Here is a 72,089-nt window from a genome sequence, read left to right as displayed (position 1 = left end):
CCTGCTCTGTGCTAAACGCTGCATGACACACTGGGTTACAAAAGAACACACCCTCAAGGAGCTGACAAGCATACTGGAAAATATGTTAAAGCAAACAGGCAATGGCAGTGCAATGTGATAAATACTTGTTAAATTCTGGGTGGGGTCAGATAAAGGAAGGCCAGCTCATCCCCTTCCTGAAGGAAGTAAAGGTCAAGGCTAAACTGAGACTGAAGAACAGGTAGTAGTTAGCCAGGCCCAGAGGGACAGGAAAATAATCCAGCTAGAGGGAACAGCGTGTGTGAAAACTGGGAGTCTAGAGGACATCATGCCTCCTTCAGGAAACTGTGAATGGTTCCATTGGCAGGGGTTGTGGTATGACAGTCTGAAGAGATTATGGAGGGTTTGTAAATCATGCAAAAGAATTTGGACTTTATGGACACAGGGCGCCATTGAGGAGTTTCAACAAGGGAATTGCCTAATGAGGTTTCTTCTCTGGAGTAGTGTGGAAGACAAACTGCTCAGGGCCACAAGGAGCAGCTGGGCACAGTGTGATGCTGTTTCAGTAATTCTGGGCGAGAAATGATGATGGCCTTAGGTGGAGCATTCAAGATGGGAAAGAGCAGACAGATGACACAGTTACCAAACAGACAGATTTGAAAACAAAAACCATTTGTTGTAGGGATTCACAACATTACCATGCACAGAAGATCACCTGGGCAATTTGTGAAGATGGATTATGAGACTGACTTAAAGTTCAATCAGAGGATCTGGAGTATGAGTCAAGAATCTGTATTTTTAAGAGTCCAGGTGATACTGATGCAGGTGGTCCTCAGACTGTACCATAAAAAACCCTACCTATTTGATGTTTCAAATGGAAACACTTCTTTAAAATATATTTCTATTATGTTAACTTTTTGCTTAAGAATGAAGATTCAATCCTATTATCTTTGTTGAAAGTAGATGAATGACTCAGCCCCAGTGTGTCCTGTCCAAGGTCTGTCTCCTTGCTAGTATAGTCTGTGTTCACTAATTGTTTGCTATCTGGTAGGGGATACAGAATAGAGTAGTGATAATTTTGTTGCGACTTTTTATTGCAGATTGTTTGTAAATGTATTTTCAAAGGTTTCAGTGTTCAAGCAAACACTTTGGGTGGAATTGGGGCGGGGGGTGCAAAATTGCCCTAAATCTTGAAGTTCCATGCAGGTGTACTTTCATGGTGTTTAAGGCATAATTTGAATCTTATTGTGATGTTTCAGATCCCCACATAAGTGCTGTGTGACCTTCAGCAAGTTACCTGTTGTCTACTTTTCTCACCTGTAAAATGGGAATAATAATTGTACCTCTTTCATATGCTTGATATGAAGATTCAATGAGAATGCCTGTAAGGCACTTTGAACAGTGTGTGAACATAAAAAGCCATTTCTAACTATTCCTGAGAGAAACCAGGTCATCTATAACTTATCACTTGTATTTAGAGTTTAGTCACTTACTAAATACCTTTCCTTCTTAAATCACATTACTTAAATAGTCTACAGTGCCCATATGCAAGAATTATTGGAAAAGTTTAATGTTTAGCAGCAAACATACCAAACACATGGATAAGTAGGCTAATGATGTTGATAGTGAATATTTACTGTGCACTTATAGTAGTTCATATTATGACGTTTAATTCTCACAGAAATTCCCAGTGATAGGCACTCTTTTAGTCCCTTTTTACAGTGAGTAAACTGAGGTGTAGAGAGGTTAAGTGATTGCCTGAGGTCACACTGTCGTTAATGAAAGAGCAGATATTTGAGCCCTGGATCTGCTGATGCTAGCGCGTGCTCTTAACCACAGCTGTTAAATACATATTGTCAATTACATACAGCATGGTTAGTACCACTCAGTATTATGCCAAGTAAATTAAGCAGTTCACTCCTTTTGGATGTGAAATATGTAAAAATGGTTCTCAAAATATATACTACAGTGTGTATCTGTATGTTACATTACAGACAAGCCAGCTGCTCTCACTTTGTCAGAGGCAGCCATTCAGGAAGCTGCTGGGGGATCTCAGGCATAGGCCTGTCTTAGAGCAGTGGTCCTCAAACTTTAGTGTCCATATTCCTGGAGGGCTTATTAAAACCTACATTACTGGGTCTCGCCTCTACCCATAAGTTATTTAATCTTACAAAATGTCATCTCTGCTCCTAAATTAGTCATCTTTCTCATTGTTCTGAAACAGTGACTCTCAAAGAGTGGTCCCAAACCAGCAGCATGAGCACCACCTGGGAACATGTTTCTGACTCACTGAGGATGGTTTAAAATCTATTCCATAATCGCCTGACTCGCTCAACAGACATTTAACTTCACAAAGACATTTTGAAGTGACAAGTCATCAGCTCTAACACATAGATGCTTAGATAAAAATCAAAAGATAAAAATGTTTACTTTGCCTTTAACATTTATAAAGCATAGCAGTTACTTCCTCATATAGACTTAAAAAAATTTTTTTTGAGATAGGGCCTTACTCTGTCACCCAGGCTGGAGTGCAGTGGCATGTTCATGGCTCACTGCAGCCTCAACCTCCGGGGCTCAATTGATCTTCCCACCTCAGCCTCCCGAGTAGCTGGGACTATAAGCGCATACCACCATGACTGGCTACATTTTTGTATTTTTTTTTTTCAGAGATGGGGTTTTGCCATTTTATGCAGGCTGGTCTCGAACCCCTGGGCTCAATTGGTCGGCCTGTCTCAGCCTCCCAAAGTGCTGGGATTATAGACAGGAGCTTCTTCACCCAGCTCTAATATAGAGACTTACATGGTGTCTTCCCCTTCTCCAAAACAGCGGGGCTTGCCTTAAAATGAAGATCTTTTTTTCACTTGCAACTTGGAATCAGGCCTTGGAATTAGGAACAAGTTCTGGGCTGCATTAAACACCAGCACATACCGTCAGGGAAGCTTTCCCCCATCACGCTTCCTCCCCATTTTGGGACAAGAGGTTTCTCCCTCGATGAGGCTGTATGCGTAATCCAGCAACTCTGGGTCAGCTTCTCACGTTCATGGGCTTCGTCTCCTTGCCAAGGCTAAGTACAGGGTTGTGAAGTGACCTAAGCCAGACTCAACAGGGCATTAGGTAATTCCTGATCTTTGAGGGCTATTCAGGGTCAGAGCTACCATGAGACAAGGGGTCACCCTAGGCATGTTGGACCCTAAAATTGGAATAAGGTAAAACAGAGATTCTAGTTTTACTTTTCTCTTTCATAACTACTTTTAATTATTCATAACGACAGAAAGAAGGGTATAAGTACCAATCTGTAAGGACAGGTGGTCCACAGAGCATTTCTTCTTGCCTATGGAATATATTACTAAGAGTAGATTTCCTCTTGATTTTTTTTTTCTTAGACTCTGGAAATGCAAATACATGTTTATTGGAATGGAAAATCTAGCTAAACGAGTAACCGGAATAAAGTCAATTCATTTTCTCATTATCAGGAGAATGAAGTATAAATTATGGATAAAAATTACATACTCTAATATTATATAGCAGTCAAATGAATGCACTACAACTATATGGAGAATTTTAGCAATATAATATTGAATGAAAATTGTCCCAAAAGATTTTATATACATCATGATAACCTATTTATTTTAAAAAGTTAAAAACAAATAAAACCAAAATCCTCAAATTCTACCTTTTAAAAATATATAGATGTGATCATTCTTTGTAAAAGTGAACGCAAGGAAACGGTGAACTGGGGATAAGATGAAGGAAGACCACATAGGTGGATGCAAGTTAGTGTCACTGTTCTAGTTTTGTGATGGGTTGGTGGTTTCTTCATTTATTACATTAAACATAAACAAAACATAAATACATAAACAGAGCAGTCAGCAAATAAATAAACTAACGATAGCCTTGCATGGGCCAATGATAAGAGAATGTCAAAAACCAAGAATTATGATTAATCCAGTTCTTTGCATCTGAGACTCTTTTAAAAAATAGATTGAGAGAACAGCTTACTAGGTCACAGAAAAAATAATGAAATGTCACCCACCTATAGAAAAATAGTTCCATGCTTAGTTTCATATGGCATTCTCTGACCTGCCACTTCCTCACCACACACATGTCAGCAGCTTCAACCTCTAAATGGAGATCCTGAAGGGCAGGGATCAGTAGACCATTAAGCGTTGTCAGGGGAATCACTTCAGACAGAATTGTGGCTGTAGGATCCCTAGAATAGGAAAAATATGTGCTTCCTTTTCTTTCATTTTCACCTCTCTGAGTAAGGTAATATGTTTGCATATTTTCTTAGAGAAGTGAAAGTGAGAATTTTAGAAAATAAAAAAGACCTATGTGTCAAATATGAGCAACTCTTAACTTGACCGGTGGCAACCCCTGGGACCTGTGTCTAAGGAAGGTTTTAAATTCGCCTGCCTCCCAGTTGCCTTTATTGCCTCATTCCCTGCTGTTGCTTCTAATTCTTTCAGCATTACCATCTCTGTATGCTGTTCCCTTCACCCCGTGCTGTCTCCACAGCTCTGCATGCTACAGTCCTGAATTGTTGTAAATGGCTTCAAAACCTGGCTAGTTCAGTGTGCCTCCTCCATGAAGTCTTCATGCTTCCAGCAGGAAACAGTCTTTCCCATTGTTGACCTCTCTTAGCACCTAACTTGTGTCCCTCTCTCTGAAGGCAGGACTATGGTCTCAGCCCACATGTACTACCAAAGAGCTAGGGAACACACAAATATGAACTAATGTGGAGATAACCGCTCTCACCATGTGTTACTTGTGAGCCACAGACCCTATAAGAAGGTCTGGATCATTAGCTCCCTGTTGCTTAATGTGCTGCAGGCCTTCCTATGAAATTGGTATATTCAGTCAATATAGCTAAGGAAGACTTACTCATTGATTTATAATCTGAAAGAAGAATTTTTACCATTCTCTGCCAGGACCATCTTCTATTTTTTTTTAATTTTTATTTTCATGCTTGTTTTGAATCCTTTCTTGCCACTCACACCACACAACAGCCTCGCCTCATTCTTTGTCCCTGTTCTAAGTCTTCCAGATTTTGGCCTCACATGTGTTGGGACCTAGATATGGTTCAAAGAAGGTAATCATAAGAAGAAAAATAAAAATAATAGTGAAATGTTAAAGTGCTTACTGAGTGCCAGCACTATTTTTCATGTTTTACATATATTATCTTACATTATTCTCACACAACTCTATGAAATAGATACTACTATTATTCTCCTTTCATAGAAAAAAGTGAAGCTTAGAGAGCTTGTATTTCCCAAGGTCACACAGCTAGTAACTGAAACTACTAAACCGTATTACTTTTGAAAAGACAAAGAGAAATAACTTCATAGAGACTAAAAATGCAAATGAGAAAGAGAGAGGAGGGTGAAAGCACGTCAAGATATTGGAAGGGGAGCATGGCCGAGTCTGGTGTTGGAACTCTGCTCTGTCTAAATGCAGTGGAGGTGGAGGTCAGTGCTACTGAGAAAATCCAGGGAGTGAGCCACATGTGAGACAGCTGCAACCTTCCTGACACTCTGAGTGCCACTGCCAAGGGAAGGAAGGAACCTGTGGGTCGAGAAGATGATGTGCCCTGGAGGTTGTCACACAGTGGGGACAAAGATGGGGATTGAATGGTCAAGGCTGTTAGGTCTTAGAGTCCATTAAGAAAAGCCATGTTTAAGTACAGAAATGAGGTTTAAAAAAAAAAAAAAAAACATTATTTTAGGGCCCCATTGGATGTCTTGGCAATGAGTTGTGAATTATGTCATCAGTTTCCCAGTAAGTGGGTGTTTTATTCCATTTGTGGTCTAGAATTGCAAGCAGACAACACCACCTCACTGAGATGAAGAAGAGTGGAGGATGAGGTGACTCCAAAACCTTCTCATCTTTTCCTTCTCCCTTATATTCTGGACTGAGTCATAGACTTAAATCCTATCCCCGTCCTGACCTTCTGTCTTTCCTGGTGTCTCACTCCCCATTTTTCTCTCCCAGCCCTTCATCACCTCCTTCCTCCCCTATGAACGCCTCCTGCAGTGACACCCCTGCTCCGCACCCAGCACCACCATTACAACTGCTCTTCCTGATTTAGGTTTTCCTGCCAGACAGGAGGGCAGGCATCTCATTTTGGTAAACACTGGATAAATGCTTCTCCTTAAATAGAAGCAGCAGGCTTTCCAGCTAGTTCTTTTAAAGGGGTAGAAATTCAATTCACTTCAGTAAGTTTGACAAGAAATCAAAGATAAGTAACATGTTCAAGTCTGGAAAATGCTTCAGGGAGGATTTGCTCTGTTTTTACTGGGTCCCCAAGATAATGAGCTAGGATGAAGTTTATGACCACAGTGGACGTAACCTTTCGCAGCCCCGTTGGGTGAAAGGCAACGGGGGGAGGGCTGCCCGTTGGACGTGCCTGCTACTGGAGTGGTTCCTGAGCTGAGTCAGTGTGGGAGATGATAAATGCCTGTGTGTGGTTCCTTTGATGCTGTGAAGCATGTCTGCCATGGAAAATCCAGGTTGGCACTGATGGAATAACCCCAATGCAGCGTATGCTGGATTGTGAAATGTTTTTCTCTGCTGAATGGCGTTTGACATGTTCAACTGCACACTGGTTGGCCCCTCCTCTTTTACAACAGGATTATGAGGACTTTGAACCATGAACCAACTGTTAAGTATCCTACTAGCTTTGCAAACCAACATTTGTGTACATGAGTTTGGCTGGAACTGGCCCAGTTTCAAACAACCTGTGCCTTATGTACATTCCATCTTTCCCTCCAGTCCTCTGATAATGTATTCACTCCAGGAAAGTGTTCCTGGAGAGCCGTGAGGGTACAGAGCATTCTGTAAATTAAATTCTTCTCTCCTGTGCAGTTTGTCCGTGAATTTCTTCCTCTTCCTTTCGCTGGCCTGTCTGTCTTCGTTTCTGCTCACTCATTGTTCACATCGCACTGAAGAAAGCTCTTGCAATTTGACAGGATTTGGAGAGAAAGTCCAGGCACTTTTTTACCTTTGGAGCTTTCTTCCTCACAATATGGTTCATGGACCACCTGCTGCACAATCAGCTATAGTAATTATCAAAAATGCAGATGCCTGGCTCACCCTCCTCCCAGATCTTCTGAACTGGAATTTTTGTGAGAGTTTCCCAGAAATCTGCACTATTATTAAACTTCACAGATAAGCTTCATGCACAGTTAGGTTTAGGGATCACTGCATTATTAATAATAATTTTAAAATTTGTATTTATGACTGTGTCAAGCACTTTCTATGCATTAACTCAATTCATTTTCACAGCAACCCAATGGGATGGGAATCATTATCTTTGCACTTAAAATAGGACCTGACACATGGCAGGTGCTCAATAACTTTTTGCTAAATAAATAATAAATTAGCCTTTTAAAATGTATGTGTATACATATATAAGTAAGGCTTAGATAAGTTAAAAAAACTTGGTCAAGATACACAACTAGTGACAGGTGGAGCTGGGCTTTATAGCTACTTCTGGTCAGAAACTTTCACTTCCCCTTGTTTATTGGTTTCTTTACACCCTCTTTGCTTATCATTTCTCTCATTCGCTCTTCTTGTTCAGCAGATGGGCTGCCTGTATTTCTGCTTAGACAGGTAGCTGAGCCAGCCCAAGGTACAGGAGTGAACTGGGTGGCGTCGCCTCTGACCTTCCTGGCCTCCTTAAGGCCTCCTCCCTTTCTCAGACCTTCCAAGCTACCTAACTCAGGAGACTGAGCCCTGCGAAGATGAGAACTAGAGTAAATCTACTCATATTTCCCCGGGACTTTCTGAAGGCAGAGTTCTAAACCACAAGAGACTCTAGAACTTTTTGGAGGCATCCATGGGGAGTCTCTTTTAGAATCAGGATCTTTGGAGACACCCTATCATACACACACACACACACACACACACATACACACCCTATTGTACACACACAGAAAGAGAATAAAAAAACAGAAACATGCTCCTTGCTGAACAATGGCAAAAGGAAAGCCACCTTTTATAAAAAGTGATTTAAAAATGTATGAGTAGAGAAAAGCATTTCCTATTATAGTTCTTTTTAAGAGTTAGATGTAATCAAGACCTTTCTTGAGAAGCCTTCTTCTGGCCTTTGGGCCACTGTACCAGTAGTTTCAGCTAAAATGGTACTATTGAGGGCTTGCTATGTGCCAGGCATTGTTCTCATTTGTTTGCATGTGTCACCCGAATTTCCACAATCTTTTACTTAATATTAATAACTTCATCCCTATTTTATAGATGAGGACACTAAGGCAGAGAGAGGGTAAATTCATTCCTCAAGGCACCACAGAGAGCAAGTAGAGGAGCCAAGATTCAAACCCAGGTGTCTCAACTCCAGAACTCTCTTAATACTACATAATATGGTGTGACTACTCTTATTATAAAAAGATTTTCCTTAAAAAATTTACATTTTTAAAGGGAAAAATGGATTGTTCATATGTCAGTGAACTCCTATATATATTTTGTAATATGAATAATGTGCACATGGTTACAGAAGCCAAATGGCTCAGAAAGATAATAAAATGAAAATAAGAGTCTCTTTATATCCACACTTTCCTGTTCCCAAGAGACACCGCTATTAACAGATCATTTTATACCTCAAGAAAAATGTTCTGTGCCTATAGCAGGTTACATATTATCTAAAGATTTATTTACAAAAAAAAGCAGATTTGCAATACCCACTTTTCTGCATCTTGTTTTTCTCATCTAATAACAGGTGTTTGATTCTTTTCACTTCGACACACCCAGGATCATGTCACTCCTTTTCACAATGGCGGAGTATTCTCTTAGGCTGTTGCTATGCCACCTGATTTAACCAGTCACTATTGATGGACAACTAGGTTGCCTTTTTGGGTCCTTATGTGCAGAATAAATTCCTAGCAGTACAGTTTTCCTTTTTATGCATGTAGCATAGTTCACACTCTTACTAACTCTGTTTTTACAAACCCTTAACACGGCTGGTATTATCAGACTCTTTTGCCTATCAGATAGATGGAAAAAGTCTCCTTACTTTCATTTATATTTTTAGTGACATTGATAGATTATATGGCTTTTCATGTGTATCAGTCATTTCTTTTTCTTTCATCTACCTATTATGTCCTTGGCCCATTTTTTTGCTAGGTTTTTTTTTTTTCTAATTTCATGACCTTTTGGTAAATTAAGGAGATTAACTTTTTATCATGTGTTGTAAATATTTTTTCAGTGTATCTATTTGGCTTTGACCTTGCTATTTTCCCATAAGCAGTTTTATAAGTTTGAACTTCTCTTCTTTTATGATTAGCTGTGTGTGTGTGTGTGTGTGTGTGTGTGTGTGTGTGTATGATTTTAAGTATATGGCAGTTCCATCAATTGAGCATTAATCAGAATGAAGAAAACTATTTTCTGAAACTACGATATAAATGGAAATTACATTTACAATCTTTCAAGAATATTTTTATTCTCAAATTCAAAAAAACCTGTATATGTATCTTATCAATGTATTGATCATTTAACTAAATATTCCCTTTCTGAGATAAATACCTATATGGGGTTTGGGAAAGTAATTTTGCAAAAACTAAAACAAAAACCCTGTTTAGGCTGTGAAGCATTTCTTGGATTCCTTGGCTGGGCCCCCCAAGCCTTAGCAGCTAAGAGTCAGTTCTACTGAATGTACTTTAGAGCAGCTTCTTTTAATAGTATCTTTTATAATTGCATGTGTCCACTGCTGCTGCTGCTCCTTAATAGCTGTGCTTAGCTTCAGTGAAAATGGTTCCTCTCTCCTCCCTGGAGACCTGTAAATTTAAAAACCTGTGTATTTTGGGGGGATGGGTGGAGAAGGAGGATGGGAGAGAAGGGGTGGAAACTAGGTGGGGTTTTTTTTATTTTTTATTTTTTTTTTACTGCTTCTATTTGAGGTGGTCCAACCTGAATTAATTTGATAGCTTTGCAGTGATAAAGGATAAGAGAGGGTTTGGGGTTACTTAAATCAGTGTTTTAGAATGGCTTAATACCGCTTAATAGATCTCAGGATTGCTCTATACTGTGGTGTTCTGATGTATGAGGACTGCTCCATATCTTGAAAACAGGAAAAATTAATAACGTCCTAAGAGACCAGATTACAGGCAGTGCTTTAAAAATAAGTCAGTTAGCTATCGGTTTGGGCACGTATTATTTTTGTTTTCACTTTTTCTTCCTTTTCTAATTCCCTGGCGTTAGCATACATGCACAGAACGCTTATTATCCTAACGTTATAAATAAAAGGAATATCTCTCAAAACAGTTCAGCAGTGCTATGAAACAAAAAACTGCCAGAACTTCTGGAGGTCACGGGGCATAGCTTCTTTAGAGTTGGAAAAATGCTTTCTGCAGCAGGATGCTTAGTCACTAAGTATTTGGCATCAGAGCATTATCTTAAAGGTCATCAAATTCATCCTGTCTGTTCAGTCCTGGAATAACACTCCACTAACCTGGCAGCTGATCGAAAACAATATTGATGAGGAACAAAGACTGTTAATGAGGATGACATTCATTGTTTCCAAGAAACCCATGAAGCAGGCGCTATGAGTATCATCTTTGTTTAACCAGTTAGGAAACTGGGACACAGAGAAGTGAAGTAACTTGGCTAAAACTTTCCACCTAATATGGGTTAGGGGCAGGCTTTGAATCCAAGCTGTCTAGCTGAGGTCCTATGTTTTCTCTGTTTTTTTGTTTGTTTGTTTTTGTTTTGTTTTTTGAGATGGAGTCTTGCTCTGTCACCCAGGCTGGAGTGCAGTGGCATGATCTTGGCTCACTGTAACCTCGGACTCCCTGGTTCAAGTGATTCTCCTGCCTCTGCTTCCCAAGTAGCTAGGATTACAGGCACTCACCACCACGCCCAGCTAATTTTTGTATTTTTAGTAGAAACGAGGTTTCGCCATGTTGGCCAGGCTGGTTTCGATCTCCTGACCTCAGGTGATCCGCCCACCTTGGCCTCCCAAAGTGCTGGGATTGCAAGCGTGAGCCACCATGCCCAGTCGAGGTCCTATGTTTTTAGGTTAGGTACTCTGTGCATGATTTTAATAACCCAAAAGAGCACTGAAAACAATACATTAGTTGCATACACTGTTTAAAGGAAATGAATAAAGAATGCCTCTCCTTCCTCCAATCTTTGTTGCCAGCTAATAGATAAATGGGGGTGTGGTGATTACGTCTCCAGCTTTTCTCTTAGTTATTTTGCTTAGTATTGAAGGAAGTATATCAGATGATGTATTACATTTAGCTTTCCTGTGTATCCCTTAAAAAGCGTTCACTGATTTTTACACTGCATTAACCAGTTTATGTTTTTTAAATTCATAAACTGAAATAGTTGTGAAGTAGTATATTCATTTTTCACTATCGTACTATTCAAATAGTCCTGAATACAGCTGCAGGGACCCAATTGTGCCTTCTACTCTCTTTCAGATGTACAGAAAGTAAGAGAGGAAAGTGCTGAAACAAAGTGACCTTAGGCCCTGCAAATACATAAAAGTCATTATATTGAGTTCCAGTAGCAATAAAATGTAGAACAAAGTTGTCCTTTTAGTTCACAGAATGTAATTACCACAGATCAGAAGCACCACGGGGTAACAATGGATTTTCCACAATTATCTGTTCCTGTTCTAGAATTTCTGCTTTTAGGCAAGCAGTTCAATTATAATCGATGGACTTTTGTGAAAGGAATGAAAGCTGAGTGTTTCAGAGGAATAATTGCACATTAGGAAATAATATCTTAAACCTGATGGCTATAACCACAGGATCTATTTTTGAAAGTTGCCTACCTTTATCATTGGATAACAAACGTGATAATTTAGTAGCAAACAAAGCTGGCTGAGTTAGGCTGTCAGGAATCTCATGTTGCTGGACTGCATTACCAATCATGAATCCTTGAGATTGTGAACTACTACAGTTTAACCAGTGCATTCCTTAGAGTCAACTGATGAAGTCTGGGAAGCTTCTAGGAGCTCATTACCTCATTAGACAAAGTCTGTGCAATCCAGAAGGAAGAGCTGGTCTCAGTTCTGATAAACTGCCATGCTAATCTTCCCAAAATTCTGCTGGGAGCCAGGAGTCACTGCTGTCATCTGGCTAATGGGTCATTCTTGGTCTCTTTCCCAGAGACCTGGACCTCCTGGAGGCTGGGGTTCCTGAGAGCTCCTGGAAACCAGGGAAAGGATGTTTTTTTTTCTCTCTGCCTTGTGATTACCTACCTTCCTCTCTAGCAAAACTAATAAAGCCCATCAGAGAGCGAAATCTGTTCCCCAGTAGGCCAAAGTCTGGCCACATCTTGTACCTATGGTTCATGTTGGCCTGTTAGGGAGATGGTAATGTATAGTTTCTATAAGAACTTCTCCTGTTCCGCTGCTTCTTCCTACTGCCTTTCTGAGGATAAAGCATAGTATGGGAGAAGTAGTATGAAGATTTGGTCCTGGACAGGATTTATCACCTACAAGCTTCAGGCAAATCAGCTTCAGTTTTCTCAATAGTAAAACAGTGAGATTAATGTCTATTTTACAAAAATGTCAAGAATAAATAATATATAGCATAGAAAGCATCGTGAATAGGGCCTGAGACCTAGTAAACATTCAATAAATAGTCATTATTGTGATAATTATTGTTCACTGCTTGTTCGAAAATCAGGGATTTAGGCTATTCATATTTTCTTCAGCCCAGAAATGCGAGCTGGCTCTGGATTCTAGACCAGAAGAGGCACAAATTGTGTTGTAGGGGTTGAGCAACAAGGTCAGATTAAACTGTATACCTAGACTTATTTTTCAAAAGCACGTGATACTTCACGTTTTAAAAAAATTATTTTTCTTCTTCTCATTGTTCTAGCTTGCCTCTTCCACATCCCTTCACTTCCCCAGGCAGCGTATGAGAATGTTTCCATTATCACTCTTTCAGAACTACATATTTTTGTTAGGATTAATTTATATAAATTATTTTACTGCACAACATGTTTCTATTATAATTACACACCCAACTGTAGTCTATACTCAAAGTATCATATGATCTTTGCAAACTAATGAACATCCCTACCTGTAATCACACCCTGAAGCTAAAATTCCAAGTTTCAGTGGAATTTACAGGTTCTATCACTGTTAAATTTCTGCTTTTCTGTTAAGGATCTATTCCTTAAAGAAAAACCAAAACTGCAGTCAGAGAGAGTCAGTCCTCAGTGCCAGTGCAGGCAGTCTGGGAGCCCAGGCTTTGCTCTTTCCTGACTGCCTCTCACTGGTTAACTGTCTCCAAACCTAACGTGCCAAATTGAAGTATGACTAGCTGACTACAGAAGCCCAAAGATAAACTCTCTTGGAAAAATTGCTCTTGGACTGATCAGTGTTTTCTTTTTCTTTTGCTTGAAGTAGGGTGAGCCCGTTGTTGTGGAGTGAGAGCCTCACACATGGGAGAACAGTGCATTTCTTGACTCTCTTGGGTCACTGTTGACAGTGTCTGCAGGAAGACCGGCCTCTATATGAAACTAGACTTACTGTGCATCTTAGCTGTATTTATGAAATGATGTACTTGTGCTGGGCCTTCTCTTGACTGCTTTGAGGAAAACTCTGTGAGCCTGGAAACTCTGGAATCTTGGCACTTGCCAATAGTGTGCAAATGCAGGGAGCAGGACCTGGAAGGCAGGGAACTGGCCAGCGTGTTCTCCGGTTTCCTTTCCCTCACGCTTCTCTCTCCCCTGTTGTTTTTCAGGTAGTGAAGCTGATTTTAGCTCCTCGAGCAGCACAGGCAGCATTTCCGCTCCTGAGGTCCATATGTCGACTGCGGGAAGCAAGCGGTCTTCTTCTTCACGCAAGTAGGCACCGTCTCCTGCTCTGTAATTAATATGCTTTACGCAGGTGACTCACCTGCACCTATGCATCCATAGAACTACCCGGATTTCTGTTCGTTCATATTTTATTATTCAGTTAGGCTTTTTGTTTTGTTTTTTTTTACAGTGATTTTTAAATTGGTAGTTTTTCCTACCTTGCCTACTGTGGTCACATGGCTCACCTGTGTTTAGCCATCCATGGCTGTCTCCCATCCAACCCTCGACTCTATGCTCACTCCTCCTTCTGTCCCTTCTCTCTTTCCCTCACTCACCTGTGTACTCATCTGCATAGGAAGCTAGTGGTCTCCCACTTCCCTCCCAACCCCCTCTCTGTGAATCTATGAGTCTCTGAGCTGTGAAGGCTCTGACTTCACCCTTTTTTTCCCCCTAAATGGGCTTCCATTTTTAACCTCTGTGAAGGAAGCAGCTACTCCCTGACCACTCCCAACATTGACCTGGGGAAGGAGTGAAGAAAGTGTAGTAAAATTCATAGGCATGGTGGCCACCCCATAGAGCACACTAGCTGGGTGTGTGGGCTCAGAAGCCAGGCTGCCTTGGCTCAAATGCCAGCACCAACTCCAGGCTGTGTGGCTCTGAGCAAGTTGTTTAACCGTTCCATGCCTCGTTTGCCTCATCTGTGAAATAGCCCTACCCACCTCAGAGCGTTTATTGTTAGGATTAAACAAGTTAATAAAAGTAAAATGCTGAGTCAGAGCATGGAGCATAGCAAACATCAACAGATGCTCTCCATTGATGTTATTTGAATTGGTAGAGAGGACTATGAGAACACGGGAACCACTATTCACATTCAGTGGGAGGGATTGCAAGCCCCAGGATTCTGTGCTTGCCACCAGTGGCTTTGTTTATTTGTTTAATAAGTATTTATTGAGCATCTACTAGGAGGAAACAAAACTCCACAAAATTATATTCATTGTAGTAGGATAAGAAGGACAATAAATTGAAAAATAATATAATTATTTTAAAAACACTCAGGGGAAGGAGATAGAGAGTAATGTGGTTTGTGATATATTTTAGCTTGGCAGGTCCTAGGATACCTCAGTGATGAACTGAGCTCTGAGCAGAGACTTAAAGGAAGCTATGGAGGGAGCCACGGAACATGAGGGGACCTGGCTTCTGACTTTGTCACATCACTTGATTCTCCTGGGCCACGGTGTTCAAAAGACAGTTGGACTGTGTGACTTTTTAAGGTCTCTTCCTGGAGAAAATCTATTTAGTTTCCAAAAGCCTGCCTTTCCAGGACTCAGCAAGCAAATATTTTCTATTTCTCTTGGGTGAGCCAAAGATTTAGCTGATGTTTATAAAGTGACCTGAGACCCCCAGGGCACAGTTTTATCATTAAAAATACAGCTGAAGCCAGACAAACCTGTAATGAAAGAGTGAAGTCCACAGTAAAAAAGCACAATTGCTCTATCCCCAGCCCCACCCACCACCCCCATTTTGGCAATAAAGTGCCTCTGGGATTATAGGACATGAATGTAAACATTCTGTGTACATCAGATGTGGCTTGCTCTGAGAACAAGCCATTTATATAACCCATTCAAGAAATTATGACATACACATGGAACAAAGTATCAAACAATATAGAAAGGCTAAAAGAAAAAAGGAAGTCCTGTAGATGAAGCCAATTTAAATGTTTCAAAGGAATTTGTGTTTGTGGTTAAATTCCAAGGTTGTATCAATAATGCAGAGTGACTAAGAGAAAATATTCTAGTCTAGAATTCATGCTTTAAGTGATCAAAGCATTGATATATTGAACATAAAATAGCCAAATGTAATTATATGCAAATCAGATGAATGCTTATATTATTATCTGTTATAGCCAAGCAATAATAGACTTCAAAGGTTTAACAAAAATTAATAGATGGAAAATTGAAAAATGGCAGTGTTCTATCTATTATCCTCAGTTTTTAAAAATCTCGGCCGGGCGCAGTGGCTCGCACCTATAATCCCAGTACTTTTAGGAGGCCAAGGCGGGTGGATCAATTGAGTTCAGGAGTTCAAGACCAGCCTGGTCAATGTGGTAAAACCCTGTCTCTACTGAAAATACAAAAAAAAAAAAAAAAAAAATTAGCCGGGCGTGTAGGTTGGTGCCTGTTATTCCAGCTACTTGTAAGGTTGAGGCAGGAGAATTGCTTGAACCTGAGAGGCGGAAGTTGTAGTGAGCCAAGATAGCACTACTGCACTCTAGTCCTAGGCAACAGAACAAGCCTCTGTTTCAAATAAATAAATAAATAAAGTAAATAAATAAAAGAATCTCACCAAGGCACAGAGTACCATCAGTAGATTTTGGTCATGGAGTATCTCAAGCATTTCACATGAATTTTGTGTTCTGGAGGGCCATGCATGGCGGGGGGGGGGGGGGGCAGCTCCTCAACAGTAGCCGGCTATCTCTGCCAAACTCTAGTAGTTTGTGATCCTTCCAATTGGCTGCTTCCCCATGTAGAGAATGAATTTTCTCTGTGGAGAATTAGCTCCCTGAAGGAAGGCTAACAGGAAGATTGGTCAGTCGGTGGGAAATGAGAGGAACAGGTGGAGTTGTTGAGAATATTTTTGACAAGTTATTTTTAAAACAAAATTTTAAAGGCTTACAGATTATCTTGTCTCATAGAAGGGCAACTCTGCTAATATTTCTAAGGAATTGTCTTTCTTAACTAAAACACAAATCTGTTTGGAAGATAAAAATGAGACAGAAAAAGAAAACCCTTGGGATTTGGAGTCAGACAGACCTGGGATTGAGGTTAGCCTCCATTATTTATCAGGTGTATGACCCCAAGCCTCAGTTTCCTGTTTTGGGATATGGGATAATAATAGCATCTTACCTCACTGAGTTAAATGAGATGATATATGTGAGTGCTTGACATGATGCCCAGAACTCAATGAAAGCGTTGGTAAAAGGTGGTTTTTGTCAGTAGGGGTGAAAGTAATACTAAGAGACATGGTACTACTGCTGTTGCTGCTGCTACTGGTGGTGGTGGTTATGGTGGTAATCATGGTGGTAGTGATTATATTAGTCTGCTAGGGCTGCATAACCCAGCACCATAGACTGGATGGCCTAAACAACAGAAATGTATTTACTCACAGTTCTGGAAATGGGAAGTCTGACACCAAGATGTCTGCAGGGTTGGCTTCTTCTGAGGCTCCTCTCCTTGGCTTGTAGTGGCCATCTTCTCCCTGTGTCTCTACATCATCTTCCTTCTGTTTATGTCTGTTCAAATTCCTTCTTTGTATAAGGACACCAGTTAAACTGGATTAGGGTCCACTCTAACTGCCTCATTTTAACTTAATCACCTTTTAAAAGCCCCGTTATTCTGTGGTACTGGGAGTTAGGGCTTCAACATATCAATTTGCAGGGGGTGACACAGTTCAACCCTAGATCATGGTGATGATGGTGATGATGATGATGGTGATAACAATGATATTACCTGAAGTCCAGAGCCATGGTCAGGGAATCGAAATTCACCTGAGTCACTCATGAGGTTTTTGCTACACTCCTCTTTCTCTGACCTTCTAGTTACGTATTCAGGTTTGTAGAAGGGTTCAAGGTCAGCAGAATTTTCTCTCCTTTTTGTGGACTGCATTTTTCTTGTCCACCAGACCAAAGGATCTGGGATGGGCTGAAGAGGACAGCACTGGGTTTGCCGGTTCATGGCCATGACAAACATGGAATCTCAGTGTCTCCTTTAAAATGTTTCCTATCAAAGCCTATAATGAGTTTGCACCTATATATGTTAGCATTTGAACTACTAAATGAAGAGAAGTGATATTTTTAAGCATGTTGCTTCTTTTTAAAAAGTTAGCTCTTACAAACTGTCTGATAATTTATTTCCTGATCAATATTCAGAAAGCACCTGAAACAGTGCTAGTGTCACAGAAGGTCCTCAGTGGCAGTTAACTTGTAATAAAATTCCCCAGGTCAAAATATGGGACAGCTCTTTACATTCCCGCCTAATGTGTAATAGCTAATCATCCATATTTCTCATAATCAGATTAAGAAATAGTCTGGTTGATGCCAGACTTAGAACTGAAGCATGGAAAAGACAATGCACACCAGGCTACATGTTCCTTTCAGCTACTCATGAAGTTCTTTCTACCATGGGCTGCTGAAGTTGGTTTTGTCACAAAGCCATCAGCCCATCTGTTCCATATAAAGTGTCCTCACGAAGAGAAGAGCGGCATTCATTTGGATGATTTCAAAAGGAAAGAACTTTAACTTTAGAACTAGGTTACGTTTTATTTATGTATGGTTTGCAAGGTTGACAGCCAGTTGAAATTATATTTGATTGTAAATAAGCAACCATGGTTTCGAAGCCAAGTATACCCACACGCACACTTGCATTCACATTTACACACATTTCTCATTAAGATGTCAGTTGGATACAGTTGTAATTAAAATTGCAAAGAAAGGATTGTCAGAAAGCAGTACTACTATATGAAAGCTATCTTGTTTTCTATTTTTTATTTTTTTTTGCCATCAAGTAATATTCCTGACATAGAATTTTTATCCTGTTTAAGTAATTTCAACATTCTCAAGATGCTTCCTTACACTAGTGGGTGTCAAATCTCTGTAACAGGATTAACGGTGAAGTTTGAACAAGTTTATCCTCTAATAATACTCTACAGTTGAGTCACCCTTAATAGCTTGTGGAATGTACTCACATGCATTCATTGATTTGATTTTCACATCAATTCTGTGAGGAAGGTAGGAAAGGTGTGTGTGTGTGTGTGTGTGTGTGTGTGTTTTGATCCCCATGTTAAGTGGCTCACTTGCCTAAGTTCCTACTAAGTGGCAGTGCCAATGACTCACACCTGGTTTATTTACTTAGCAGTCCTTTAGGGAACACTTATCATGTATCAAAAGTAGGAGGGTAGAAAGAACAGGTTGTTCCTGCCCTCAAGGATGCCCTAGGCTAGCAGGAAGGACAAATAAGTATGCAGTTGTGATGCCATGTGATAAGTCCAATGGTAGAAGTTTGCACAGAGTTTTAGAGAGCATTAAGGAGTGCCCCTACACTGGCCTAGGAAAGGAAGAATATAGAGAAGGCCCTTTAGAGTAGGTTCCCATCAGTCTCAAAGTAGGAAATATCCTGGTATCCAGGGGCTTAGGGAAGGGAGCAGGAGAACATTCTAAGCAGAGGAGATTATGAGTTCAAAAACCTAAGGATGGTCAAGCATGGATCCTTCAGGAAACTGTAAGTCATTTGGAATGCTGTAGTACAGAGGGAGGAGGGAGGAGTGGTAGAGGATGGGTTGGGTGGAGTGGTGGGATTGGACCTTGTGAACCATCTTAAGGAGGCTGGCCTTTGTTCTGGGGGCAGTGGGGAACCATGGCAAGGCTTTGAGGAGGACATTGAATCAGACTCCGTTTTGAAAGGCCACTCCAGCCACAAGCCAATCTTCTACTGGAGGGAGCAAAGCAAGAGGCAGGAGAACCAAGATGGGGCTGTTACAGTATTTCAGCAGTTAAATGACAAAGGTTGTCTTAAGTCATTGGGGCTAGAAAGAAATGAAAAAAAAATTTAAGTGATCAAAATTACCAATGATGCATTTATTCATGCTCTTTTTATCTGCCCTGTTTTCTCCTCCTCCTTTATGTGCTACCACCTTCACCCATCCTCCAAATGAGCCACATTAATTTTCTTACCCTAACGTGAACCAAACGCAAATATTTCTAAACTGAAACAGGTGGACTAGAACAAAAACCACATCTTGAAAACAGCGTCCAAAATAAACCTGAGCTAAATCAATATTCTACATTGTGTATGTTCTTAGCAGGCTATTGGGTGTAATCCAAAACAAGCTTTATGGCCAGAAACTATTTGAAAGAACAACAGAGGGAGAGGTTGCTTGTGCTGATGACACAAGGCAAGAAAATACCAGGCAGGTGGGAAGAAGGCCACTCCGAAGGAAAGTCTACACGAATAATTGTATTGCCCCTTTCAACTCTATAAATTGGATTTTCTTAGATTTAGGGAGTAAGACATTAGCCCTTGGGCATCTGTAGCCCCAAGGATTTTAACATTTTTCATGCTTTTCCCAGTCGAGGTCCTCATGGGCGGAGTAATGGAGCTTCATCACACAAGCCTGGCAGCAGCCCATCATCCCCGCGGGAAAAGGACCTTCTGTCCATGCTGTGCAGGAATCAGCTGAGCCCTGTCAATATCCATCCCAGTTATGCACCTTCTTCCCCAAGCAGTAGCAACTCAGGCTCCTACAAAGGAAGCGACTGTAGCCCCATCATGAGGTGAGTCCTGCTTACTTAATTCATGCATCTTAGTTTGTCCTACTTGGTAAGATTTTCTTTTAAAAAGAAAATAAGGGTTATACAACTCTTGATCCTTTGCCTGATTCTACAACAAGACACTGCACTTTTCTTTCCGACATTCGGCTGATTCTTCAAGGGTTGCTGCAGAAAGAGCACAAGCCACAATTTCTAACAAGGCGCAGCAATCTAAGCAGTTCCTGGATAGGGAGAGAAAATGCCACAGAGGCAGTAGGAGGCTGAGGCAGAAGAATTGCTTGAACCTGGGAGGCGGAGGTTCCAGTGAACCAAGATCACGCCAGTGAACTCCAGCCTGGGCAACAGAGCAAGACTCCATCTCAAACAAACAAACAAACAAACAAACAAAAACAACTTAAGATGATTCTGTAGGCACCTGTTGCTACAGGGGTGTGTGAAAGGTGGGGAGGGGTCCAACTCAGTCTGGAACGATCCGGGGAGGCCTCCCTGAGAAAGTGAAGTGGAATTGAGGTCTGAAGAGCAAGCAAGAAGTTAATTCACATGAGGTTATAGGGAGTGTGGAGCAGAAAGAAGGAACTGCATTTCCAAAGAGGCCATGACAGGAGGACTGGACGGTGGGTATGGACACAGGTCATCTTGGAGACAGGCAGGTGCTCAGGTTGCTGGCAGCACAGTGGCTGGAACTGGGTCCAGAGTCAGGGAAGGAGCTGGCTGCCTTCCTCCTTCAGCCTTCTTCCTGCTGGGCATCCCTATTCTCGTCAGTCAGCTCTCTCACAGCAGAGATTCCCAGCTCCCAGCCAGGCCTGAGAGGGGCCAAGATTCCAGCAAGGGCTGTTTTGTAAAACATTGAGCCTCTCTTACAAAACACACTGGGGAGAGTTAAGTAGAGGAAGAAACTTCTTCCCTTCAGAAGAAGGACCTTTCCATTTCCTCCAAACTGGCATACTCACAGCAGAGATTGATTTTAGAACAACTTGCATTCAGCAAATAGCCATCAGAATCTTTAGGCAGTGGTACACTGTGCGGAAAGTTAGGTCATCTTGCTTGCTTCCTTCTCTTCTGCCCAGGCCTATCCCCTGAGCCTCGCCCATTGTGCTGCATGTTACTCTGAACTGACAGCTCAGGCATCTGGACAATGGTGCATTATTTTGCATGAGAACATTCCTAAGCCATAGAAAATTCTCCTCCTCCACTGTCCCTATTCTCTCCATAAGTACACCAATACCGCCTTCATTCTTCAAAGTAATGAACAGTCCTAAGATCGGCAGTTCTATTACAGCTCACCTTCTGAAGTGACGTCAGCCATTATTGAGGCTTAAGACCCCAGCACATAGCTGACATTCCTTCTCAAGCTGTTAGCTGTGTCTGGGTCAATGTGGGTGGCTATAACAAAGTACCCTAGACGTTGGTCCATATCTTTCAAGAATCATGGGCTACATACTGTAGGGTTAGGTCTGAGATCAGGGTGCCAGCAAGGTCTGGTTCTGGGGAGGGTTGTCTTCTGGGCTGCAGACTGCTCACCTCTTAGTGTAACCTCACAGGGTGTAAAAAGAAAGCTAGAAAGCTCTCTGGGGTTCCTTTTATAAGAGCACTAATCCCATTTATGAAGGCTCCACCCTTATGAGCTAATTCCCAAAGTCCTCACCACCTAATACCATCATATTGGGGTAAGAATTTCAACATATGAATTCTGGAGGGACACAAACATTCAGTTGATAACACTCTGTGTTACTCTTCTTTTTATAGAAAAGGAAATGACAAAAAGTAACATTTCATTACTTGGATTGTTTCAGGCGTTCCGGAAGGTACATGTCTTGCGGTGAAAATCATGGTGTCAGACCCCCAAACCCAGAGCAGTATTTGACTCCTCTGCAGCAGAAAGAGGTTACAGTGAGACACCTCAAAACCAAGCTGAAGGAATCTGAGCGCCGACTCCATGAAAGGTGAATCTGCCTTCCTTACACAGTGGGGTGTAGGACAGTTTCTTTCTCCATAAAATGAAACATGAACCTAAACTATAGAAAGATAGAAAAGAAAAAATGATTGTATTCAATTTTTGTCAAATTTTTAAATCATCCTCTAAAAAGAGCCATTTCATAATTCTGTGTGATTTGGCTGTTTCAGGAGTTCAGGGAGACCCATCGGTTAGAGGGGATCCTTTTTGTTGTTGTTGTTGTTTTGCAGTGTATACAGCTTTGATGTGAAATAATCGGGTGTGTGCATGACTATTTTTAAATGGCAAAAACACGTGAGCGAACAATCCCATACTTCCAGCAGAATGGGTCACACACCGTGGACCAATTAAGCCCTGTTTATATCCGTGCACGAATGGATATCTGTGTGCACTGTAATTCCTGCATGCTATTTCTGTGCTGAAGGAAGGGGCTCATTGTTCTTGGCCAAGTGTTAAGGTTGGAAAAAAAAAGAAAAAAAAAGCCCATGCTTAAGAGATCTTATCTGAGGGAGAAGACTTTTGACATCTGGGCAGCAGGCCAGTTTTTCCGCTTGATGGTTTTCCCTTGGAACATTTTGGAACAGACCGGGAAAGCTCTGACCAGGGTAGCTGTGAGCTCAGGGTGAGGGTGGCATTTGCATTCTCTAAGAGTCTGGGCTACCTGATCAGCCCAAACCTCCTCTGCTGCTGCCACAAAGAAATAGAGAAAACTCAATGACCTTGGTTGCTAAAACCGTGGGTAGATAAGGGTGCAGACTGTGAGGAAGGGACATTTTTCATCTTCCGAATTAATCTGGTTCATCATCTGTCTGAAATAGACTTGAGACCCAAACTCTCCTCTGGGGTGAGTCAGACCTTAAGTCTGGAAGTGTTTGGTCTGTGATTTGTAGAGTCCGTAGGAGGATTGGAGCACTCAAGGGAGGAAGGAATGGGAATGCAGTAAAACTTGGGGAAATATTCTAGCCTAAACTTAAATGAACAATATTGATGTCTCTTCATATATATGAGGATCCTGACTACCTTATCTTCATATCTACTGGGAATGTAAGGACTGACTATGAAAAAATTATATGCAAGAAAGAATTTATATTCAAAGATCCTGAAGTAGGGTTGTCCTGTGAAAGATCTAAAAAATAGGATCGATTCTCCTTAGTGTAGGATGAATTCAATATTATCCTACCCGAGAGGAGATAGAATAAGCAGCTCGTCAACATGTAAAGTCCCTGCCATGTGTAGCATTTTATGATTTCAAAAATGTTTATCATTGGAATATCAACCAAACAATTTAGCAAGGCTAAAACTTATCAGTCTACCTTCTGTCTTTGATAGGTAATTAAAAGTGAACTTGCCTTTTCTTCCACAAACTATAGACATTTGGAAAGAGTAGGCTATGGAGATAGAAACAGGCTAACAGATGCTAAGATGTTCTAATAACAACATTTCAAATATTAAGGATCGAGTAGATGATAAGACTTGTAACCGTGCAATATCTGACTCATAATGGGTACTCAAAAAAATTGTGGTAATTTTGATTCTGATTCTGATTACTATTATTATTTTAGCCATTTTACAATTAAAGAGAAAGTTCATGGCTAATCTCTGCCAAAGAGAAAATGTACTGTTTCTTTAAGTTTAGGCTGGAGTGTTTTCTCAAGTTTTGCTGTGTTCTCTTGAGTTCCCTGCATTCAAAACTGATTTCACATCTGTATTTCAAGTGGAAGAGTATGAGTTCTTGGCTCTGTGCCAGAACTGCCTGTTGCCCAGTTCAAAGTTATTTTATTTTATTTTTTTATTAACCATGCTTGTCTTGGCACTCTAGGGAAAGTGAAATCATGGAGCTTAAGTCCCAGCTGGCCCGCATGCGAGAGGACTGGATTGAGGAGGAGTGCCACCGGGTAGAGGCCCAGTTGGCACTCAAAGAAGCCAGGAAAGAGATTAAACAGCTCAAACAGGTCATCGAAACCATGCGGAGCAGCTTGGTTGATAAAGATAAAGGCATTCAGAAATATTTTGTGGACATAAACATCCAAAACAAGAAGTTGGAGTCTCTCCTTCAGAGCATGGAGATGGCACACAGTGGCTCTCTGAGGGACGAACTGTGCCTAGATTTTCCATGTGATTCCCCAGAGAAGAGTTTAACCCTCAACCCCCCTCTTGACACAATGGCAGATGGGTTATCTCTGGAAGAGCAGGTTGCTGGGGAAGGGGTTGACAGGGAGCTACTGGTGGGAGATAGCATAGCCGATGGCACAGATTTGTTTGATGAGATGGTAACAGCCACCACCACAGAATCTGGTGACCTGGAGCTTGTGCATTCCACCCCTGGGGCTAATGTCCTGGAGCTGCTGCCCATGGTCATGGGTCCGGAGGAGGGCAGTGTGGTGGTGGAGCGAGCCGTACAGACCGACGTGGTGCCCTACAGCCCCGCCATCTCGGATCTCATTCAGAATGTGCTGCAGAAGCTCCAGGACCCCTGTCCCTCGAGCTTGGCGTCCCCTGATGAGTCTGAACCAGACTCGATGGAGAGCTTCCCAGAGTCCCTCTCTGCCTTAGTGGTTGATTTAACTCCAAGAAATCCAAACTCAGCCATCCTTTTGTCTCCCGTGGAGACCCCATCCGCCAATGTGGATGCAGAAGTTCATGCAAACCGCCTCATGAGAGAGCTGGATTTTGCAGCCTGCGTGGAAGAGAGGTTGGATGGTGTCATCCCACTGGCTCGAGGGGGCGTCGTGAGGCAGTACTGGAGCAGCAGCTTCCTGGTGGATCTCCTGGCTGTGGCTGCCCCCGTGGTCCCCACGGTTCTGTGGGCATTCAGTACTCAGAGAGGGGGAACGGATCCTGTCTATAACATCGGGGCCTTGCTCAGGGGCTGTTGCGTGGTTGCCCTGCATTCGCTCCGCCGCACCGCCTTCCATATCAAAACCTAAATAGAAGTTGTTGTTACCGTGTGCCAGTGTGTCCCCATGTGGGTTGTGCCAGGTAGAGAAACAGGACGTCGATCTGTGACGGTCTCTATTCTGTCGTTTTGCTCCTCGGTATTTGATTTGCACTATATTTAGTTGAAGCCTGTTCACTGTTTAAAACCGGAGGTATCTTCAAAGGCATGGAGACCTGGTTCCAGTAAATGTCCCACCAGTGAGGTATAGAAAGCATGCTCATGACCCTGCCGTGTCGTCTGAGGTACCCGTTCTTATCCTAGTGGTTCAGGAAGAGAAAATGCAGTTTGCACTTTCAAGACAGCTTCTCTAAGGCTGGCATGTTATCTCCTTGCTTTGCTTTGTGCCGTTTTAAAATGTGTAATCGTTCCAGCATTCCAATGGTCTTGTGCATAGCAGGGGACTGTAACCAAAAATAAACATGTATTTGTGTAATTGGTTTGAAGAAGTCTTGAATAGCTCTTTAGTGTCTTACTTGGGGTTGATAAGATTTGAGTGTCTGCAATTTTTTACTAAATGTAGCTACAAAGTCTTAAATGGCTTGTTTGTTCTTAAACTGTTAATTGATGAAACTGTGCATAAGTTTACAATGTACTAACTTATTTTGCTTATTATATATAGTGTTTTGTTGGAAATTGTAACCACAAACTTCAGCATGATGAAAATAAAGATTAGTGTTTCCATTTAAATAAATGTTTTATCCTCCTATAAAATAATTATTTCTGTGATTTTACTTCTATGTATAAGAAAGACAATGAATAGCAGATCTAACATCTTTATCAATAGGGGTCTGTAAAAATTGAATTAAATTAGAAAGAGGGAAAAGGAGTTATTAAATAAAGCTGAAGATTTCCTACCCTTACTTAAAAAGCATCATTTCTGAGCACAAGTAGCTTTGTTTACTTTTAAATTGCCCATACGCTAGTTTGTCTACATGTTTATGCAGTAAGTACATCTTGAGTGTTTTCATGAACGTTGGGTTGATTTAAGCATGCTAGGTGTTCAGAAGAGGGAGAATATGGTAGTGACATACAGCTTCCTTCCCCAGAATGATAGGATGAGGGTGGGTGGCTGGGAATGGATGAGAAGGTATTTGATCTATGTTCATCTAGTGCTTACACCAAAATTTTGAGATTAGTATTTTATACACGTAAGAGAGCTAAGCCTCAAAGAGGAAAAATGTTCAGGATCTCAGAGCTCATCTCTCCAGAAGCCATGATTTCGAGTGTCTGCAAAAGTAAATGCCTTTTCTACTTTGCCACACAAAGGGAAGAGGCTGGAAAGTACCCTAAGTCCTCATCCAGAAACTCTTCTTCCATAGCACTTACCACCTTTAAACATACCACCCTTTTACTTACAAATGTCTTGGTTATTACCCATCTTTCCCACTAAGATATTAGCTCCATGAGGGCAAGGATCTGTGTTCTGTTTTGTTCACAGGTGTATGTCAAGAACCTAGAACAAATGAAATAATAAGACTTAGAAGTTGATAGCACAACAGGGAACCTATAATCAGTAATAACTTAATTGCATATATTAAAATAATTAAAAGAGTATAATTGGATTGTTTTTAACACAAAGGATGCTTGAGGGGATGAATATCCCATCTTTCATGATGTGACTATTACACGCACATTGCATGCCTGTACCAAAATCTCATGAGTCCTATATAGACACCTACTGGGGATGCCCAAAATATTTTAAAAATATTTTAATGTTCTAAAAATTTAAAAATTTAAAAATAATTTAATACAGTACCTGGTACACAGTGGAAAGTCTAAAAATTGCTGTTGAATGAATTAATTAATCCAGCAAATACCAGGTACTCCGATGCTAACTGGGCACTTTCCAGGATGGGTCTTAAATAGTGAAGGAGACAGACAAGGTTTCTGTCCTCAGGAAGCTTACGTTCTGTGTCTGTGAGGGACACAACATGCCATCAAACAAAAGATGGTTTCAGATAGTGGTAAATGCCTCAAAGGAAATAAGGTGTTTTGACCCAGTGTGGCAGAGGTGAAAATAAGGGACACATCTCTGAAGAAATAACGTTGGTGGGAATGGATGAAAAAGAGTCAATCATGAGAAAATATGGGACAAAATCTTGTTGCAAAAGCAACAAATTCAAAGGCCATCAGATAGAACGCGCTCACCGTGTGACAGGAGCATCCTGGAGGTCAATGTGACTGGAGCAGAGTGAGAAGGAAAGAGAACGTTGGAGTAGACAGGAAGCTGCTTCATATGGGGTCACATAAACCATGGTAGAGGCTTCAGTTTATTCAGGGACACCATTTAGGGGTCTATTGTAATGTCCAGATGGGAGATGATGCCAAATTCGAGGTGGAAGTAGATAAAGAGATTAAGTTGAATAATTACATATATAGCTTGAAGATAGAACTAATGTGATTGGCTGATGGATTAAATGTGGAGTAAGGAAAAGAAAAAAAAAATAGGGGTGACTCAGGTTTTTGGCTTGAGCAATTGGATCAATGGTGGCTGTATCTACTCAGAATGGGAAGAGTTCAAGAGAAACAAGTTTGGGAAAATAAAACTGAGATGTCTATTAAAATATCTATGTGGAGGCATCAAGAGTAACTGCATATATAAATGTGAAAATCAAGGGAGCTGTCAGGAGTAGAGTTGTAACATTGAACCTTTCTGGCATTTGTGTGGTAATTAAAACCATGGGAACAAATGAGGTCATCCAGGAAGAATGTAGAGAAGGAAAAAAGGTCAAAAATGGATTTCTGAGGTACTTCCACATTTAGGTAGAGGTGGTGGATGAAGAACCAACAAAACAGCCAGAGAAATAACAGCCTAAAATGTAAGAGCAGAACTAGGTGACTAGTAGTATAAAAAGCAAGAGAAGAGAGTAATTCAGGAAGAATGGAGCAGTCAATTGTGTTGAAGTCCTACCAAGAGACTGAGTAGTAACATGAGAATCGTTACAAATTCACTAGCTTTGACAGCAAGGTCTTAGTGACTGTCAAGATCAGTCCTTGGAGAAATGGGGATGGAAGGCCACGTGGAGCAGGTTGAAGGGTGAATGAAAGAGAGAAAGTGGAAAGAAATATGTGCTGCTGATTTTTTTTAAGTTTTACAATGAAGGAGAATAGGAAATTGAGTGGTAGTTAAAAGGAGATATAAGGTCAAAGGTTAATTTTTCAATATTGAGAAGAGACAGAACATGTTTGTATGCTTTTGTGATTGGGTCAATGAAGAGAAACAAATTAATGACATAGGAGGGAATAAAATAAGAAAAAATTATAAATTAATTGAGGAAGGAGAGCCCTTGAAAAGAAGGGATAGGATCCAGGGCATGGGAATATGTGTGTGAGGAGAGATGGTTTGTCTCTGATAGGACATTTCTACTGGAATACACACGTGTCTCAAGCACACACATTTGTATTTACACGTCTTGCAGCTCTCGTCAGCAGTAGAAGGATTTGTTTGAAATGGAAGGGAAACTATTTCTGGAGGTGAATAATCGGAAGTGTCCCGAAATAATGAGCCATGCTGACTCAGGTCCCTTCCTGTAGTCCTGCCCAGATCAATACTTAGATACTGGTATCTTCCTTAAAGTCCCTCCTTGTGCTTATTTTAAGTCATTGCTAAGAGCATTTTTACTTAAAAAAATATAAGCCCGTTTTGAGTATCTGCTTGTTTCCATATAAACAAATATAACTACACAAACTCAGCATTGTTCTTCATCAATTCAAGTTAGAGGGAAAGGATAGGCTCTGGTTAGAAAGAATTCTCCACAAACCACAAATATTCATTAATTGTCAGATTGGATGCAGCTGATCACCAATAGCAAACAGTTTTATTGTCTTAATGTCCTATATCCTCCTTTACATAAACCAAGATTCAAACAACCCATTGGAGACACTGGACAACCCCTCACCCTCCCTCTCCTCCTTCTTCAGGGTTTCAGCTGTATAGTCTGTGGAAAATTACTGCTTTTATTCAGAACAGTCTCTCACAAATGAGTCCCTTGGAGTAAATAAAAGATGGAACATGTTTGCCTTTTGGAAGCCCAAGGCATTGGCTGGTTTTTTGGACAGGATGATCTGATTCCATAGAAAGAAGTGCCTCGAAGTTGCTTTCAGTAATTTGAGTGCCCGTGATGTACAAACAGGCAGGAAAATGGAAAAAACAAGAACAATCCCCACTCTATTGAACAAATTGCTCTCCCATCAAAGCAAATGTTAAACATTTCCTACACAGTTACGTGTGCAAACATTCCAATTTATAAGAAAAGATTTTTCCCAAAGGGATATGTTGACCTTTCCAAGTTGAGCTGTTCAGAAAAGAGGGAAAAAAAAATGCAATGCACTCAGATGCCAAGCGTTTCTGACATTTGTGGCAGAAGAAAAAGGAAGTCTGTGATTTGCATTTATCATTTGCCCTGCCTAAGTAGTGGTTGGGTCTGATATGTCTTCCTCTTGAGGGTTTTTCATTTTGAAAGATTTGGGGTAGTTTCCCATTTCCATTTTGGGTCAGTGAGCACTTGAAAAAATTTTATTTCCTTCCAATCTTGCCGGCAAAATATGCACAATGAGGCAGTAGCCTAGGAAATTAACAGTTTATAAAAAATCTTGAAAGAATGTCATCAGACTCTCAATTGTCCTGAACAAAAACAATTAGAAAGTCCAAATAGAATAAAACAGGCTTGTATCAGGTAATTATTTTAAACCCACTGGATGCACTGCTGTGACCACTGATTTTCCCACAATCATAATGATTGTTATAATGGTTACAATAACTTCAAAGAATTTTAAAATTTAAAAAAGGCTTAAGTGCTACTTAAAAGTTTTTGTTAGAAGATTGAAATATTTTTAGTAGCATTCAAGTTTGTCAGAAGATGTACAACTTTAACATGTATTTTACACATTTAAAAACTCCAATATATAAAACACATACAAATGAACATACAGGCTGGAAGCCCTGCCACTGACCTCCCCCTACCCGCTGCGTGGGTCCTGGTATTACTTCTGAGAATGACTTGCATGTCATTTCCCTATATACCAGGTTATTTGAAAACTTCCAGTTCACGTAAGATCTCATGTATGAAAACTGTTAATTGAAAACTGCTCTGGTTAATGCTGAAGATATGTTTCTCTATTGCCCTAAATAAGGAATGCTTAACAGAATTGTTTTCTAAACCTTTGTTACAAAATTTGTCTGCCAGTGCTCTATTGGTCTAACTATGAAGAGGACCTCATTCTCTCTCCCTCAGATTATAGAAGCCATGTAAGTATCTGGGACTATCATGATACATATAAGATGACGACGTATTATAAAATCAAGTCTGACTCACCTTGTGAATATTAAAAGTAGGTACCATGGCTTCTCTAATTTGATGGTGCAGTTAAGAACCTCTTTCCCCTTCCTCACAATTAAATAGCTCACAGTGTTTGAAATGGTTTGCCAGCCTCACTGTCTACAGTAAACAATAGGTGCTGGCATTTTAAACTGACCTTTAATTCTTCTGAATCAGCACATTATTTCTAGCTTGTTGGTTGTATACAGAAAATGAAAAATGAAAGCAGAAAATAATTTTTACATCTCCCACTGGAAGTTGTAGACAGACAAGTTTTAAAAATGATCGCCCATGCACTGTCTCATTCTATAAGGGCTCCTTCTAATCAAGACAGATTAGGTAATTACGAGGTTCAGATGCACTGCAGAACCTCATAAAGCTATAAAAGCACTTGTATTTTCACATTTTAAACTTAAATGTGACAAGTTAAATATATCTGTATTCTTATGCACATCTTCACTTAGCACTGCAATAAAACACTGAGTTAATTTCAGAGGCCACTATATCTGATGATGGCGTTTTCTCCATAAAATAGGTAAGCACTGCGTTTATTCAGGAATAGTCAACAGGTTTGGAAATGGCATTGCTGTATAAGAATTCAAATTAAGCTTTGAATATTTTAACAAATAAAACTAATTATGGGCAGCAGTTAATATCTTATAAAGAGCCAAAATTGTTCCAAGAATAAGTCAACATACTGATCAGAGTTATGTCCTTTGAATTTTCTACACAAGGAGATGTTCTCTTCTGTGCCATTCATTCTCTAAACCAAAACCTAAAGACACTCGCTAATAACTGACAAGGTCAGGGACAGTTTGTAGCGGGAAGGCCTCTAGGTACAACACTGGTCTGCACATGCATAGAACCTGTGGTCTTGACCTCATTATAATTATGACCCCATCAAGTGAGCTAATTGGCTTATTTCTGCAGATGTGTGAATATAAACCACATTTCATTTTGCCTTGTCTGACCCAAATGAACTGCAAATACGTAATTATATGGCACTGATATTCAACTACAGTTGTCATTTATATGAAAATAAAAACCAAGCTAATTTTCTTCATATTTATTAAATTACTAGAAAACACAAATTGGTATCATCTTCTATAATTTGTAATGTTATCTTCATTAAGAACTAGGAGAAACTTTAAAAGGCTTTTTGGCAGCTCATAGTTTCATCAAGAGAGGCCTTAGAAATCATTGTCCACATAGACTACTGATTAACCACTATTATAACCTCCTCTCAAAGGCTGCTATTTTCCATCTCGTTAATCAAGTACACAATTTATTTTCTAAGCCTTGGTTTCCTTATATGTGAAATAAGGGTAGTATCTCTCTTACAAGATTGCTAAGAGTCATTGATATAATTAGTCAAAGACTCAGACTTACAATAAATGTTCTCTGTCTTGCTAAATTTCAAGTTCAATTTAAAGGTGTGTATAAAATACTTCAAAATTAGGCAACTTCTCCCACTCTTTGCCAATACCACTGAATGGTGAGATGTGGGAAGTATACAGGGCCTCATACTAACTTCCAACTATTAAGTGCTTATACTGAACACTTACGTACAGTCTCAATCTTTACAACCATCATTTCCATTTAAAAGACTTGCAAACTCTGGCAATTTGTTTAATGCTGTACTATCTCTACAGAAGCTCTAAGAACTCTGGGAACCTCTCAGAGCCGGTGTGATCTGATCAATGTAGGTAAGGAAAGCATCTACAGAAAGACTCCCTGAAAGGAAGTCCCCTGAAAGGGAAGGCTGGCATAATCTTGGAATGGCTGCAGACGTTCAGTGAGCTTCTCTGCAAAATTTCCACTGGTGAATGAGCAGTGTCAGCAGGGGGTATAAAAGGATAGAAACAAATATGTTGTATGAGGGTAAAAGATGGTCAAGGAGGTCCCTAGAAAAGAGTGTTTCTTTCAAGCTATAGATGATCGAAGGTGTCTGGTGAAAAAGCATTTTACTAGCTCTCAAAACTTACTCTGGTTATTGAGTATGCCCAATGGTCATGACCAAGAGGGATGGAAGATAAAAAGTAGAAGGCAATGTAAAAAAATCAAAATACAGTTGAGTACAAAAGGAGTGCCTAGCTGTTGCTGTAAGCTTGGGATAGTTTTGGTTACATTAAAGTGAAAGGAATTACACAAAGAAAAAAATAAATCTCTTCATATTGTATTAGGACGGATCAGTTCAAATTTTAAAAAAAAACTATGTAAATGACAAAAACAAGTATATTAGCTACTAAATATGCTCTTCATGAACCTATTATCTTCTTCAGCCCTCCAGTTCACCTGAAAGGGTATAAGCGCCTTCCCTGGAACAATCTGTAGGCTTTAGTCCACTCCCAACCTCCAGCATGGATCCATTCAGAACCTTAACTGTCATGTTTGCTTACACACCTAAAGATTTCCTTTGAGCAAGGGGCTTAATGAGTATGAAAATCATTGTTGATTATTCCAAATCTGAACTTCATAGGATCAAACAAGATGAGTATGTTAGCTCTGACTGGCTCAAACCATCCTTTAGGAAACATACCATTCTCAACAAAATTCAAGCTTTTGGAACACTGACTATGGTTAGGTTTACACCATGGTGGTAGCCTGTAGTGTTGGAAGCTTGATCCAGATGCTGGTTTCTCTAGGTACCTTCTGCCCAGTCACCAATCTTCATCAAGAAACAACCTAGAAATAATCACCCAGAGGCGAGTGCATGTCAAAACTGAGAAATTTGGATGCAGAATTTAAAATTTTCAGTTCTAAAATATCAACTCAAGTAAACATGCTATAGGAAACGGCTAGAAACCATGAAACTACATTAAAAAAAAAAAAAAAAAACACAAGGTAAGTTTCACATGTCTTTGATTACTTGTTATCTCAGTACATGAAATGCACAATTTTGGTAATGGTTAAAATGTCACTAACTCTATCTAAGCCTACCAGTATTTCTTATTACTTCTAATAAGCATCTAAAACTGACAATTCTTTATTGATAATCAATAAAACAAAAAATAGAAACTGTAAATTTAGTAGCTAAAGGAGACAGTATGCTACCATGAATTGTTTATCATATGCATTTAACTCAGTGACTACTTTTGGGACCAAAATATACCCAAGTTAACACAGGAATCTAGTTTACACATCAATAGAGATAAAATAAATTCCAGAATTGTTATCTATTCTTTCCACAAGAAAAATCTATTTCTTCCTAATTAATCATACTAACTATAATTTCTAACATCTTTATTTTTAAATAACCAAAAACCAAAAAGCCAAACAACAACAACAAAAACCTCAAACATATGAAAATCATGACCAAAGCAAACTTAAATACTTTTCAGCTACTGGGGAAAAGCAATACAAGTAATTGAGCTAAAGGAAGTTATCCTTTATGAACTCCAAATTTAGACAAGCCATGTTGCATTCCCATAATAACTAAATACAAAGAAGGAAGAGAATACATTATTAAAACTTTTGAGCCCAATTCTATTTAAGTTGGGAGTTTATTAGCAGAAATTCTAATGAATATAATAACTGGAAATATAATTTGGGGCTATAACAAACTCTGTATCAAAGTTAAATTTCATCTTATTCTATAATCACATTTAGTCTGGAATCTTAGGCTAAGGGCTTAAAGGGCTCTCATTGTATAACTTATGATTTTTCTATAAAATATCACTTTAAGTAAAATAAATTAGCAAGGTTTGGCCTGTAGAGTATCTATGACATTTTAAAATCTCACATAGTGTTGATTCTAGGCAGTAACTTAGTAAAAATCTTTAAAAATTCTAAAATGATAGGAAAATCAAGCTGGATGCATTTCAGTTGTGATGAAAAGGTTAATTGGATTTTAAAATATCAAGTCTACTTTTCCCCTATAAACACAGTATTTAACTATATCCTTAAGACTATTTTGGAGCCAATCAACACCATAAATAAAAGATTATTATTCCTACCTTTATGATTTAATGAATCAATAATGTTATCCTAGCCAATAACACAGGTAACCTACATAATGTCGGGCATCTAAAGCTAATACAGAAATCATCTACAAGCTTTCAAATATTTGACCTGATGGCTTTATGCATTTGTAAATTAATGGCTTTTGGGATGGAGGAAGAACTAAGGCACTCAAAGATACCACAACATCTTAAAATCTATAGTGAGAGGAAAAAACTACTAATACTAGTTCTTAAAACTCACAAGTTATAATGTAAAACAAATGTCATTTTAGTTGATTTTCAATGCTTATACATGCGGTATAAATTACATGTATGACATTACAACACCAATCCAAAAGAAAACAATGATGTACAAAATGTTTATGATAAATAAAATTATTGCATTTAATGGCATTTTCATGAAATGAAAATCATCAAATTCCTTAATGTTGTATCAAATGTAAACAATACCAGTTCAAATTAGAGAGAATGTATGTCAACACCAACTTTTGACAAAAATAAGAAAGCTAAAGCCCTACAATTCACCATGGAAACAAAAGAATATTAAAATTATTTATTTTATCATTATGCACATTGAAGGAAATCATAACAGACCTTTTCCACCATAAAATTATATACACCCATTTATTTAGCTAGAAACACTAGCTTGAGAGGTACTGATATATTCCATTTGTGATACTTTCTGTACAGCAAACAAATGTCTTATATTTGGAGCACGCTGAAGAAAACATTGTCTCAAGTCTTTTTTGTTTTTTTGAGTCTCAATCACTAAGAGTTCAAGGTACTTTGGGAGAATCCTAGTGTCCTGGATGGCTTGATCAATGTATTAAAATCAAGCAGTGTGTATTCTTAAAATACTCTTAAATCCATACAAATGTTGCTAGAGTTGTGGAGCTGAGATTTCTCCTACTGGCATGATAAAATGTGAAGAACATGTGTTATGAAAGTTTCACACCAATTTTATTTTGTTCCTTCTTCATTAGCCGTTGTGCTTCCTTTTCCATTTTCTTCCTTTGTTGTTCGGCTGCTCTCTTTTCTCTGTCTGCTAGTTTCTGCTGTCTGAAAAGAAATACACTTATATTTTTACTTTTAGAAAATACTACACAGGTAAAATGGCAAATAAATTCTAGAAACAAATAGCAGTGCCTTTTTATCACCACCAAATAAAATGTTGAAAGTCTTGAAATCTTCTCACTAACTTGAAAATTCCAAATATTTTCAAAAACAGGATTTCTCTTAGTCGTTAGAACATGACTTGTGAAGTAGAAGAAATATTATCTCTATTTGACAAATAAGTAAAATGAGGCATAAAGGCTACGTGACTGGCCCGAAGTCATAGGATTAAGTACAGGGTTAAGAACCCACATCTTCTGACACTTCTTATTCAGATTATCTCCATTTCGTAAAACAGTACTTCCATTGAACCACATCTTTTTCTGGGGATACCATTCAGAAAAGCTTGATATTGAGCTTGATAATCTCCTGTTAATATAGTAGTTATAAACAGCCAGTTTTTAAAGAGAATGATGAACACAGCTGAACAGAACACATGCTCCAAAAAGAAAATGGAAACTTAAGATATCCCTTCCACCTAGAATCTAGAAATAAATTTCAAGATTAACATGTGACTAACTCTACCAAAGAGAAGAGTGGTGGGTATTTAATCAAATACTGCATGTTTTCACTTATAAGTGGGCGCTAAATTATGAGAACACATGAACGTATAGAGAACAATGCATACTGGGACCTACCAGAAGGGAGGAGGTTAGACAGCGGGAGAGGATCAGGAAAAATAATGGATATTAGGTTTAATACCTGGCTGATGAAATAATCTGTATGACAAACCCCCTTGACACGTTTACCTATGTAACAAACCTGCACATCCTGCACATGTACCCCTGAACTTAAAAGTTTTTTTTTTTTTAAAAAGAGAGGTAGGTATTTACTAATTATACTTTGTGAAACACATACCCCTTCCTTATTCTTTCCATAACTCCACTGACCCAGACTCACTCTCTCTATCTTTATTGATTGGTTTATGTAGGGAGTGGAGGTAGGAGTGGGATGATGAAACAGAAGAGAGCAGAGTGAACATACGCTGGTCCTGGATCTGAAGGGTTAGGGTGTGAGAAAATCATTCAAGTATGCAGCGCTGAGGAAGGAAGCTACAGGTCACAATTGGGCATGGAATAGGCAACATTAGGTTATATGCAGAAAAATTCAAAGTGGATTATCTATGCCTGGGGGAGATCAATACTGACTACAGTGAGTGAAAAGTACGTACAGTTCTCAATCATAAAACAGTAGTAGGCAGAGTTATGGATGACCAAAATTCAAGAAAGTAAAGAAACTATTTTTGGCAACATTTTGACTTTTGTTATCAATTTCTGAAGAATAGTTTTAAAAAATATATTTTTCATCACTCTGCTCATGTTCAAGAAAAACTAATAATCTGAACTAAAAATATCAAACCAGAAGAAAAAAGGAAGGTAAGGAAAAAATTATAAAGGGCTGGCTAGTTATCTCACTATAAACAAGTGAGATAACAAAGTTTTGACTTGGTTACTAGCTAAAATAATACAAGGGCTGAGCATCTCAAATACAAAAATCCAAAATCTGAAATGCTCCAAAATCTGAAATTTTTTGAGGGCCGACCTGATGCTCAAAGGAAATTGTCACTGGAGCATTTCAGATTTTAGATTTTCATATTTGAGATGATGAACCAGTAGTAGAACACAAATATTCTAAGGTCTCAAAAATTTCAAAATCTGAAACACTTCTGGTCCCAAGCATTTTGGAAAGGGATACCCAATCTGTATCAAAAACTAAAATGTAAAAGAGACAACGTAAGAGATAGCTGCAGACAATACATTTTACCTATCCAGATTCATGCTGGGAATTATTAAAGTACCAGAATCATCATCCTTAGCAATACTGATCACAGTACTGGCAGTATTTTATAGTGGCAATATGAAAAAAGCTCAGAGTTAGAAGATATGGAATGTGGATACACTTTTAAAATGCTCAGTGTCTACTCAGGGGCAGTAACAATGTACGGACGCCTCCATTTCTCTTTGGCTCTCCCTATGTACTTGCAGCATGAAGCATGTCTATTACAGATTAACAATCTCACTCTCCCAAGCTGTCCTTAAAGGGTAAAACATTAAGTTTTTAAGTACATTTTTTAAATTTGTCTTGTTTTGTTAGGGGTTAAGAGGCTATAATGAAAAAGAAAAGGTTTTTGTACAATGTTAAGATACTTGTGAACTCATGGCATGAACTCTACAGTGAGATTACTGTATTTAAAAAGGACAGCCCCTTTCCTTTGTCTTTGCAGTTAATGGCACTAATAATTACTAGAATCCCCAAAATGTCTTAAAATACTCAGACATCTGTATTTATTATTTACTTTTTAAAATAACACTGAATTTTAAAGAGATGATTTGTCTTTTTTGATGATCCATGCAATATCCTAAGTGTTATAGTTCACAATTTAAAAAATATTCCCTTTATAAAAGATAAGCTATTCTGACTAAATAAGAACTAAATTTTAAAAACTCTCACAATTTTCCTGACTGAATTTTGAAATGTGACTTCCCCTAACCAGCAAAAAAACAAACAAACAAAAAAAGACTTGATATATTTCAAAGGAAAAAAAACCAAAACCTTCAAACAAAATTCCCAGTTATTTAGCTGCACCCTCTGCTGGTTGTTCAATGTAACTGTAATTTATTGACAAAGCCAAGAAAGGAAAATACAAAAATGAAATCAGATTTTTTGTTGAGTCAGATAAAGAATAATTTGTTTGCTATTCCCATGGTAAAAACAATCTAAATTTTAAAATAAAAAAAATTATATTGCTGTATCTTACTATACAATTTTAAAAATGTATAAATTATTTAGATGCATTTAAATATCTGATTTTTAAAAATCAGTAATCAGTCACTAGCTCTCCCTTAAGATAAATTTTCTCTTTACTCTTTGACCTAACGTAGCAGTACTAAGAAATATGTTTGCTGCTCACACACAAAAAAGAACAACCAATAAAAATGAACTTTAGAACTTCCAGAATAGTATTTTTTGTAGAATGGGTAGTTCATCTAACACATAGGGGTTTCACGGACATCATTTAAGATATATGTACAAACGTACAGTGTCACATAAGTTATTTTCATTCAAATGAGCAGTGCTGGGCACTATGCTAGATCATGAGGAAATGGAAATAAAGTTGTTAACTTCTGATCTAGAGGAATATCAAGCTTGTAATATGACATGTATCATATGTATATAACCATATATATATAAAACTTTTTATATACATGTATACATAACATTTCATTTGCCATTAATAAAGTTATTTTGTTCCTACAGTGCTTAAAATTCTTGGTTCCCGTGAGGTTTAAATCATATAAAATAGTATCTGCAGTCTGAAATACAAAAAAAAAACCAAAAAAACTCCATATTATCTAAGGCTCAAATGAAGAAAAATATAATATTTGGCAGAATAGGCTCCCTTGACTTGAAACACAAGAGGGAAGAAATCTAGTTCTTCTACTCAGGTTGCAATATAAATGCCACACAAATACCTCAGAACTTCTTCTGCTTGCCAGGCTGCATCTTCTTCTTCTTCCCATGCATTGGTATTTTCTTGCCAGGTATCTAAGTCACCTAATTCAGACTACAATGAAAAGTAAAACAAAATTAAGAGAGTAAAAGTCATCCTTTCTCCACATAGCCGTCAAAAAGAGTATCTTTTAACACATAACTTAGAACCTGTCATTCTGCTGTGTCTTTTCAGCTTCCTTACCCTGTCCTATACAAGGCACAAATGATTTTGCTTTTGGCTTGCCTAGAACTGATGTATGACTTTCAACGTTCAACAGTCCTAGGCAAGTCCAGCTTTCTTCTTTATTTTATATTTTATGGGATACTCTCTTAAATTTTCTTCGCTGTACTTTATTTTGAAATGAACAAGAACAGAACATTTCTTTGGTTTCTTTCTCTTCTCAGTAAGATGAGGGAGCTGGGCATAGAGTGACAAGAAATTGACTGATCCCAGACTGAATCAGAAATCCTTGACTGGACTAATCTGTGCTGAAAAGAACTGCAAGCTGAAATGTAAAAACTAGCACAGTCATCTTCATTTAAGCATATGTAACTTACCGGAGATTTTTTATTGGCACTTACTGTGTCAATCCTAGGCAAAAATGACAAATCATGCAAAATGTATCTTTATTGAAATACTTCTATGCCATGCTTCCTTTTCCCAGTCTTTCTTCCCTGGTATCATCTACTGGTCCCTACCTCTATTTCCCAAGGCAGACCTCCAAAAGTTCACTGTTTTCTTTCAATAACTAATGAAAATGGTCATGCTGGACTATTTAGGTAGGTTTGGAAGTGACTGTGTGTAAAATAACTGGTACCAATCTGTGAACAGATTTATTTAATATCATATTGTTTTAAATACTTACCCCTAAAAGTGAAATAGAATGTTTTGAGCTTTCTTCTTCTGACAATATATGTAACACCATACTCTGTTAAAAATTATTAAAATATTTCTAATTGTTTAATATACATTTCTGAAAGGAGCACTTTTAAAGCTACTGAAAGTGCAAATGACAGCTTTGAAAAGTACCAAGCTATCCTCTTGACTGCAGCAGGTAGAAATCTTGCCTTTTCTTCTCCCCTACTTTGTTTTTTTTTTAGGAATCAGCATTTCACTTTGCTGCCCAGGCTGGAGTGCATGGTGTGATCATGGCTCACGACAGCTTCAAACTCCCAGGCTCAAGGGATCCTCCCACCTCAGTTGCCCTAGTAGCTGGGACTGCAGACACATGCCACCACACCTGGCTAATTGTTTTTCACTTTTTTTAGAAATGAGGTCTAGCTATGTTGCTCAGGTTAGTCTTGAACTCCTGACCTCAAGTGATCCTCCTGCCTCAACCTCCCAAATTGCTGGGATTACAAGTGTGAGCCACTGCACTCAGTTGCTTTCTTTTCTCTTTACTAATTTGACAAGATTTAAAATTGTATCTTGTTATTTTACTTTGTTTTGTTTAAGACAGGGTCTCACTCTGTCACCTAGGCTGGAGTGCAGTGGTGTGATCACAGTTCACTGCAGCCTCGACCTCTTGGACTCAAGAAATCCTCTTACCCCAGCCCCTCCCAAGTAGCTGGCACTATAGGCGCGCACCACCACACCCAGCTAACTTTTTTAGTTTGGTAGAGGGAGGATTTTGCCATGTTGCCCAGGCTGGTCTTGAACTCCTGAGCTCATGTGACCTGCCCACCTTGGCCTCCCGAAGTGCTGAGATTACAGGCATATACCACCTCACTGGGCCTACTTTGAGCACTAATAAGATCAAGCTTTTCTTCAAATTAGGTTATGTCTATTTCTTATTTGTAAACTTCCCATTCATATTATCTATTCTTCCACTAAAGTAAGTATTTGACTGTTAGAGTAAATAAAATATTTAGATTGTTTTAAAAAGTGAAACTATAGAGACCATTAAAAAGGGTGGTATCTGATCCTTTAGTAGAGATGGCCTTAGTAAAAAGAAAAAGGGAGAAAACCATTGATAGATCTGTCTACATAAAAACTAAATACACCTGCCCAACAAAAATATCCAAACCAATTGAACAAACTAAAAAAGTATAAAACATGACATTTATCTTTAGTATAAAAGAACTCTCACAACAATATGAATGATGAATTCTAGAAAAAAATAAAAAGTATAGTTTAAAAGAAGAATCTAATTTGTAGAATGAATGGTAAGATATTTTTGGTATAGAAAACAAAGTCCAATAGGTTACCATCCTCTCTTATGCAATGCCCCTTTATTCTGTCTGCTTGGGAGGAAAATACGTGGAAACAGCAGTGGAAACATTCTCCATCTACCCTACTTACCCCTTCTCAACTCTGTAAGTAGTTGTATATTTACAACTTTACAATGAGCTATGATAGTATTATAGTATCATATAGGTGGCAAATATTGCTAATTCAGCGGGTAGGATTAAAGCATTTCACCAATGTGGATCAAACATATATGAATAAAGTTTAATTTTGAGATCTATAAAATAAAAAATCAAACATTATAATGCTATGTTATTCAGCTAAGTATCTATGGTGTATGTTCACAGCATCATGTAACTGCAAAGGAATTATCAAAGTTTGTAATTACATTGATATATGTGATCATTTATTTAATATTATGTCTCCCCTACTAGAATGCATTTTTCTGAGGCAAAGACCCTTTAATGCCACAGGGTCTGACTTTAGTAAAAACAATGTTTTTACTCAATGATTTAAAAACATACATATACTTGGGTGACCTGGGGAGAGGGGCCTCAGAAGCAACTATGCAGTTTACACAAATAAATAAAATACATAGATTGACAGACAAATGTAGTTTAAAAACACGTCCACAACTTCTTAGACATTCCTTCCTTCAAGAGGTGGAGGCTTGCGTGTGGGCTGGATTTAGTGGTTTCTAATGAAATAACGTGGAAGTGACAGTGTATCACTTATAAAACCACATCACAAAAAGGCATTGTGGTGTCACCCTCACCCATGAGCAAGTGCTCTCACTCTCTTATCACTTACTGGGAAAATCAGCAGTTACGTCATAAAGAAATTCAAGCAGCTCCTTGGAGAGGTGCACAGCAAGGAACTGAGGCTTTGTGCAAACAAACAGCATTAATTTGTCAGGTGTAGAAGTGAGCTGTCTTTGAAATGAATCCTTCGACCACAGTCAAGCCTTCAGATGATTGAAGACCCAACCCAATGACTTGTCTGCAAACTCATGAGAAATTCTGAGTTAGAACCACCCAGTTTAGTCATCTGGATTCCCAATTCACAGAAACTGTGACATTAGTATTTGTTATTATTTCAAGTCACTGAACTGAATTTGGAGTTGTTACACAACAATAGATAATATAATCAATCAATCAAAGCATGCTTAGAGCTTAGGTAGGTAGGGGTCTGGACATCTGTGCTTTTAAAAAACTTCCAAAGCTGATTTTGATATGCTCCCAAGGTTGAGAACCTCAGCTGTCTACTTCTTTCAAAAATGTTTCCTTTAAAAAGTTTCATTTAGGTCAAACCATTTAAAATTAAGTCATACTTTGAATGAAAATACACTCTGTGAAGAAAACAATTCACAACTCACTTTAAAATAATCTACCATTAGGGTTAATCTCTCATTTTAAGGGTAATCTCTCTGATGTTTATATTTTTAAATAACATTGTGTCTCTATCTTTCACGTGTACAATGAGACCTTGATCTTAGTATCTAATTGTAATTTACAATCTCATAAAAGGTTAGGATTGGTAAAACTCCAGATTAACCTCTCTCGAACTGCTAAACCTGTTTCAAAGTTACAAAAACATAAATACTATGTTAAACTCATTTAGATTTTATTCCTCTGCTTTAAAGAAAACAGAAATAAAATGAAACCTTTCCCTAGAACCATTAACATACTTACAGACTGATGAATAAAAGGCAGATCTTGTGTAGCTGCTAATCTACTAGAAAAACCTGTGCTCCCATCTGGGATGCCAAAATTCAATGGTTCTCTCTTCTTAATAACAATCTGAAAGATTAATTGAAAAACAATTACAGGGATATTTTACAAATCACTACATAAGAACAGACAATCAAAACATTTTGTAATTACTTAAAATATTTCTTTTTAAAATTTACAACATAAAAACTAAAAAAAGTCTGTAAGTACCAATTTCCCAGGCAATTGTTGTACAAATCAGTTACATGCTAAGAAAAATTGTATTTCACTTTTAAAAATTAATACAGTCTCATTTTCTTTCTTCCTCTCCTACTTCCCCCAGACCCCAAAATATAATCAATCACTTTTAGTTACTGTATTAAATAAGAACAGGTATCATATCCTGCCAATAGTATAAACAACTCTCCTAGCATGTGAGATACCTATGAATACATTAACTCATTCAGGCCAGAAGCATCAAAATACACTTATATGATATATTGGTAGCCTTATTCAAAGCATTTCCACTCTAATTAATTTAATAAGGCACTACAGTGTAATATACTAGCTTCCTACAGAGAGCAGCAGTATACTTCCACAATACAAGGTATTCATCTACTAAGAAACTCACTTAAAGAATCCTTAAAAAATACACAATTTAATGTGTTTTAGCATTGAGAAAGTTGGACAACTCGACAAAAAAGAATGTAAATGTTATCAACCTAGACAATGTAAATATAAATGTATAGCTGAAATCAGCTGAGAGAAAGGTGAGGAACAACTGCATTATAAATTGTGAAATAATGTCCTAATTTTTATAAAGTGTGTGTGTGTAAATATATATATATATATATATGATAATATTTTCTATGTTTGAACAGGAAAGCGAGCTTTAAGTGTGTTTTTCTGATACAGCAGAGTGACTAGTGAGGTAGACTGGAATAAAGGAGAGGGAAATAAATAAATCTTCATTTACCATAATATGAATGTAGTGGACAATGTCTGTTACTGGTAAACAAGAAATGGAAATATAATCATATTATAGATAGATATGGTGACAAACACTTGAAGAAATCCAAACAGAAAATTATTGAGTGGCTGCTTCTTAGAAGTAGAACTGGCTAAGAAGAGTGATAGGTCAGAAGTTTAACTTTTCATTATAAGTTCTTCTACATTTTTTGATTTGAAAAAAGTACATGTAGTATTTTGATAAATGAAAAGGAAAATACTCAAGCATTCTGCTTTTTCCAGTAATTCCCTGAATCTCTAAATGATCTTTCATATTCAATTCAAAAGAGATTAAATAATGTATAGATGACTAATACAAACTCACAATTATTCTTAAGTTCTTACAGTCCTGCATCAGTTTTATAATGGTTACAAACAATAAAATCCACTTATCAGTTTGTAGATATTACTAAAGTATGAACTTATTAGAATTCTTATCCAGTTCACCTTAGTCTCCATGGCAGAGACTGGAGTCTAGAATCTGACATATAGCAGGATTTCGATACATGTATAAATATAATTTTAAAAGACTTGGGGTACAACTTACTAGAACTATGTCCAGGTCATTTGAACATATAAAATTCTTACTTAACACGACAGAAAACAAACAATAGATACTTAGGAATAGGCCTTCTAATAAATGTGAATTGTATAATCTAATTTTCACTATAGGAATCTAAAAAGTAGTTTAATCTCCAAAAGCATAATTCTTAACATACTTTCTGAGTTTTCCTAATAGTTGGTGTCATGTCCTTAAAATAGTCAGGTTCCAGTTGTTCCAAAGAATTTTGTTGTGTTGCCACACTCCCATTCCCTCCTTCGATCTTTACACTGGTGGGTGCATCTTCATCCCAGGAAGTCCACTCTTCAACATCTGTCTAAATTTAATTGACCAACAGTATCAGCCACAAAGGGGCAACTTAATGAACATTTCATTGATGATTTATTAGAAAAATAGGCTTTACAAAAACACTGGTTTTCACACTTCTTTGACCCACAGGAAAATATACATTTTATATCACAGATCAAAACTTGATCAAAAGTTGAAAAAATACAAGACATTCTGATATATTATGTTCTATTTTATTCTATTATGTCCATTAAAAAACAAAAAACAAAGTAAAACAAAAGCAAATCCTCTGAAAACTGAACTGACATTAAAACTATAACCCATAGAAGGACTGGACATTTTCACCTAAGCTTAACCAGATTGATCATCTGATAAAAAATACCAAGCTTCTCCACATGATTTAAATAAGACAAAGTCTCAAAGCATAGTATTCAAAATGTTCATGAAACAACCCAGAATTATTCAGCACATAAAAATCAATAAATCTTAATTTGCAAGGTAAGTTAATCAACAGATACCAACACCAAAATGATATGTTGGAATTCTCTAAGGCTTTACAATAGCTATTATAAAAATGCTCCAACAAGCAATAGCAAACACTTGAAACCAATGAAAACAAAATAGAAAATGTCAACAAAGAAACAAGATAAAATGAAGAACCAAATAGAATTTTCAGACCAGATAAATTTAACAACACAACAAAAATCAAAGTAATTTCTAGTAATACATTGTTCTAGGACACTTACTCAATTTTTCAAAAACAACAAAACGAAAGAACAAAGAAAAAACCTACCTGCTTAGGAACTGATGAATAATCAACTGTAGTTGGCAAAGTTATTTGATCTCCACTTAATTTCCGTCCTCTGCCAGATCTGAAACAAAAATGAAATAATTTATTTCAAGAACTACCAAAACAAGCAAAGTAAAAGCACTATGTATCTGGTAATTTAAGGCTTATAAAACAAGATCTTTCTCAATTTTATGATTATTGATTTTAATAATTAACATTCATTAATTTATGGTAAAAAAGTCATAAATCAGACATCTTGTGAATGTTTTTTAAATCTTGGACAGAAACAGAACAACGCAACTGCTTTTTGGCTTAAGGCTCCGAATTATAAACAAACTCAAGAGGAATATAAAGTCAAAAACAAAAATGCAAGACGGTTTCAAGAGCACGCTCCTTGGAGTGCTATGGGTTCTGTGGGTGAAGTTCTGGGCCACCTTTGCTGTTTTAAACAGGGTGGTTTGGCTTTTATATTTTATACAAGGGGTTTCTTGACAAGATTAACTATTAAGAAGTTTAAAAATCACTGGTTTGAACCAAACGGTAATTTAGTTTTAAGGATTAGTAGAAGTACCACATTAAACAGGACGTACTATAACTCAGTTGTTAAGAACATGGTCTGTGGGATCTGTAAACCACAGTTTTCAATGTTATTTCTATTATGTCTAGTTAGAATTATCTACTTCTCAGCCTCAACAGCCTCATCTATAAAATGCAGGTATTCAAACCCACTTTTGCAGGGTTGTTTGAATTTAATTAACTGACATATTTAAAACCCCTAGACAGTGTGTGCCTGCTACATCGCAAAACATACAAAAAATGGCAGGTAATAGAGATGATGAGTCATTTACTTCACTTCAAATAATCTATAAAGCATCAATAAGAACTAATTGATAAAGTCAGCTATTTTTATTACAGATTCAAAGCTATATGTGTTTAAGGCTGAATAGAAAAGTAATATAAAAAAGTAATATGAAATTTATGACATAAGCCTGTTTTTCCTTTCAGTAGAGATGGGGTTCTGCTGTGTTGCCCAGGCTGGTCTTGAACTCCTGGCCTCAAGCTATTCTCCCACCTCGGCTTCCCAAGGCACTGGGATTACAGACATGAGCTACCATGCCTGGCCAAGCCTGGTATTTTAAAATACATGGTCTAAGGTTCCTTCAGACACCAAAGAGAAACTTATCCTAACATATGGTCAGTTTTCTTTAAAACTGAACATACAATCAATTCTAAATATGTATACATTTACAATAGGAATGTCCTTAATATTTTTACATCAAGAAAATTTCTTATCCTAAAAGTAATCTATTTAATGAAAATTTTAAAAAATAGTAGTGCAAAAAGAAAACATCTTTATTTCATCACCACTGTTGACACAATGCTTCTTATTTTAACTTCCTGTCTTCTGGCAATTAATACCCATTTTTAATGTTGCTTTACCTGGTGAATTTCTGGCCATTCTCTTCCTCATTCTCTGGTCATTTAAACACTTAGGTCACTCCTTTTTCTACTTCCCAAATCCTATCCTCTTGGGTGATTTCAAGTCAACCACCTAAATTTTCCATTTCTTTCTTGACTTCTGCTCGAGTGATCATCTCTGGATGATCATTTCACCCACTTGGTCTCTTGCAATACCCTGGACTTTTTTTTTTTTAAATCTCAGACCACTCTACTTGTAGCAATAAATTCAACGGCACTTAAGTCTCAGAGTTTTAGCAGCTATCAAATGGTCATTTAGCCAGAGACTGCAGTTCCTATCCTTCCTTGCAGCTAGGGGGCCATATGACTAAGCTCTGGAAAGCAGGCAGTGCAAAAATTGTTGTGTGCAACCTCTAAATCATGTCTCTCTCTCTATATATATATAAAGAGCTGATTGCTATCCATTTCCTCTTTTACTATACCCTCCTCTTAGTGTGTATGTAACTTTTTCACAGCACCCTTAGGCCACAGAAACACCTAACAATTCCACCGAATAAGGTCGTTACACCCAAAAATCTTAAGTATGTCCTAACTGCTTAGTAGCCATTGTAAAAAATACACATTTAAAGAAAACGTAGTATTTCTATTTTATTCTTAAATAACCACAATCACTGTACTTATTAATGAAATGTGTGTGCCTGTTGAACATTCCACAGCTTCTTATGCCTTAGAATAAGACTGGAGACCATCATTCTTGTTTTCAGTTCTACATTAATTTTGGTGCAGTACTTGCTTTTAATTCAACCTAAAATCCTGGCTTTGCAACGAGATGTCACCAAAAATATAAGTAAACAAAAACTATCTCAAACATTAAAGAATACCATCATAAAAAAATACTGCAGGATTTTTGCAAATGTGAACTACTTTGAGTTGAGGTATTCAACAGATGCTATCACTATGTTTCACTGGAAAATTTAAAATATTCTATGACATCCCTGTGAATTTCATGTACAGCCCTGAGGTGCCTCAGCACACATTTTAGAAATCATAGCTCTTGGGTATGATCCTGTGACAAAACAGAAGGAACTGAAGTCTACAGATGATGTCCTAAAGCAAATGACTTACCTGCCCTTGACTAGCATATTCTGGAATGTTACTTAAACAGACAAAATAATTTTTTTTTAATATAAAAACAACACTACTGTAGTATAGGCAGAAATACCTATTCTGAATTTCACCTAACGACTTCCTATAATTTCACCTAACGACATTCCTATAATGAAACAAACACATCAAAGTTCTGTGATGATTATAACAACGAAAGTTGGTCTGTCTATTCCTAAATAGTATTAAGCATATTATTTTAGTGGAAAGTGTAAGAATTTGAATGAACAAAAACAACTGAACCTCTATATTCTAGATCTGAAGTAGAGAAAAAGTATTTAAAAATAACTAGGAATTAATGAATAAATACTACAATCAAGATATTCAACTTAAATATAACCTGTCCCGTCCACAAAATTTTAAGTTTTGAAGGTATCCAAAACCAGCGAGGAGATACACAGGTCAGTTTGAACATAAAACTTACCTGCATATTAATCTCTTTAGGAATGAGAATACTGTTGCTAGGCAGGTACAAAATTTAAATAACCGAAACTGGGTGATGGCCATGGTGGGAATCAAAACCTGTGGAAGAGGCACAAAACAAAAAATGCAGTAAATTGATTTCAAAAGTCATACTCCTGTCCTGAAGAGACCTATTATGCACTAAGAAAAATCTAAGATAGTTTTTACTTTTCTCTAGAAACTATAACACAGTAAATTTTAAAATTATAATTTAAATCATATTAACAATTCAAAAACCAGATTTTTGAGTTTTCAGTGGTGGTAAGGATAAAATCCTTCATTTTGAGTTTTTGAAAATAATTTTACCTAAATCTATTAATACAAAAATTTACAATTCAAAAAATCAAAAGTATAAAATAGTATATATTAAATCTCTGTGTACCTTTTGAAGTTTGAACCACCTGAACATAATACTATTTAAAATATTTTTAATATTTTTAACTTGCAGATGAATATGTTTCCTTATATCCATTTTATAGATGAGGAAATTGAATTAAGAGAGGTCACATAACTTGATCAAAGTCACATAGCTAGTAAGCTGAAAGTTACCATGGAGCTCATTTAGTCCAGTGGTTCACAAATCTGGGAATCTATTAAAGAAATGCCAATACCTAGGACTACCTCTAGTAAGTCCATTAAATCATATATTCTGAGGTGTAAGGGCTGGTCACAACCAATAAGACAAGAAGGGAGATTAAAAATCACTCAATTGAAAAGGCAGCAGGAAACAAAGAAAAGAGAACAAATAACATATGGGACAAGTCAAAAACAAGTATGATGACAGACGTTAATCTAACCATATCAATAATCTCATTAAATGCAAATTGTGTAGCATTTCAATTGAAAGGCAGAGATTGTTAGATTGGATAAGAAAGGAAGACTGCGCCCCTCCATGCTGCCAATGAGAAACGCATTTTAAATAAAAAGACACAAATAGGTTAAAAGTAAAAGGATAGGAGAAAATATACTATGCTAGCACTAATCAAAAGAAAGTTGAAGCAACTATTTCAGTGCTAGACAGACTATAGCAAAAAGAACATTACCAGATATAAGAGTGGTCATTTCACAGTGATAAAGGGGTCAATTAATAAAAAGTACATAACAATCTAAAACATGTGTCCTTAATAATAGAATTTTGCCAATATCATAAACAAGACAGATGACATGATTAGATTCTGCAGATATTAAAAGGATACTGAAGAACTATTACGTTTACCTTTGTTCCTGTATTTACTTGACAACTGAGATGAAATGGACAACTTCTCCTTCTCTGAAAGACACAAATTACTAAAGCATAAGAACAACCTGAAAATCTGTATATCTATTAAAGAAATTAAATTTGTAGTTATAAAAATTTCCCAGGCACAGATGGCTTCACTGGTAAATTCTACAAAACATTTAGGAAGGAATAATATCCATTCTATACAAACTGCCAAAAAACTGAAGAAGGAATATTTCCCCAACTCATTATTTGAGGCCAGTATTACACTGATACTAATCCAAAGATATTACCAGAAAAGAAAACTATTAATATTCTATTAATCTAGACACAAATCTCCTTAGCCAAATATTAGTAAATTAAATCCAACAATATATAAATGGATACAACAGCGTGAAAAATTGGTGCTTAGTTTGGAAATGCTGGATTGGTTTAACATTTAAAAATCAAATGTCATTCACTGTATTAGCAAACTAAAAACGAACAACCATATAAACATCCCAATAGAGACAGAAAAAGCCTTTGACAAAACTCAACATCCATTCCTGTTTAAAAAAAAAAAAATTGCTGCAAAGTATAAGGAAACTTTCTCAACTTGTTCAAGAACGTCTATGAAAAAACTACAGTAATATAAGACTTAACGGTAAAAAAAATTCGATAGTTTCTCCCTACGATCATGAACAACACAAGCATGTCTGCTTTTTCTACTTTTAGTCAACATCATAGTGGAAGTTCTGGCCAATGCAATCCAGCAAAAAAAAAGAAAAAAAATAGAAAAGAAATAAAAGGCATCCAGAATGGAAAGGAAGAAATAAAAGTGTGCTACTCTACGTGGAAAATTAAACGGGATCTACAATTAATTGTATTTCTATACGTTAACAACAATTAGTAAGAAATTGAAATGTTAAAAAAAATTTACATAGGCATAAAAATATGATATTTGAGGACAAATCTAATTAAGGACTTGATTACTGAAAACTATCAAATATTGCTGAGACATTTAAAAGGCCTATATTAATTTAAAAAGACTTTTATTAAGATATCAACGTTTCCCAAAATGAGTTATAGATTCCATGCAATCTCAACCAAAATCTCGGCAGGTTTTTTCTGTAAAACTTGACAAGCTAATTTCTAAAATCCATATGGAAATGTAAAGAACGTATATAATAGCCAAAACAACACTGAAAAAGAACAAGGTAAAACTGCTAGCACTATCTGGTTTCAAGACTTGTTATAAAGCTTCAGTAATAAAAAATGTATAGTATTAGAATCAAAATACATGAATAGATCAATGGAAACTACAGGAACAGACCCACATACATACAAACAACTGAAATTTGATAAAGATGCAAAGGTTAATTCAGAGAGAAAAGAACAGCTATTAAGAAAAAAAAAAGTACTGGTTAAACTGGATATCCACATGGAAAAAATCAAAACAAAAACCTTCAATATATATCTGGCACCAGTTACAAGTAATTAAAAATAGATCATAGACCTAAATGTAGTCTGAAATTACAAAATTTGCAAGAAAAAAAAAAAAAAAAAAAAACTTGGTGACCCTGAGTCAGGCAAAGATTTTTAGGTAGTACAACAAAAGCACAATCCATAAAATAAAAGATTGGCAAATGGGACTTTATCAAAATTAAAAACTACAAGTCAAAACCACTATTAATGGAACAAAAAGACAAGTCACAGACTGAGAGAAAAATCCTTGCAAAGCATATGTCTGATAACGGACTTAAACCCAGAATATCTAAGAACCTCTCAAAATTCAAAAATAATTTTTAAAAAACTCAACGTAAAAATGAGCAAAAGGTCTAACTACACGTTTCATCAAAAAATATATACCTGGCTGGGTGCCGTGGCTACACCTGTAATCCCAGCACTTTGGGAGGCCAAGGCGGGAGGATCACAAGGTCAGGAGAACAAGAACATCCTGGCGAACACAGTGAAACCCTGCCTCCACTAAAAATACAAAAAATTAGCCAGGTGTGGTGGTGGGCACCTGTAGTCCCAGCTACTCCGGAGACTGAGGCAGCAGAATGGCATGAGCCCAGGAGGCGGAACTTGAAGTGAGCGGAGATTGCGCCACTGCTCCAGCCTGGGTGACAGACCGAACTCCGTCTCAAAAAAAAAAAAAAAAAAAAAAAAAAGAACATATACAATGGTAAATAAGTACATTAAATGATGGTCAGCATCTTTAATCATTAGAAAAATGAAAATTAAAGCCACAGTGAGAAATTATTACATATCTACTGGGATGATTCAAACTAACAATAATGACCATAGCAAGTACTGGCAAGGATTTGGAACAACTGGCACTCTCATACTTTAGTAGTGGGAAAGTAAAATGTACAACCACTTTGATAAAGAGTTTGGCAGTTTCTTACAAAGTTTCACAGACATCTACCATATGACCCAGCCATTCTACTCCTGGTAATTTACCCAAGATAAAGAAAAGCATATAGCCACATAAAGACTTGTATTTGAAGGGTGAGGCAGGAGAATAGCTTGAATGTGGGACGCGGAAGTTGCAGTGAGCCAAGATTGAGCCACTGCACTTCAGCCTGGTGACAGAGCAGGACTCCATCTCCAAAAAAAAAAAAAAAAAAAACTGAAATAAATAAATAAAGACTTGTATTTGAATAGCAGCTTTTTTACTTAATAGCTCCAAACTGGAAACAACACAAATGTATATCAACAGGTGAGTGGATAAACAAATTGTAGTATATAAATACAACAGACTACTACTCAGCAATAAACAGAAATGAACTATTGTTACAAGTAATAGCATGACTATATCTCAGAATAATTTTACTGAATGAAGAGTCAGACCACCAAAAAAGTATACAACTGTATGATTCCATACACAGCATTTTTTAAGCTCTAGAACAGGGGTGTTCAATCTTTTGGCTTCCCTGGGCCACACTGGAAGAAGAAGAATTGTCCTGGGCCACACACAAAATATACTAACACTAACCAGAACTGATAAGCCTAAAAAAAAATTGCAAAAAAAGCTCATAATGTTTTAAGAAAGTTTACTAATTTGCATTGGGCTGCATTCAAAGCCATCCTGGGCTGCATGAGGCCCACAGGCAGCAGATTGGACAAGCTTGTTCGAGAAATTATAAACAAATATAGAGTGACAGAAAATATTAGCAGTGCCTTGTAATGGGGCAGGGAGGAGTGGGAAGGAAGGATCACTGAGGGACATGAGGAAACTTTTGCAGGCAATGGATATACTTACTGCTTCAATTGTGGTGGTTTCATAGGTGAGTATATATATATTCATCAAAACTAATCAAATTGTATACTTTAATTATATACAGATTATTGTATTTCAATTAGAGCTCAAAAGAGCTGTTAAAACAATCTACACCAAGACATTTTTGAACAATATTATGTCACTTAAATTAGAACACTGTTCATATTCTGATTAGAATATTATTTTTAAAAGTCATCAACACCATAATTATCTTGTATCAATTATTTGTTACTTTCTAGAAAGCCAACTTCCATTAGGAAACTAGGACAATTAGTGAAAAGAAACATTATGTCAAAACTTCTCTTAAAAACAGAAATCTGATTTCACAATACCACTGCAATATACTGTAATAGCTTACTTTATATTTCATGAAAAGCATTCTTCTCAGTGATTAACATGTAGTAACTCATTTAATGCTCACAACCACCATGGGAAGGACTTGAAGCAAGTACTATTTTGTCCCTACTTCAGATAAGAAAACTAAGGCACAGAGGGGTTAAGCAAGCTGCCAAAGACACAGAACTGATAAGTTATAGAACTGGAATTTGAACGCAAAGAGTCTGGTTGCAATGTTTCAGTCCTTAAAGATTACACTCATACTGCCTCCCTATGATTAAATAACAAGATATACATCTTTATGAAAGAGATGATACAGGAATTGAAAACTACAGCCACAGCAATGATAGGAATAAAGATTCTAAAAATGGCAAAACCATGCCAGGTGTGGTGGCTCATGTCTGTAGTCCCAGCGCTTTGGAAGGCTGAGGCGGGCAGATCAAGAGGTCAGGAGATCAAGACCAGCCTGGCCAATATGGTGAAATCCCGCCTCTACTAATAATACAAAAATTAGCCAGGTATGGTGGCACATGCCTGTAGTCCCAGCTACTCAGGAGGCTGAGGCAGGAGAATCGCTTGAACCTGAGAGGTGAAGGTTGTGGTGAGCCGAGATCATACCACTGCACTCCAGCCTGGGCAACAGAGTGAGACTATTTCAAAAAAAAAAAAAAAAAAAAAAAGGAAAATGGGGTTTTTTTTGGGTGCCCTTTTTGGGGGGGGGAGGGGGGGGGAAGACACAGTCTTGCTCTGCCGCCCAGGTTGGAGTGCCGTGCCGTGGTGCAATCTCAGCTCACCGCAACATCTGCTTCCCGGGTTCAAGCAATTCTCCTGTCTCAGCCTCCCAAGTAGCTGGGGCCACAGGTGCCTGCCATCACACTAGGGTAATTTTTGTATTTTTAGAGAAGGGGTTTCACCATGTTGGCCAGGCTAATCTCGAACTCTTGACCTCAAGTGATCCACCCCCTCGGCCTCCCAAAGTGCTGGAATTACAGGTGTGGGCCACCACGCCCGGCCTGTATCCTTTTTAAACATGGCTCTTAATTTCCAAATTTTTCTTATACATTTTAGTCACCTATACTACATATGTATTGCATATTATGTATTTATATATATACATATATCTATATATGTGTATATATGTATATGTATCTATAGATACATATCTATGTATGTGTATATATACACACATATATATACTATATATCATATATATTGCATATATATATATTTACCCTAATAATCACTATTTAATTTTTAAAATTTCTTAAGATGAGTTTTGGCACAAGTTAAAGTTGAATACTTAAGTAACTGTAACTATGACAATGTCCCGACTAAGAGCCTCAAAATACATACAAAAGAGGGAAAAAAAAATCTGTTAATCCATGAGAGACAGTCATTTTTCCAATGTTGAGAGGTAGAATAGACCACATGTTAAATCAAGTCACAAGAAATACACAGGCAAACATACATATGTGCGTGCATATGTGCACACACTTACAGGAATGACGTTACTGATAATGGAATCTCATGTGTTAGCTTTTCCTTGCCTTTCCTTTGTCAAAGGAGGAGAATTACTAAGTATTTAGAATCATGATTCCTGTCATTGGAACAGCTGGAGAATATGTCATCCAGCTTCTTAAATTTTCTAAATGAGGAAACTAAGATACACTGAAGTTAACAGTTCTGCTCAAGGTGAAACAACCAGCTAATAACAAAATCACAACTAAAACAGACTGGCCTCTCAATCCAATAGTAACACCTGTAGAAACAATCACAACACTTGATTAATACAATTATTTAGAGTGCTGGTTTCTTAAAATAAACAGAAAAAACATACAATAATGTGATATTTTTTTCCAAAATAAAAAAGCATAAGCAGTATATTTGGACTTCAGTTCTACATATACTTACTTAAAAGGGGATAAAACCTAACTTAAGTAATAATTATCATGTGACCACATTAAAGGGACAGCTATATACTCCTTTTAAAAACTGAAATACTGATTAGTTTTTAATTACCTTACATGAACAAAAGATAAGCAATAACATTTAGAAACATAAGGAGTAAAATCATCCTGGATAAATACACCATCCCTGTACTATAACACACTTTTTTTGTTCGTTTGTTTGTTTTTGAGATAGAGTCTTGCTATGTCTCCCAGGCTGGAGTGTGGCAGTATGATCTTGGCTCACTGCAACCTCTGTCTCCTGGGTTCAAGCTATTCTCAAGCCTCAGTCACCCCCAAATCTGGGACTACTGGCATATGCCACCACACCTGCTAATTTTTCTGTTTTTTAGTAGAGATGGGGTTTCGCTGTGTTGGCTAGGCTGGTCTCGAACTCTTGGCCTCAAATGATCTGCCTGCCTCAGCCTTCCAAAGTGCTGGGATTACAGGTGTAAGCTACCGTGCCTAGCCCATGCTTTTTAAAAATGCATTTCATGGGCATTCAAGAGTCCTAAAGTCTTGAAAAAAGCATGTAATGCAGTTTTTTACCTAATAAAACATTACATTGAATGGGTTAAAAATTATATAGTAAAAAAATAGTGGTTATCTCTGATAGGGCATACTGAAGCATTAGAGAGCTAAGATCTAATATCTCAATCTGAGTAGTAATACCACATCCTTGACTGTATGTGCTCTTTGTGTGCTATACCTCAATACAAAAGTTCCAAACAAACACATAAAAAATAAGAACAAAACAAAATCAGAAAGCCAGAAAAACATACTTAACTCACATAGTATCTGATTTTGATTGCTCTGTAGAGCCATCACTGCCAGTTCCTTCTAAGGAAAGGCAACATATGCACTAGTCTTTTCTATTTCTAGGGTCAGAAGGGGCTTGTAGACAATTAAGGTACAAAGACAGGGCTCCAAAATGTTACCTTAGCAATGCTCATGTACTTTCGTACATATGGAGGCTGTCTCTCCATATGAGCTGAATGATTTACTGAATGCCTAACCTGGAAGTGGCCTACTAATTGACAGGATGAAAAGACAGTGACTGTAAAAAAAAAAAAAAAAAAAAAAAAAAAAAGAACCAGAATATTAAAAAAATTTTACTCCAGTAATTTAAATACTTCTGTCAAAAACATCCCAACTGGTGGTTTACTCAGGTTCAAATCATGCAACAATGCTGACTCCTCCTTTCTCTCTCCTTATACCTAATTGCCAAAAAGACCCTATTCAATTTCCCAGTACTGCCCATATTCTTTCTTATGTCCACTGTAATCTATCTAGCATAAGCCTTTATTACCTCTTGCTGGACTACTGTAAAGTCTTCTTAATTTTGGTATTTTATTTTTCCCGAGAAACAACATTTTTTATTTTGTATTATGGTTATTTCTATACCTTACTTTGCCCTGTACAACCCTTCTCTAGAGTATGTTATTCATTTGGTACCTTCAGTTACCATTTGCAAAATAATAGTTGAAAAAAATTTTGATTGCTTCATTATGACTAGTAAGATCTGAAAAATTACGATGGTGAATGATCGCTTCATTTAAAGCTGATTTGTCAAGAACAAAACTCTCAACCAAAAGAAAACTTTCTCAAATGAAAATTAGCCTAAATTTTCTGAAAAATTATAAGAAAAAAAAAAGCCAGAAAAGAGACTATAGAACGTGTGGTACTTGGCAGGGAAGGAAATAGAATCAAGGAGATATTTATCAGTATGTTGTGAAGAAAGAAGATGACAATTTACCATTTGGGACTGTCAGTTTTAGGATATATATGAATAAAAGTTGAGAATAAATTTCATATAGAGCCCTGGTAACCACAGCCATCACCTTTCCAAATATTGTTAGTGTCATTGTTTAATAAATATTCACCAACTTGAATGACTTCAATGCAAACTTGAGGTAAAATTTAAAGGTTGATTTTTTTTTCCAATAAAAAATAGAAACTGGGTTTTTTAGTGATTACAGAATAGAATTCTCTCCCTAGCAATCAAGAATATCCTCATTCTGTGGAAAATTTTCTTTTGTGATTAAAGAGGAGAACTGATACTCACTGACTGTCTACTATGGATCAAACACTATCGAAATGTTAACTCACATGACTCAAAAAGCCATCTTATGAGATAGATATTACTGTCCTTGTTTCACAGAACTAAACACAGAGTTAGCACATCCACTGACTCCATTCAAACCTTGGTCTGTTTAATTCAAAAGTCAAGAACATCTCATGAACAATGAGTATTCTTAATAATTCAGTGATATTACCACTTCCAAGATAAATTTTCCAACCAGTTGCACTAAAATAGGGAAAATGGAATCAAGTCACACTCTGATTTTCTCAGTTACACTGACTGGCAGGCAGGAACATCCTTTGAGACCTGTATTTACTTAATGTCCCGATTCATCTAAATGAATATATATTAGCACTTACTATGTTTCAGTCGCTACTTTGGATTTGGAGGCTGGGAAATACTACCAACTCCGCACAGGGAAACTCTGGGTTCACTCCCAATTGTCTTGAGCTTGCCCATAAACTTGTTCCTAAGGAATGCAAGAAACTAAGGAGGCAGGATGTCCATCAATCAGTCTTGATATTCTGGTATTTATAGGTTTGTCAAAGTCGGGCACATAGTAGGTACTCAAATATTTGCTGAACGGAAGGAAATTAACATTCCTTGAGCACTTGAACGTTCAAGACAACGTTCGATCACCTCACTGGAATCCTCAGGACAATCAAAAGAGGTAGGTTTTTCACTACTCCCGTTTAATAAATGAGGCTGACAGACTTAGATTCACTCATCCAGGATTTAAAGAGACTGACCCGAAAGCCCAAGGCTCTCCCCACATCATATCCTACTTAAGAAACCTTTTAATTGTGTGCACATTGCCTCAGTGCGATTTTTGAAATGCCCTCTAGATCATCAAGTTGATAAGTATCGTAGGCTACTTTACACTTTGGCTGCTTTAAAACACTTTCTAGAACGGAACAGTGTTAATATAATCTAATCTTAACATTAAATTTCCTTAAAAATTACGAAGACAAAAATTTGAGGTATATCAGAATGAGATTCAAAACTATGAGGCAATGTATCCTCATTAAGGCTTTTTGAAGAAATGACATCTCTAGAAAATCAACAGGAATGACAGCTCTGCCATGTTAACTGAAAAGATTTTTCCTACAATTAAAAAAAAAGAACGCTACATTAGAAACTGATAGATCAAATGTACTGTATCTTTTCTTGTTGAAATTCTCTGTAAACTGCTAGAGGTCCTTTCAAGTAGCCTCAGTATATCACAATTCATAAAACAAGCCAAAATCTATGTCGGTACACACTAAACAAGTGCTGTATTTCTAAAACTCTATTTCCGAATCTTGTCATATCAAAATTTGAAAAACCATATGACCTAGTACAGTCCAGAATATCCTCAAACTATAAGTCTCTGAAGTGGGTTAGAAAATATCACAAAGCTCACAAAATAAAATTTACCTGAACTCACTTAAATTTGATAAATAAAGGTTTGAGCAGCGGCCCGTAAGAGAAGAGGAAACAGAAGCGAAGTGTGAGAGCTAAAATCGAACATTCTGTGCCATGTCTGGCAACCGAGAGTCAGGCCCTCAAATATGTGACACCACTGGGGCGGTTCCGAAGGCGGAGTAAGGTCTCCTGAATAACTCAAAAGGAAAGCGTTTCATAACTTAAGTGGTTTCATTTCAGAATACCCACGTGAAATTGGCTGATGAAAAAAAAAATCATACCCACTACACAGATGAGAAAAAACAGGAGCGTTTTCAGGTTATACAAGCCGACGCCTGGCGCCCGGCGTGACGTGAAACGCTCTAAGTTGCTGCAGCTGGATACCAGGTGGACTGGGATTTAAATTTTGGAAAAATCGGCCTGGAGAGGTACAAGGCCTGTAGACGGAGGGCAGTAAGGTCACGGAAATTTTCCTGAGGAAGGCGGCTTTGGAGGCTGGGTGCTTTCCGGGCCGGTACCCCACAGGCCAGTCTCCCACGCGTGAGCGGAGCATGGCGAATGCCGCACGCCTGACTCCCGCTCCCAGTCGCAGTTTCTTCACCCCAGAGGTCACCCTGACCCGGAAACAGTACCCCAGAGCAGCGGTCAGGCGTCGGGGGAGGTCGGGTGGAAAGGCGAAGAGGCAGGTGGGAGGGCGGGAAGTGCGCAAAGAGGCGGAGGGCCCACGGCGAAGGGCAGACGATGCCCCAGAGGCTAGGGCTGGGGTCGGGATGGGGGTTGGGAGACGAAAGCCCCTCCCAGGCACGCGCGAACCGCACACACTCACCTGCCCCTCCCCCTCCCCGCCCGCCCGGCGGAGGCTCCGAGCTGCCGCGGGCCGTGCGCGCGCACACAAGGCACGCTCACGCGCGCTGCCTGTCTCTTCCTCGAGCTCGCGCTCCGCCCGTTCACTCCCAGCCCCGCTCATTCAAAGCCGGGCGCGCGCTCCCTAGCAGCCTGCGTTGCCTCCGCGCAGCCTCCATGGCCTCCTGCTCCTCGGGAAACCCGCCCCCAGCCCCTCCTCTAGCCCCACCCCCAGCCCTCCTTGAAGGCGGATCTCGGCTGTCTCCAGGCCCTCGCTTCCGCACTCCGCCTCAGGTTCTGGCTGGCCCAATAGGTGAGAGGCTACGGATCTGACGTCAGGACTGGGAGCCAATGAGCGCCGGGAGCGGGGCAAGCGGCGACAGGCACGCCAGGTTCGGAGAGGGGTAGGTCATTATTGGAACCGTTGCGGGCTGCTTTGACTGTTTATTCTTGGAGCGCCTGGTTCTGCCAGATGTCTCTACTTTCTTTCTATGCAGAGTGCCTCCCCTCCACTCGAGCCCCTTTCTGCTCAACCCACAGAACCCCTCTATCGGATGCGACCAAGGAAGATACATTGCAATAAATGCAGGATCTCCCTCTGTCTCAGGAATATTTGGATGCGGCTAGACAGACCCCCTCCTCTCAGTCATTCCACCACCTCGAAGATGCGGAATGCTGAGTTTAATTCAGGACGTAGCCTCCTCCCAGTAATTTTTAATTGAATTTTGTTTAAGTAGAAATTAAGAAGTGGCACTTCACCGCGTCCATGCATTTGTTCCTCACATGCACCCTGGACTTTCCCTTCTTTCAAACTGAGATATTCTTTCCTTCAGTGCTTCTCTCTTTGCAGCCTGATTCTTCTTTTTATCTTGTATGCTATGAAAAGGATCGAGTCCTTGGTTATTATGTGCAGGGGACCCTCAGAATATTATGCTCCACAGTTGCAAAGTGACTGGTGAGGGAGAAGTGAATAGGGTCTAAGGCCAAAATCAGTTTATGCAAATTGTTCCTCAACAAGCTTTTATCTTTATATGCCTTTAATTTTTCTTTTTCTTTTTTACTACAACTGCCTTTGTTCTCCCACCCTGACCCAGCAACCACCTACCAACTTAACTTTGTGATAATCTACCACCACCGTCCTCCTTCCAATTTGCACCACGTTTTTTTATTAATAATTTCATTTCCAAGAAGGGAAAGATGTGTTTATGACTCGTGCTCTGGAATGGTTCTGTGTAACGTTGGATAAAATTATTTAATCTCTTCACCTCAATTTCCTCATCAGTAAAATGGCCATAATAGTGCCTACTTCATGCTGTAGTAGTGCTTGCAAAGCTCTCTTAGCACAGAGCCTGGCACGTAGCAAACATTTATAGATAATAGTCATTACTGCGGCTACTACTACTACTGCACTACTATTGCACTACTACAGTATCATTTCCGATAACTGTATTTCCCAAAGGCCATGCAGCCCCTGGCAGTCCGTTAAACACCTGCTTTAACTTTAATCTCTAGCATTCTGATGCCTAAATTTCAATATAAAATTTCTAATTTTTTTTTTTATTTAAAAAATCCAATTACCTAGCTGGGCACGGTAGCACATGCCTGTAATCCCAGCACTTTGGGAGGCCAAGGCAGGAGGAACGCTTGAACCCAGGAGTTTAAGACCAGCCTAGGCAACGGGCGAAACTCCCTTTCTTCAAATAATTAAAAAATTCGCCAGCTTTGGTGGCGTGTGCCTGTAGTCCCAGCTACTCAGAAGGCTGAGGTGGGAAGGATCACCTGAGCCCAGGAGGTCAAGACTACAGTGAGCCATGATTGGGCCACTGCACTCCAGCCTGGGAGACAGAGCAAGACCCTGTCTCAAAAAAATAAATAAATAAAATAAATCCAAAATAACCTATATTCGGATATAAACATGTTTTAAATTTTTTTTTCTTAAAGAGTTGATTGCTTTAGATGATTTATTATGCCCCAGGATATTTTCTTCTTTTTCCTGATTCTTCAGTTTTCTTTATTAAATTTGCCATTTCCAAATGAAACAAAACGAAAGGTATGTACTTTTCCAGAAACACCTAGTTACTGAGTACTTGTTTCCCAACACAATAGCAAAACAAACAGAAAACAAAGCTCGCTAAAGACTGCAAATTTAAAATTTACTTTAGTAATAACTATAAAATAATATTTAAAATCATCTTGTTAAATAGTTAAGTCCATAATTGGGATCACAAGTCAATAATTTGAGCTTGGGTTTAGGGACCACCTCTTGGGAACAGGCAACTTTAAGTCCTGTCCTCTCCCCAAAGCTTGTGTGGAATGGGAATAGGAAACAACCAAATGTCAAATGGGAGGAACATAAGGGATAGAACCTGGTATATGAATTTCTTTTACTCAGTGGAATATAGTTAATTCTGCCTGCTCTGAGTCCAACCATTTTGCTCACTCTAAAGCTTCTGATCAGCCTCTGCCCAATTACCAGCTTGATCTATTCACACTATCAACCTCCAGCCAACCACTTACTCTCCCCTTTCAAAGCCTACATAGGCTTTGTTCTGAGTTCTCCAGCTGGGGCTGACTCTGGCCTTGTCACCTGACCTGGCCCAGGAGGTAGGAGCAGACTGCAAACACAGCCCTCTGCTTCCAGATCTTTCCCAACCCAGTTCCCTGGCTTTTCACCAAAGGGTAGGTTTTTTTCCCTCAAACACAATTTTAGACCTGCTGTTCTGACTTGAACTTTAATGGGTTTTTATTAATGAGCAGCTGTTCACAGTTGAATGCAGATCATAAAGTCACATTCATTTCTTGATCAGGTAAAACAAAGCTTTGCCATTCATAGAGTGACAGCTTTGAGCAGATCCATTTAAAGCATAGGATTTTCTGATGAGAATTTTAATGAATTGTTTTATTAATCTTCCCACTGGGGAATTTTACTTGCTTTCAAAATAATAAACTTTAGTATTCTGGAAAATTATGACTTCTTTTTAATATCAAAATCACCATATACTAGTTAGGGTCAATTGCCTAATAGAGAAATCAAACAGTCTGAAGCAGCATTTTTATTTCTTTTCTATTAAATGAAAATTAACTTTCTATGAAGGATTTAAATAAATTTTTCCTCATAATTGTTATTACAATTAGCAGTGACTTTTATTGCTAAATACAGGAAGACTCAAGATTTAATAACAATTTAGAGTTAAACAGATTTCTTCAGAAGGGGCTTGGATAGAAATAGAGAAAAATAATTCATATATTTTAGTAGAAATAAATTCAAATGAAAAGAGGTGAATTCTCATTTTGTGTTCAGTAGTGAGGCTCATCAACATCATACTTCTGGCTGATGTCCACATTGTTACTAGATTTATAACAGAGTTCAGCTATATTATGAATTAAGTAGAGTTGATCTGAACAGGATCTGGGAGTCTAAGACCTTTTGTTATTTCTAACAGTAAATGTATTGAAATTCATACAACCAACATAAAACAGTAGTTTGTAACATAATCTATCTTGTACATGGATTGAGAAAGTAGAAATAAAACAACACGAAACAATGGGAGACTCATGCATTGAGCTACGGCATGACGGACGTCATGACTTTGACCTTGAACAAGTTTAAGCCTGTTTTCTCATCTGCAAAATTACGTTAGTAATTCCTGCTTTACAGATTTCTTTTGCAAATTAAATATCATACCATATGTGGAAATGTGTTGGAAATACAGCAATAAAATTGGTGAAAGCTTTAAAGCAAACAGATTTATTATCTTCAAGATCAGTATAATCCCCTTTAGCTCACAACATGGCATAGTTCTTCCAGGGAATAGAGGTGAGTTTTATGTCATCAGCAACCAGAAGTAGACATGTTTACTAGTAATATATTAACAAAGGGAAACAGGGAGGGAAAGCCAGAATTCAACCCTCCATACCCCCACTTCTACCTTCTTTATTCCCTTTGTTTTAAAGGCATAGGATGAAAGAGCAGCTGTCAAAACTAGGACACCTACAACCCTTCCCCTTTCTCTCCAGGCTTTTATATACCACTCATGGGATATTTATCTCATAACAAGATCTGTTGCCAAGTTTTGTCTATTCTTTCTTCTCAGTGTCCATAATTTCAGCACATCCGGATATCAAAATGATCTGCTAACTTAGTCTTTTGTATTTTACTATTTTCCTTCCTCTAAGTCACTTTGGTACTTTGCTGTCTGATTAATATAAATATTGTTAAGGCACAGCCTTCTTCATAGTAACTGACCTTTTTAAATTTTCCAGTGTCCGTGAATTCAAATTCACTTAGGAGGATATGTGTCTTGATTGTTGCTTTTTAAACTCTTAATTTTGAATTGTTTGTTTGGGGATCTCCCTCTAACCACCTATGGCCCTTTAAGACATGCCAGAATTCTTGTTAAAGGAGTTAGTCTATGTATACTGTACATTTCATACAGTGGAAATTAACTTAAATCTGTATTTCATACTGTAGTTCTTATTTGAAATTAAATCCTTTAAGGATTATTTTCACTTGAAAATTGAACTCATAATCATACTAGAAATTTTTGATGTGAAGACCTTAATCAATTTTCTTCCTAAGAATTTATAGAATTTACATATATAAAGGATCATCTGCCTAAATGCATAAATTACTGTAACGAAAAACCAAAGGAAAATACTCTTGCCATGTAGCCAGGCACAGTCATAAATATCTTGCACAAAAGGAATTAGTTTTTTTTTTTGCTCATAGGCACAGAGCCCATTACCATAACAACCATAATTACTCAGTCTATAACTGGGTGTGAATTTTATACACTGCTACTTCAAACATTAAGGCTGTAAGTCAGGATAAAGTGCAGTTTCTGTAATATTTTGAAAAGACTTCTTAATCTCGAAAAGCTAGGATAGGAAAAGTTTCATTATGCTACCTAATTATTGGTTTATTAGAAAGTTTATTTAACACCATGGGCAAAGTGTATGCTAAGCACTTCAGAGAAGTTGAAAGAATACATAGTCCTTAACCTAAAAAAAAAACTTATCTAATAAAGTCAGCATTCATGGGTGAACAGCATTCTTAGAACAGTTTTTCCATGACCATCTTCCTAATTTCAGAATGATGGAATTATAACAACTACAGTACTGTATTAGGACTTGCAAGTAAGGCATAAGAGGTTTGTAGCTGTACCTACTATGTCCCCTATGGCAGACTTTTCCTATTTGGTCTTACAGTGTGTCTGTAGCTACTCTCTGGGGAGGGGAAATTGGGGGAATAAATTTTAATATTTCTTTCACTGGAGACTGAACACTCCTTGCAGTTACTACCATCATGGGGAAGCTGAAAATGCCCACTGATGAGCTTAGAAACAGTCAAGACCCTCCCACTGTTTTAGTAGTTCCCCAACCCAACACATAATGGATTCAGATTAAAGGTGTTTTTTGTTGTTGTTTATTTGTTTGTTTTTTGTTTTGTTATGTTTTTTGAGGCGGAGTCTCGCTCTGTGGCTCAGGCTGGAGTGCAGTGGCACGATCTCGACTCACTGCAAGCTCTGTCTCCCAGGTTCACTCCATTTTCCTGCCTCAGCCTCCCGGGTAGCTGGGACTACAGGTGTCTGCCACCTCGCCCGGCTAACTTTTTGTATTTTTAGTAGAGACGGGGTTTCACCGTGTTAGCCACGATAGTCTCGATCTCCTGACCTCGTGATCTGCCTGCCTTGGCCTCCCAAAGTGCTGGGATTACAGGTGTGAGCCACTGTGCCCGGCCTCAGATTAAAGTTTAAGCATTTCCATTTGGGAGGGTATAGGTAGTAACTCAAAGATGCATGGGGTATTATAACCTTGGCATTGTCCACCTTTCCCATTAGGAAGGATTAACTCTCTGTTCCCTTGTTCCTTTCAAATTTTGCCATCTCAGATATCTGATGAAAGCAGGAGATGTATCTTTTAGGATTAGGATAACCACCAAATAACAATGAAACCCTAAAGGAGCAAGGGCTGATATAGGGCACCACAATGTCAGGAACCCAAACTCCTTTCAGTTGAGCTCTCTGGGTTCTGGAAGAGGTATAAAAATATTCTTCACACAAGGACATTGTAAAAGCCATAAAATTGTCCACCATCTTAGTCTTTTCTTACCTAAAGGTTTAATTCAATCCACTGGAATTTTTTTTTTTTTTTTTTTTTTGGTCAAGATTTTTCTGTAGATTTTTAGTAAGGAGATTTTCTAATACAAGTTATGGAGCAGTAAAAAGCACTGGCCTTTATCCTCCATGTCTCAGGAGCCATCTTGCTCCATGTACCAGGAAAAACAGGAAAGGATGAAGAAAGGGCAAAAGGATGCATAATAGCTGTTTTAAGGTCAGTTTCTAGAATCTGCCACAAGATAATATCTGTTTTTGTAACCCACTGCACAGAAGTTGATCACTCTCACTACAAGTGAAGCTGGGAAATTGCCTTTGTTCTAGGTGGCCCTGTGCCCAGCCAATAATTCTAACACTTAGCACTCACATGGTGCTTATTACATGCCAGGCACTGTTACAGGGTAATAAGAAGCCCAGTGGTTCACTGGGCCAGGGATTGACATGATATAGGCCACATTATGGAAATAAAAACAAGAGTGTGTCATTTTACCGCCTGTTACGCACTGTGTTACATGTCATATATGTGATACCATCAGTCTTCAAATACCACATTTTCCACATTTTGTAGTTGAAGAAACTGAGAATAAGGGAAACTAAGAGCTTGCCTGAGGGCATAGAAGTGGTAAAGTATAAACCAAGAATTTGAACAGGAATTTGGATTAAAAACTCTTCCCAATGAAGCACTTGCCCATGCTTGAGGAAAAATGGGAAGCAATTAAATGTTGGAATTTGGGCTCTGGAGTTAAATTGTCTGTGTTTGAATCCCAGCTTTACCATTAGTAGCTCTGTGAACTTGGGAATTTAACCTAACCTTTCAACATTTCAAGTTTCCTCATTTGGAGAAGGGAATAAGGTTATCCTCATAGGATTGCTGTAAGGAGAGCGTCCATGTAGAACACACAGCATAGTGTCTGGCATGTAGTGAACATGTGATAAACCTTTATTATTGATTATTGTTATTATTAGTGCTAGGAGTATTTTAAATAGCACTTTTGGGGATAAATGAATAAAAGGTAAAAACAGATGGACCATCCAGAAGTCACTGCAATGATCAGATGGTGATGGAATTTAGGAAACAGTAGACAGTAGTACAAGATATAAACATTTATCTTACCATGAGAAATACAAGCAGCTATTTTTATTAACTTCTTATTCTCTGTTTCTTACTTTGACCAAAATTGGAACAACATATTTACTTCACCAACATTTCAGTTCTTAGATAGAAGAGCATTCACACACCAAAGGATTTTTATTACTTGTTCAAGAGCTAGATAGCCACTTCTTACAATAGAAAATATTTTAAGAATTTAAACATTAATTTCTAAGACAGGAATGTTCAGAGAAATATTATTTAAATGCAAAAAAATTTAAAAGCAAAAATAAAAGTTGCTTAGCATATGAATAAGGGATATGGGAAGCCATATTGCCCATGGATTCCAATAATCCAAGCATTTTTAAAAGTAGTAATTAAGTTGTAATTTATCTGGAATAAGCAATTATATATTATGATAATTCTAGAAAGTTCTTAAAAAGCAGACAGCCAGAAGCCTAAAGCAGTTAAATCAGGAACTTTTTAACAAAGTCTGTGGCTAAGAAACAATTTTTAGAAATTCCTTTTACTGCCATATAACTTGTATTAGAAAATTTCCTTATTAAAAACCAACAGAAAAAATCTTGACAAAAAAACTCCGGTGGGCTGAATTAAACCTTTAGGTAAGAAAAGAATACAGATGGTGGACAATTTTATGGCTTTTACAATGTTCTGATGTGAAGAATATTTTGGTATCTCTTCCAGAACCCAAATGTAGGAATTTGTTCCATAGATGCTGGAATTGCAGTTTTTGGAATTTAGTTTTCTAACAGAAAGGAAGTATCATGGAATGAACAGTAAACTGGATTTGCTTTAGGAAGACTGATTTTTAAGTCTTAGCATGAAATGGCCCATGTTGGCTCTCTTTCCCCCTCCCTATCCCAGGAACAGAGGTTTTTCACTCCACCATGGTTGGAACTGAGGGGACTATAAAAGGGCTCTGTTACCTGGTGCTGTACAATCAAGTATCAATGCTCTCTGGACATGGCAAATGTTCCTCATGAAGGGGCTTTCATGTATTACTTTGAGGACTACCTTGTCAGGGATCTCTTACCTGCAATTCCTTTAAAATTGTGACTATTTCCTTTCCAGCTGTTCGTGTGAACTTTTTCTGTAGCCCCTAGGCCTTCAGTGTTCCTCTCCCAGTTTTCTTCGACTGCCCTTCTAGGTAGCCCTCCTGAACAAGGCTTAAGGCCTCCATATTGCTAGCAACCTCATGCTTTCTCTCTCTCTCTCCCACTCTCTCTGTCTCTGTCTCTCTGTCTCTCTCTCCCTGAGAGAGTGATCATGTTGTATTGAAATGGTCTGTTTCCATTCTTTCCCCAAATATCCTGAAAACTCTTGGAGGGAAGGCATAGCATGTTATTTCTTGTAGCCTTCCTACTTACTAGAACACCGAATAGATACTGCCCAAATGAATGAAATGCCACATTTATACCAAGATATTTGATTTTACTACCTAGTAAGTGTTTATACGTTTTCTGCTAAGTAAGATTAACAATGATCTGAGGTGAATGTACTAGGAAATGGTTTACAAGAGATAAAGGTATGGGCTTTGTTGAATTCTCTCAACTGTCCCAAATGTTTGCTGAGTGTCACTTGCTGGAAGGCTCTGGATATGGCTACAATGTCTTTATTAGGAGTTCTGTCAAATTAAGTATTCCCTTTAGAATTTTCTGAGTAAAGAATTGCTGTTTTCAATAGTATTAGAGAGTTCGGTTAACTAAGCTACATTAGTCTGTAACTTTTTTGCATTCTCTGATTTATCTTCTTGAAAATAAGTTTGTTCTGTTCTGTTGTTGACTTCCCCACACTTTATGCTTCATTCATCCAGGAAACAGTGAATAAGCATCCACCAGTTAAGGGAACCCCTCAACCCTCAACTGGTGCCTGGGGTTGAGGGGAGTCATGCTCTTAGTAGTGGCAGTTTTGAGTGGGAAGGAGGGGTAGGCAGAGAAGAAGTTTGGACTTATTCCAAAAGATCATTCCAAGGACAAGAAAACTTTTCTTAGAATATTGGCCAGAGTTTGGCAGATCCAGAAATACAGGACAGTCTAGGATTCCTGGGATGACTGTGAATCTGAAAGACAGCAACTCAGTGTGAAAAATCTGAGATGAGATTGTCATCTCAGATTGTGTGAAAACAATCTTGTCTCTCCAAAATCCTTAGAAACTAGAATGGCTTAGATTGTTGGAAATCAAAGCCTTATAAATGGATAGAGAAAGTAAGAACCACCCCCCCCCCCCCCCGCAAGTATTAAAAAGAATACTTAAAATGCTTCCAATCTGATGTAAAGAGCTTAAGTCCGAACTTGACAAGCTCTTTCCATTATTTAAAGGATTCTAGGATTTGTTGGTACAATAACTTAGAGGTGTCATATCTACTTCCAAATGACAGATTTCTGGAAGTTTATTGCAATGAAATAAGAACATACCAATATAAAGAATAAAAACAAATTTATATTTTGAAGAAATCTGATTTTAGTGTTTAAAGCTAATTAGTACATTGTATATATTATAAAAATATTTTTAGTATATTTTCATGAAAATGCTATAGACTTTTGTCTGTTGCCCCCAAAAAAGCTAATAATTCTTATATTTTTGTTTTCAGCCTATTCTTCAGAACAGTCCTTTAGTAGCTTCCTGAAAAATGAAAACAATACAATTTTTAAGTAGTAATAGCATATAGTATAATTTAAAATGTATTTCATTAATTTTAAATTTTCTCATTTTTATGGTATGGTTAGCAGTATTTCCAAGTTTACCCATTTAATGTTAGAATCAGTAATTTTTTTGTAGACATTTATAGATTGTGGTGCTTATACAAGATTTTTTTATTTTTCACATTCAAAAATACACATTTAAAATATAAGATCTTTTATTTAGTGAAACTTCATGATCCTCTTAAAAGTAATATATTATTAGTTCAGAATGCAAAGTTATGAAAGAACCCAACATTTTAATCCATTAATAGTGTTTAAATTTTCTTATATTCTAATTGAAAAATGGTAGTTTATTTAGTAGCAAAGGAGAAGCCATTGATTAATCTTCTTATTTGGAAAAGTTCCTGGAAAAAACTCAGGAGCTACATCGTTTACTAATTATTTGAGAATAGAATTATATTAATTTGGTAAAGTACCAAAGTTGTCAGGAGTAAGCTGGATGAGAGTCAATAAATATTTTTGCACTTAATGAGGCAATGCAACATGCACAAATATATATTGAGCAATACTTAGCTAATTAGACCTTATATTTCAATGCTTCTGAGAAAAAATAAAATGAATTAAAGAAATGCTTGTCATTCTATTATAAAATAAACAATTGGTCTTACTTTTATTACTATTCTAGAGACAAGAAAACTGGCATAAAAATAATATAAACCCCCCTGTCTATACTCAGCTATAAGAGGCCAGGACAAAGTCTCTGCAAACTATGCTTCTCCTTTGACCACTGGACTCCAATTAAGTTTTTCCATTAGGAGAGAAGAAAAGATTTCCTCCTTCTTGTTTTCTGTCTATTCCTGAGACCCCAGTAGTTTGTTTCAGCCTCCAGTTTGTTTTGTCACTTCCAGACCCAGCCTTACTATGTCCCCTGATCCTTTATATTTAAATTTAAAATCTAGTCTTGGCTTTTATTGCTCAGTATGCTTTAGTATTATTCTAAATTGTTACCTCACCTCAAATTCTTCCTCAACTTTGTTATACAGTATCTCTTACATGGTTTTTTTCACTAACCTGTCAGAAACTATCCCCCATTAAATGAACTGCAAACTGATTAATATATTCCATTAAAAACTCTTTACAATTTGCCTACAATACCCCTACTCAACATCTCCCCTTAAGTCAGAGGTAAAGACTCAACTTTCACTTTCAAGATTTAAAATCAATTAAACCACATTTTTAGTACTTATAATATGTAAGGCATACAGTCCTGTAAGTGCTCACAATTTGGTGAGGAAGATATATTTGAATATAAGCTTAATACAAGTACATTACAGAAAGGACTATAATAATGATACAAACACAAAGTGCAATTGGAGACCAAAGGAGAGGAGAATTAAATGTAGAGTGGGAAGGAAGAAGGGAAACCTGCTGGATGAGGTGGAATTTGAGCAAGACCTAGAAGGATGCTGTGAGAGGTAACCTTGGTGAGTAGAGGCTGGCAGCCAAGGTATAGATATAGGGAATATGTGGGATGGAGAGAATTCTTTCTGGAAATGATTTGGTAAAAGGAGGCAGTCTTCAAAACTGTTTCAAGGTCTTTGACGTTGATTCTGTTTTTTGCATGTAGTGAGGAATAGTCGAGGATTTGAGATTACTGTTAGCTTTACGTGACCTTAAATCTGACAGCAATATGGAGGATAGGCAAAAATGGCAAGGCATTAACTGAGAAGGGGTAGCTGGAGAAGTATGTTTGTAAGAAAATGATGGGGAATTCTGTGCTAAACATCTATAACTGAAGATGTTTTATTCCACTGTCATTTTTTTCCTTGCTCCTATCATGTCCCTGTTCTTGAGTGCCTTTTCCCTCCCTCTCCAAATCTTATACATTTTATACAGTCCCAACTTTCATGTGTTCCTAATGCAATGACATTTGCAACCATCTCTAATCATATAGAGACCTCTCCCTTTTATTAATGTCTCTAATATTCAGTGTCTCTGTCTGCCCGTCATTTCTGGTACTAGCACCTTTATTATCCTTAGTGAAACTACACCTCCACCATTCTCAGTACCTTACCCCATGTGACCCAGGCCAAGCTAATTAGAATGCTGTGGCCACAGTGATTGGTTCAGGAATGGGCATGTGACCCAAGGGAGACAATGACATAGCTTTGGGGCTTTTCCCTGGAACCGTTGGGAAAGAGGTTAGCTCTTTCCCTATTGGTTGATGGGCTGGTAGAAGATGTTGTTGGGTACCTTTGTAATGAGGAGTGGGGGTGGTGAGGAGTCAGCCTGGAAGTGAAGCCAACACCAAAGAGAGTGGAGCCAAGAGAAGAAGAGACAGAAGTTCTAGAAGATACCATTTGAGTCCTTAGATCCAACTGTTTCAGAAACTTCTGGACTTCTCAGTTAAGTGATCACTTTACTAGCTAGATCATTTCAAGCTAAGAATCTGCATCTTGCAACTCAAAAAGAGTTCTGACATGACCTGCACTTTTGTTTCACCACATTATTTATTTATTTATTTAAGTACGTATTTATTTACGTACATATTTATTTATTTCATTTATTTATTTTGACAGAGTCTTGCTCTGTCATGCAGGCTGGAGTACAGTGGCGGGATCTCAGTTCACTGCAGCCTCCACCTCCCAGGCTCAAGCGATTCTCCTGCCTCAGCCTCCCAGGTACCTGGGAT

At 37.9% G+C, this 72,089-nt stretch overlaps 2 protein-coding genes across 5 annotated transcripts in view; one reads left to right on the top strand and one right to left on the bottom strand.

Moving 5' to 3' along the window:
- The window catches only part of SYBU (syntabulin), a 69,823-nt gene extending 44,151 nt beyond the window's left edge, over positions 1–25,672 (top strand). Inside the window, exons 4-7 of the mRNA XM_023224932.1 lie at positions 13,689–13,791; positions 19,865–20,068; positions 21,859–22,008; positions 23,839–25,672. Coding sequence (XP_023080700.1) covers positions 13,689–13,791; positions 19,865–20,068; positions 21,859–22,008; positions 23,839–24,946 — 1,565 coding nt within the window. The 3' untranslated portion in view covers positions 24,947–25,672. The remainder of the gene's footprint in view (positions 1–13,688; positions 13,792–19,864; positions 20,069–21,858; positions 22,009–23,838) is intronic.
- Positions 25,673–33,759: 8,087 nt separating this feature from the next.
- Positions 33,760–59,727, bottom strand: EBAG9 (estrogen receptor binding site associated antigen 9). 4 transcript variants are annotated; one of them, XM_023224938.1, is made up of 8 exons: positions 59,512–59,727; positions 49,649–49,702; positions 48,395–48,492; positions 45,391–45,469; positions 44,467–44,625; positions 42,722–42,829; positions 38,824–38,915; positions 33,760–35,296 (listed from the first exon to the last, which is right to left on the bottom strand). In XM_023224938.1, exons 1-8 carry the CDS (start codon positions 59,650–59,652, stop codon positions 35,176–35,178), a joined length of 852 nt encoding a protein of 283 aa, XP_023080706.1. In that variant the 5' UTR covers positions 59,653–59,727; the 3' UTR covers positions 33,760–35,175. The 4 variants fall into 4 exon arrangements, with proteins under 4 accessions (XP_023080706.1, XP_023080716.1, XP_023080726.1 ...); XM_023224948.2 differs by lacking the exon at positions 59,512–59,727 and adding an exon at positions 58,967–59,296; XM_023224958.1 differs by lacking the exon at positions 59,512–59,727 and adding an exon at positions 58,698–58,808.
- Positions 59,728–72,089: the final 12,362 nt, after the last annotated feature.

Source organism: Piliocolobus tephrosceles, chromosome 7 (assembly GCF_002776525.5).
Source record: "Piliocolobus tephrosceles isolate RC106 chromosome 7, ASM277652v3, whole genome shotgun sequence".
Lineage (NCBI taxonomy): Eukaryota > Metazoa > Chordata > Mammalia > Primates > Cercopithecidae > Piliocolobus > Piliocolobus tephrosceles.
The sequence above is the reverse complement of the archived record's forward strand: the minus strand, read 5'-3'. Positions and strand labels throughout refer to the sequence as shown.

Coding starts and splice junctions, on each gene's coding strand:
- EBAG9 (XM_023224938.1), bottom strand. CDS start 59,652: ATGAGCGGGGCTGGGAGTGAACGGGCGGAGCGCGAGCTCGAGGAAGAG. Junction 42,830..44,466: donor CTATTAGGAAAACTCAGAAA/GTATGTTAAGAA, acceptor TTAATCTTTCAG/ATTGTTATTAAGAAGAGAGA. Junction 35,297..38,823: donor CAAGCAGAAGAAGTTCTGAG/GTATTTGTGTGG, acceptor ATTTCTTTTCAG/ACAGCAGAAACTAGCAGACA.